Source organism: Schistocerca piceifrons, chromosome 9 (genome assembly GCF_021461385.2).
Source record: "Schistocerca piceifrons isolate TAMUIC-IGC-003096 chromosome 9, iqSchPice1.1, whole genome shotgun sequence".
Taxonomy (NCBI): domain Eukaryota; kingdom Metazoa; phylum Arthropoda; class Insecta; order Orthoptera; family Acrididae; genus Schistocerca; species Schistocerca piceifrons.
Window position 1 is genome coordinate 225,255,062 of NC_060146.1, and position 72,089 is coordinate 225,327,150.

The following is a 72,089-nucleotide window of genomic DNA, read 5'->3' on the forward strand; positions in this document are numbered from 1 at the left end:
TTCATAGAATACTATGTTGTTGTTTTTTTTAATTTATTTTGTGAAGTGCATGATTTTGCATTTCTGAACATTTACAGCAAGCTGCTAATCTTTGGACCACTTTGAAATCTTATCCAGCTCTGACTGAATATTTGTGCAGCTTATTTCAGGCTGTACTTGAGTGTAGATAACTGTGTTGCCTGCAAGAATTCTGAGGCTGCTATTAATATTATCAACAAAGGCATTTGTATACAATATGAACAGCAAGGGACCAAACACATTTCCCAGTGGTGCACCCGAAGTTACTTTTACATCTGTCGATGACTCCTCATCTGAGATAAATTGCTGTGTCCTCCCTCCAAAAATTCTCCAATCCAATCATAAATTTCACTTGTACGATTGTATCTTTGATAATAAACAGAGGTGTGGTACTGAGCTAAATGGCTTTCAGAAATCGAGAATACTTCGTCTACCCGACTGCCCGGATGTACGACTTTCAGTACGTCACGTGAGAAAAGTGCGACACGGATTTCACACACTCAATGTTTTCGAAATCCATGCCAATTGGGAAGGAGGTCATTCTGTTCGAGAACCTCATTATGTTTGAGCTCAGAATATTTTCTAAAATTCTTCAAAAAATTGATGTCAAGGATACTGGAGAGTAGTTTTGTGGTCACTTCTGCTACCTTCTCATAGCCGGGTGTGACCTGCGCTTTATTCTAACTACTGGGCAGGGTCTTTTGTTCGAGGGATCTACAATAGACTACACGGCTCAGCCACATTAATGAGACCACCGCCTATGTTCGATGTCAGTGTGCAGTAACCACTCACAGACAGCAGGTGGCAACACTAGGTACGTAAAACACGTCCAGAGGACACGAAAAACAGTGCAGTCATTGTCGCAATGTGGAAATGGAGCGACTTATCTGACGTACAAAAGGTCACGATACGATTGTTGGATTTGGGCCAGAGGTTGAAGCATTTCTGAAATGGCTCAGTTTGTAAACTGTTCGCATGCTGCCATTATTAAAGTATACCGTACCGTGGCAAATGAGTGCTATCCAGAATCAGTGGCGAGGCAACTGTCGTGCACCACAGGCCGTAGACGGCAGGAGTGAACAGTGATTGCAGAGACATGTATGGTCAAATAGATGTGCAAATGTCGAGCAACTGATCACCCAGCTGAACCGAGTGGCTGCCAGCAGCGTCTCATCTCCTCAGTGACTGTTCCACCGACACTGCCGCGTGTGTGCCTCCGCAGCAGGCGCTCGGTTCGTGCTCCGGTGCTGACTGCTGTTCGTTAGTGACGAACACTGGAATTTGCGTCCCTGTACCATAATAGGACATCTACTCAATGGCAACAGGTGGCCTTTTCAGCAGAATCACGTTTTATGCTCTACTGGCGTGAAATGTACGAAAGCAGACAGCCTGTGACAATCGTGGGAAGCGTCTTGGCCAGTGGAGGAAACATTATGGTCTGCAGAATATTTTTGTGGTATTCCCCAGGTGATCTCGTCATTCTGAAAGGTACGACGGATCGACAGAAGTACGCATCTATCCTCGGGAACCGTGTCCACCTGTATGTGCAGTTCAATTTTCCTCAGCATGATGGCCTCTACCGGAACAACGAGCAACATATCACACAGCTTTAAATGTACATATGTGGTTCGAAGAGGACCAGCATGAGTTTATGGTACTCCCCTGGCCCCCAAACTTCCCAGTTTTATACCCGATCGAGAATCTACAGTACCGTCTCCATCGGACCGTTCGCGTCGTATATCCGACTGAGAAACCTAGCACAGCTGGCCGTGGTGCTGTAATCGGCACGGTTCCAAACCCCTGTCTGTGTCTTCTGGAAGCTCACTGACCCTCTCTCTTCCTGCACATCTTGCAGCAGTCTGCACTGCTGATGGTGATTTTTCACGCCTGTGAAATGTTGTCACATTAATGTGACTGGACAGAGGGGCTACATCACATTTAAATTTAGTACAGAAGCTGACTGGTGTTCTGTGGGCCCTGGAGGTCTGTTCAATATTAACAACTTCAGTTGTTCCTCTATGCTAGTGATACTAATACCCGTTTCACTCATCTTTTCAGTGGTACGAGAATTAAATTGGGCAATACTCTTCAGCTTTCCTTTGTAACGGAACTTTTGAAGGCAGAATTAAGTATTTCTGCTTTTGCTTCGCTACTCTCAGTTACATTTCCTGTCTTGTCCACAAGTACTGGACACTAACATATGACCGGAATTTCCTTTGATTTTGTGAAAGCTCTTATGACCATATTCTGTTATGGTATGTTAATCACTGATGACTTCACGCATGTTTTATACATATTTTTCAGTAGTCTCTGTTTCTTTAGAAATTTTTTTTGAGTGACAGTATACGGTCGAGGGTACCTCCCGTTGTGGTCCGTTCTACTGGGTACGTATCTATCCGGTGTGAGATCAACTATTCTTTTAAACTTGAGCCAGAGTTCCACTACACACTCCTGTCCTTCACTACAAGTTTAAACTTCCTCATTGAGATATAACACTACTGCCTGTATGTGTAATTTGCTGAATGTATAAATCTTTCTATTTGTTTCGGTTGCCCTTTGTACTTTGGTATTCATTGTTTCTATAACTGCCTGATGGTCACTGATACCAGTTTCGATGTGGACATCGTGAAGTTAGGTTTCTGTGTGGCCATTAGATATAATACATTTCCATCATGAATGGGGATCTAAACTAACTGTTTTAGTTATTTTTCAGAGAAGGCAACTCGTAATGTTTCACAGTATGTCTTGTCATACCCACCACTAACAAAACTGTAATTATTCCAAATAACTGTTGGATGGTTAAAGTCTCTTCCAACTATTAGACTTTGACTGGGGTATTTACATACAAGTGAATTGAGATTATCTCTGAAGTTTCCAATTAGATTTGAAGATGAGACTGATGGTCAACAGAAGGAGCTAATTATAATTTTATACCCCCTCTTGTTACTGAGTCTTACCCAAAAAATCTCACATGGCAGCTTTGATTTCTGTATCAGTGGATTTGAGTTTCACAGTTCTGCTGTGACAAATACATTGCTTCCATTTCCCACTAGCCTAGCCTATCCGATCCATATATTAATACACAAAGGAATTACACCACACACACATATATACTTTCTGTGTATGGTTAAATTTTCCCCAAAGATCTTACTACTGTCAACTTCAGGTTTTAACCAGATTTCTGTACCTAATACTATGTGAGCTTTGCTGCAATTTAAGGAGTCCTTCAGACTCTGCCACGTTGATGTGAATGCTTCGGCAGGTAAGCTGCTCTTGGGAGGGGGGTTTGTTTGGAGCTCACATTGATACTTCTGCATCCTTACAGCTGTCATTATCTGGACTGGATGGAGAGTAGCATAACCTAAAAAAAAAAATCCCACACACGGTGAGCTACCTGTGCAGTTGCCTCTGACGTGTAGCAGCCACCTTACACATTTAGTTCCCAACCCTATGGCAGAATTCTTAGTAAGTCACAGGCTAGCTTGTCACAGAACACTCACAGTCTCTGATTCAAGACTTTCACTCAACACAGGAAAAGGGGGGTGAGATGTATTCTGGGGCAGTGCTGCAGGCCGAGAGCTTCGTCAAGACTCTGTGAGCGAAGCTGGTCTTACTGTCCTCTGCTGGTTTCTACAATGATCCGAGTATCTCTGGAATCCAGATGACAAGCATCATTTGTTCTGATGCGCACCACACCGTGCAGTCTTTGAACCCCGTTCCTTCGGCGGCTGCCAGAACAGCTTCTTTGACATGCTGAATGAGGCCCCCAGGCATACATGCTTAGTCACGTGGTGTTGGTCCTCATCACATTGCTGCCCTTTCCCTAAGGGGCACCACTACTCACTGTATGTTTGAACTGCTGGCAGTTTACAGGCTCCTACCCTTTTGCATTCGCCTCCCTTTGACACAGGACACAGCAGGTGAAGTCAGTCTTGCTGGCTCAGTTTCACTTTCAGCAGAAGACAGCACCTCAGACCTCTTAGTTAGGTGGATGGGTGTAACATTCTGGGTTCTCCCTGGTCACTGTCTCCCTGCACGAGATGCCCAGACATACCACTGACATGTCGGTCACAGTTGAGTTGATAAGTAGTGGTGTGTCCTTTATTTCCTGGAGAAGAGACAGTATCCACTGAGCAGCTTAGATGTTGCTGCTGAAATGGCTACTTTTGAGAATGTTTCCTCAAAAATTAATTTATACAATGTGCAGAATTTACAGAACTTACCATTACATTGTTTTGCAAACACACTTCATCCAAGGTTTGATTAGCCAATGCGTTAGAAAAAATATGTACGTTAAGTTCCTAGAAGATCCTTTTGAAGGCATGCTCTTTTGTGGGTTTTACCAAGTCTCCCTTTAGTTTTATTATCGATAGCAATGACCAGAAATATTTTTTAGTTTTTCGTGTCAACATCTGTAAATGGTCCAACACTGATGCTGAAATTTTTGATATGCCAGTGGCAGCATTTTTCCTTTGTACCACACTGGAAGTGTTCAAAATGTTTAGGAAGGTACTACTAACTTCACTCTCAACCATCAAGTTAATATTCACGTCTCTACATGCAATGACGGAAAAAAAATTGCAGCAACAAAAAATAATGAATGTGGACTAATGAAATTTTAGAAATGCTTTTGTATAGGTAACATATTTAAGTCATTAACATTGCGAGATCGCAGGGTAATGTGTGAGATAAGCCATCAAAAATATGAAATGCCGGTACATCAATGATCGGTGTAGCTACCAGAATGTTGAATGCAAGCAAGCAAACGTGTACACATTATGTTGTACAGGTGCCAGATGTCAGTTTGCAGGATGGAGTTCCACACCTGTTGCACCTGGTCTCTCAATACAGGGAGGGTCAGTAGTGGTTGTGGACGACGCTAGAGTTGTCGCCTGACGATGTCCCGTGTGTACTCGATTGGAGACAGATCTGGTGATTGAGCAGGCCGAGGAAACAGGTTGACATGCTGTAGAGCATGTTGGGATACAACAGCTGTGCGTGGGCAACTGTCGATCTGTTGAAAAACACCCCCTGCAATACTATTCATGAATGGCAGCATAACATGTCGAATCACCAGACTGACATACAAATTTGCAGTTAGAATCTGTGGGATAACCACGAGAATGCTCTTGCTGCCATACGAAATTGCACCCCAGTCCATATCTCCAGTGTGTCTAGCATGCAGACAGATTATTGCAGGCCGTCAGCTCGCCTCCTCCTAACCAACATACAGCCATCACTGGCACCAAAGCAGAACTGGCTTTCGTCAGAAAAAGCCACAGTCCTGCTCTCCAAATTTCTGAGTTGTGTGCGAACTCCAGTCTGGTATATTCTGTCTTTCATGTACGCACTGAAGATGTCTCTAAGTATCTAAGATACTCTTAAGATAAGGCGATCTCTTGCTATCATTCATCCCGAAAACGACCTAGTTGTCCTACACATGAGAACAGGTTTTTGACCATGTGTGCCCCCAACCTTCCTGCTATACTCTCACTAACCAATCCCATCAGCCTCTCTTTTCCTGTCCTGATGAGGTGCAGACCGTACCTAGTGTAGCCCCATATCCCAACAATACCCACTGACACCAGTGCAATGTGTGCGCATTCAGCAGTCACGAGCATCATTTACAACTCCACACTGACTCGCCGTACGGCACTGCCGAAACAAAGCTGATCGTGCCACTGGAGTAGGTCGACTGTGTTCACTTTGGTGCTACCATTCAGGAAAGTTATCTTATTCACTTTGTCACCTATGGTGTGAACCCTGTCCCTATCCGAGCTGTTCCCTGCACCACCCACTAACACTACCTGCTCATCCTTTGTGAAATACTTACTCAAATTCCCTGAATCCTCAATCTCCTTATCAGGCCCAGCATTTGGCTTGAAAGTATCGGTGACCCGAAACTCATCCCCTAACTTCTCCTGTAACTGAGGGCCTACATCTCTATCCTGACTGCTACCTAGCAGCAGGTTCTATTCTTCCTAACATTAGTGTTATTTCCAGCCTGTAGAATGTAGTTTATTTGTCTCATAATGCACAGTACAAATCAAAGATTTTTGTACTGGAGACACATCAAGTTACCTTAAAAAATAAAGTTATAATAATTCACATATTCAAGTAGGCATTTCTGAATTTTTAGACATGAACAATTTAACAAAAACATATAGGCCTATAACACTTATGTTCATTTGTAAGCTTGAAACACAATTTATACAATATACTGTATTAACAATTTATTATACAATACATAATCTTTATTGTTTCTTTTCTTTTCAAACTGTCAAACTGTTCAGCATGAATTCTTCAATTGGTTAATAACATTTTTCCACTAGTGTATTAAATAACAATCTTTTCAGTGGGTCAGACTCCACATTTAATAGATTTGTGTTATTTAATTTATTGTAAATTTTTAATTCCGTGTGCAATGATGTTTGAGTGTAAAGTTTTAAATTATGAGAAGGAAGTTTGAAACTGTGCCTCTGATGAGTACTGTAATTGTGGTTGAAATGTAAATTGTCAAGTGACTTTTGATATTTACATGTGAAAATAGAAATTTTGTAGATGTACAGAGAAGGAATGGTTAGTATTTTTAATCTTTTAAATAATGGGCGACACGATGTTCTTTTTTGGACTAAACACATGTTTCTTATCATTCTCTTCTGAAGTGCAAGTAATCTCTGGCTGTATGTAGAGTTTCTCCAGAAAATTATTCTGTAGCGAATTATAATTTCAAAGAAGCTGTGGTAGACTGCCTTCCTGGTGTTCATAAGGGTGGAACCAGTCAAGACATTCATTGCTTAAGGTAGGTTGTTTAGTTTGTTTGCTAATAAGTCTACACGTGCCTTACAATTTCAATTTTTGTCAAGATTTAGGCTATAAATTTTACGTAGCTTGCTTCAGTCATTTCCTGATCACTGTGCACTATTTTTATGGGAGATACTGATGATGTTTTAGCACTGAACTACACTAATTGTGTTTCTGCCAATGGACAGAGTCTGTTGCACAATTCCTGCTCCCACACCAGCTTGAGGCTCCTCACCTCTCAGCTCTGCCTGCTGGAACCTGTAGCTGGTTGCCACAGCAAAACTGTCGGACTGTGTCCTCCTCCTGCCAGTGTCCCTACCAACCGCTAGTTCCCAACAATTCCCTCATCACGGCCTTCCTTAATTTTCACTAGCTCTTCCTAGTTTCATTCAAATGCACCTGAAGGGCACAGACCTTTGTTTCCGACTCTTCTATTAACCTACAGCATATTTTGCAGTCCCCCTCCCCCACATAGTGAAACCATTTGCTACAGGTCCCACAATGCATCCCACTACTTATTTTCCTATGACAACATCTATAATTAGCACTCATGATCAAATAAAACATCTACAGCAAAGGAAGAAAATCATACATATGTGAAATGGAAAGAATATTCTGAAACATATTACATTTACTTCACTATAAAAGAATATGACCTCTGATAATGTGTCAAGTTTGCTACGAGCAAGAGTTCAGTAACAACACACGTACGTTCGTAAACAATATTAGACAGAAGTCACACCTAACATAAATTCAAAAAAGCATGAAATATTTTCTGAATGCAATGCACTTATGTGACAAGAAAAAAAAGACTGTAAAGCAGCTACTCACAGCAACAGGTGTGTATAAAAATACGTGCAGATGTGCACAGATTGTAATGAGAGAGTTCAGTTTGTAAACAAATGTCAGTCCTAGATAAAGATTGTTGGAAATTCAGTGAATAGATAAATCTTCAATATAATGACGACTGAATACACTAGAAAGGTATTCAAAATACGAAACCTCCATCAATTAGAACCTGCTTACTGTATCCCTCTACAATGTTTACCCTCTGCATTTTTTTTTTACTCTCTGCACTTCCTTTCATTATGAAAGAGACAATTCCTCAGGATGTGTCTCTCAAGTGATCCCTTGTTCTGGTCCAACTGTTCCATAAATTCCCTATTTCTCCAATTTGATTCAGTGCTTTCTCATTTGTTATACTACGTACCCATGCAGTCACCAACATTTTTCTATAGCAACACTTTTCATTTTTCTTGCACGAACTGCCTAGATATTCAAAAAAGACTTGCTGACATAAATTTTTATTAGGTATCAAATTCCTTTTTTGCAGAAATGCTTTTCTTACCACTGCCAGTCTGCATTTTGTATCTTCCTTAATTCAGCCACCGTCAGTTATTTTGCTGCCCAAATGACAAAACTCATCTACTACTTTTAGTATCTCTGGTTGTCTAAAATTCAAATCAGACTACTGTACAACAACCTATCACATAATTATTGTGATAGCAAATGTGAAGTGATTTTTTCCTTCTTCCAACAGCTTAGATCATGTTCACACATTCTTTCTACATGGCCACAGGGCCATCAAATTGCTGAAAGAGTATACGTAGTGGTTTTGCATGTCACAAATCACAGGCAGAAGGGACCCACTGGCCAACCTATTGTGCTATGAGTACATGATGCAAAGCAGCACTTATGGCAAAGCAGAGGCGCACAGCTGCATATAAATAGGTGCGGGTTTCTAAAGAGATTCATTCAAGTGTGGCAGCTCTCCTGGATGGTGGGGCGTGACACACCACCAGCTGCACGTAGCAGCAGGTGGGGCGCCAGCATTCCAGTCCACGGTGGGCCACTGGTTCGACCCTCTGAGCCCAATGTGGGGTCTGTCGCCAGCCAGCGGCGAGCCACTCCAGAGCTCGCTACCGTGGGCAGTCGTCCGGGCTTCCGACACATGCCGGAGGCATACCGAGGCAAGGGCCGCAGATTTGGACGCCAGATCGTGGGCGCTTGTCGTCACTGCGATCTCAGCCGAGCAGGCGAGAAGCTCGCAGCTGGCCATCTGCAGCTCAAACCAAGTCGGCAGGGACGCAGACCACTGAGTCGACTGCCGGTATCCTGACGCTGCCGCAACTCTGCTGCCGTACGAGGCCGACACACAGCAGTGCGTGCACGGGCTGCTGAGGCAGCCATTCCACACCGAGCCATTTTGCAGGCACCGAAGTGGTGTCCTCAGCATTGCGGGACCCAATGATGCAGATCGAAAGGAACGGGGCCACTGTAGGTGGAAACAATAAATCACTTGGAAAACTCGGATCAGTCTTAATACGGTGCCTTCTATCTCTTCCCACTACATTTGGTGTTGCTGTTACATTCGGTGGCAGAAGTTGCCACTATATTTGAAAGCTGCTGCTCTGAACTTTTGGAATATGGTGTATTAATTATTAGCATTTATCGTATCCCTGACTGTTCAGCTACTAGACAAATTTGAAACCTTGCTGAGTAGGTTGCTGGTAGAAAAGTTACGTAAAAAAGATCACAATTTACACTGACTTCAACATAGATGTAACAGCTGATGACAGGTTTCCCATTTCTCTGAAGGCCACTCTATCGAGTACACTAGAGTAACAAACTTAAGAATTTAACAGATATTTTATAACTTCAAACAAAATAGATGATCTCACCCCTCCACATATAAATACCAATACAATGCAACACATGGATACATCTACATCTGCATGGTTACTCTGTAATTCACACTTAAGTGCCTGGCAGAGGGTTCATTGAACCATTTTCATACTACTTCCCTACCACTCCACTCTCAAATGGCATGTGGGAAAAAGGAACACCCAAATCTTTCCGTTTGTGTTCTGATTTCTCTTACTTTATTATGATGATCATTTCTCCCCATGCAGGCAGGTGTCAACAAAATATTTTCACATTTGGTAGGGCTATAAATACAAAATCAGATAGGGGTAATGCAGCAGTAGGTTTAACAATGAATAAAAAAATAGGAGCGTAGATAAGCTACTTCAAAAAGCATGGTGAAGACATTATAGTTGCCAAGATAGACACAAAGCACATGCCTACCATGGTAGTACAAGTTCATACGCCAACTAGCTCCACAGGTGATGAAGAGATTGAAGAAATGTATAATGTGGTAAAAGAAATTGTTCTGATAGTTAAGTGAGATGAAAATTTAACAGTCATTGGGGACTGGAATTCAATAGTAGGGAAAGGAAGAGAAGGAAAAGTAGTAGGTAAACATGGACTGGGGGTAAGGAATGAAAGAGAAAGCTGCCTGGTAGAATTTTGCATAGAGCGTAACTCAATCAAAGCTAACACTTGGTTTAAGAATCATGAAAGAAGGTTGTATATGTGGAAGAGGCCTGGAGACACTGGAAGATTTCAGTTAGATTATATAATGGTAAGACAGAAATTTAGGGATGAGGTTTTAAATTTCCAGGGGCAGATGTGGACTATGACGATAATTTATTGGTTATGAACTGTAGATTAAAACTGAAGAAACTGCAAAAAGGTAGGAATTTAAGGAGATGGGACCGGGATAAACTGAAAGAACCAGAGGCTGTGGAGAGTTTCAGAGAGAGCATTAGGGGATGATTGACAAGAACAGGGGAAAGAAATACAGCAGAAGAAGAATGGGTAACTTTGAGAGATGAAATAGTGAAGGCAGCACAGGATCAAGTTGGTAAAAAGATGGGGGCTAGTAGAAATCCGTGGGTAACTGAAGCGATATTGAATTTAATTGATGAAAGGAGAAAATATAAAAATGCAGTAAAAGAAGCAGACGAAAAGGAATACAAACGTCTCAAAAATCAGATCAACAGGAAGTGCAAAATGGCTAAGCAAGGATGGCTAGAGGACAAATGTAAGCATGCAGAGGCATATATCACTAGCGGTAAGATAGATACTACCTACAGGAAAATTAAAGAGACCTTTGGAGAAAAGAGAACCACTTGCATGAATATCAAGAGTGCAGATGGAAAACCAGTTCTAAGCAAAGAAGGGAAAGCAGAAAGGTGGAAGGAGTATATAGAGGGTCTACAAAAGGGTGATACACTTGAGGACAATGTTATGGAAATGAAATAGATGAAGATGAAATGGGAGATGTGATACTGCGTGAAGAAAGACCTAAGTCAAAAAAAAGCCCCAGGAGTAGACAACATTCCATTAGCACTGCTAATAGCCTTGGGAAAGCCAGCCATGACAAAACTCTACCATCTAGTGAGCAAGATGTATGAGACAAGTGAAATACCCTCCAAATTCCAGAAGAATATAATGATTCCAATCCCAAAGAAAGCAGGTATCGACAGGTGTGAAAATTACTGAACTAGTACTTTAATAAGTCATGGCTGCAAAATGCTAACATGAATTCTTTACAGACGAATGGAAAAACTGGTAGAAGGCAATCTTGGGTAAGATCAGTTTAGATTCCGTAAAAATGTTGGAATACACAAGGCAATACTGGCCCTATGACTTACCTTAGAAGACAGATTCATGAAAGGTGAATCTACATTTGTAGCACTTGTAGACTTAGAAAAAGCTTTTGACAATGTTGAATGGAATACCCTCTTTCAAATTCCAAGGGGACAGGTGTAAAATACAGGGAGCGAAAGGCTAATTACAATTTGTACAGAAACGAGAGTCGAGGGCACGAAAGGGAAGCAGTGCTTGAAAAGGGACTGAGACAGGGTTGTAGTCTATCCCCAACATTAGTCAATCTGTATATTTAGCAAGTAGTAAAGGAAACAAAAGAAAAATTTGAAGTAGGAATTAAAATCCATGGAGAAGAAATGAAAACATTGAGGTTTGCCGATGACACTGTAATTCTGTCAGAGACAGCAAAGGACCTGGAAGAGCAGTTGAATAGAATGGACAGTGTCTTGAAGGGAGGATATAAGATGAACATCAACAAAAGCAAAACGAGGATAATGGAATGTAGTCGAATTAAATAAGGTAATGCTGAGGTAATTAGATTAGGAAATGAGACACTCATGTTAGAAGATAAATTCTGATATTGGGCAGCAAAATTAGTGATGATGGCTGAGGTAGAGAGGATATAAAATTAAGATTGGCAATGGCAACAGAAAGCAGTTTTGAAAAAGAGAAATTTTTTAACATTGAGTATAGATTTAAGTGTCAGAAGTGTTTTTGGAAAGTATTTGTATGGAGTGTGGCCATCTATGGAAGTGAAACATGAACGATAAATAGTTTAGAGAAGAAGAGAATAGGAGCTTTCGAAATGTAGTGCTACAGAAGAATGCTGAAGATTAGATGGGTAGATCACATAACTAATGAGGAGGTATGAAACTTCCTGGCAGATTAAAACTGTGTGCCCGACCGAGACTCGAACTCGGGACCTTTGGCTTTCGCGGGCAAGTGCTCTACCATCTGAGCTACCGAAGCACGACTCACGCCCGGTACTCACAGCTTTACTTCTGCCAGTACCTCGTCTCCTATCTTCCAAACTTTACAGAAGCTCTCCTGCGAACCTTGCAGAACTAGCACTCCTGAAAGAAAGGATATTGCGGAGACATGGCTTAGCCACAGCCTGGGGGATGTTTCCAGAATGAGATTTTCACTCTGCAGCGGAGTGTGCGCTGATATGAAACTTCCTGGCAGGTTAAAACTGTGTGCCCGACCGAGACTCGAACTCGGGACCCTTGCCTTTCGCGGGCAAGTGCTCTACCATCTGAGCTACCGAAGCACGACTCACGCCCGGTACTCACAGCTTTACTTCTGCCAGTACCTCGTCTCCTACCTTCCAAACTAATGAGGAGGTACTGAATAAAATTGGGGAGAAGAGGAATTTGCGGCACAACCTGATTAAGAGAAGGGATCAGTTGCTAGGACACTTTCTGAGGCATCAAGCAATCACCAATTTAGTATTGGAGGGAAGCCTGGAGGGTTAAAATCATAGAGGGAGACCAAGAGATGAATACACTAAGCAGATTCAGAAGGATGAAGGTTGGAGTAGTTACTCAGAGATGAAGAAGCTTGCACAGGATAGAGTAGCATGGAGAGCTGCATCAAACCAGTCTCTGGACTGAAGACCACAACAACAACAACACTGCAACACAGATCAGGAGAATTCAAATTTACTCATGTATCCTGCTGTGAAGTGGCTAACATTATAAAATCCCTGAAATATCTTAAATCTGTGGGCTGGGGTGAAATTCCAAAAAAAATAATAAAGACAGGATGTGACAACCCAGTCCATAACATAATAAATCAATCGTTTAATGAGGGCTGCTTTCTATGGCAGGCTGAAAAATGCAGAACTTCGGCCTGTCCACCAAATGGGCAGACAGAGGAGACAGGAAATTTTCACCCAGAATCAATGCCACCAATTTTTCTGAAGTATTTGAGTGAACAGCAATTAACCATTAGAAAAATATAACAGAAAACAATATTATTCTTAATAATCAATATGGATCCAGAAACAGGCAAAGCATTGTGCATGCTATAATGAACTAATCACTAAAATAACCAAACACCTCGATAACAAGGAGTACATGTACAGTATCTTCTGTGACCTTACTAAAGCATTTGATATGGTAAACCATAAGCAGCTGTTCCTCAAATTAGCTTCATGTGGCTTCCATGAAAAACCCTTAAGTTGGTTCTCATCCTACCTCAAAAATAGAAAACAGAGGGAATTTATACAACATAAGGGTGAGAAAGCCTGCTCCTGTTGGAAGGAAATACAAGCAGGCGTGCCCCAGGAGTCTGCCTGTTACTGTTTCGGTATTATATAAGTGACATATCTGGTAACGTAACTTCAGATACAATTCTGTATGCAGATGACTCAACAGCAGTAGTCTGCTGTGAAAACACTAAAGAATTAGCACAGAAGACGAAACAAATTTTCAAGAACTAGACAATTGGATAGATAATAATGCTATGAAACTAAACATAACAAAAACACAATTGTACCATTTAGGTCCAAACAAACTGTTGAATATATAACACAGTTAAGTTATGTAAGCAGAGAATGGATTGCTTCAGAATCTGTTAAATTTCTTGGAGAGACTATAAACAAAAGCTGATCACGTAGATTGCTTACTAAAGCAGTTAAAAATATAAAGTAACTGACTTAGGCATTAAGAAACTTGTGTACCACGCATATTTTATATCAGTTTTTGGGGTGCAGAAAAAGGAAGCCATATCAGTGCTCAAGCTACAGAAAAAAATTATGAGAGCAATGACTGGAACAAACAATAGACAATCATGCAAACCTTTATTTGCTAGACTTGTCTTACTGACAATTCCTTCTATGTTTATGTATGAAACACTTCTCTTCGAGCTAAAAAAAAAAAAATAAATAAATAAATAAAAAAAGCATTTATTTTTAAAGGAAATTTGTTCTCTCATGCTTATGAAACAACTCATCAACAAGATTACATGTTACCTTGCCACAGGGTAACAGTGTTTGCAAATACTCCATATTACATGGCATGGAAGCTTAGCAATAAAATACAGTCAAAGTTCAAGGACTGCAAGCTAGAACCCACAGAAACAACACTGAAAAATATTTGGAAAGCAAATGTTGTTACAGTGCAGATGGTTTTATAAATGAGGCAGACAAGTAACAGGCATTACATTTGATTTGTTTTTCTAGATTTTCTTCTATGTGTATGCATATGTCCTCTTTTAATGAAAGTGTGTGTTATTTTAATATGTGTCCATACTTACAAATTATGTACATATTCATGTAAACTATGTATCTAAGTATCTAGGTGAATAATCAGTTATTGATAATATAATGTAAATGGATATCCCGTCCGGCAAGTCTCCCCTGACCTGGGGTTCTGGGTGACTTTTCTAAACTGTACCCCTTTCCCTAAACCTTTCCAGTCATTTTCCTTCAGCCCTCTTCCTTCCCCTTCAACTCTTCCACCAGAAGAAGGAGCCACTGGCTCCGAAAGCTTGTGAAAGTTAAATCCTTTTGTGTGCGTGTGTTCGCCTGCCGCCGGCTGGAAAGTATTTAGATGTATAGACATGTTCCCTTTTTATGGAAGTATATATCATTTTTTGTATGTGAATCTTTATAAGCAATAGAAACAAATATGAAAAATACTTAAAAAGAAAAAGTTTAAATCATTATGGAAATATAAGAAACAGGAAGAAATGTAACATGTATTTATCTTTTTATGTTGCAATGTGCTTCTAGGTGCATGCATATGGTTTCTTTTAATGTATCTTTTTTTGATTTATACCTATGTAGGCATAAAATTATTCATTGATGAGTCACCAATGTTTCAATGAAATGATTGTATTTAATATGTCATGTGATAGTAAAGATTCTATACTATAGAATGTAACCTGTATCAAGTTGGATCGGTATTACTTTAGGCACTCTACAAGTAGCCAGGATCGTTCACATTAAGCTAACAAACAATTTCTATCTACAATATATCACTCTCGTTTTTAACCACACTTACACTATGGAATTACTATTTGGGGAAACTCCAGTAGCAATAATACAAAAATAATTTTTGTATGGCAAAAAAAGCCCAATAAGACCATCTTGAATAAGGAACAAACTGACTCGTGCGGGACTGCGTTATTTCATCTAAAAATGCTGGCATTTCTATCCATGGACACAGAAAAATAATTTCATTAATCAAAAGCAATATACCACTGGAAAATCTGCAGATGTTCACTCACATGACACAAGAAATGAAGGCCAGCTGAGAAGCACACCACGCAGACTAAAAGCTGCTGAGCAAGGCCCTCAATACCGAGCTGTACAAGTGGTAAAGCATCTTCCTAAGAGCCTACAGGACACAATGAGTGAAAAGACATTCTAGAAACTTTTAAATGATTACTAAACAGAAAAAAGAATTTTGAAGTGTAGAGGAGTGTTGTGTAAATAATGAGGAACATTATTATTACCTGTTTGTATGTATGCACTGTAATCACATGAATGTGTTCTATCCATCACACATTTTTGTATGTCTGTTCTGTAGTCACTTCAGTTAAATAGAATGTAAATAACTTAAAGACCTAATCAAGAGAAATGTATAAGCAACATTATTATCAGTTTAATGTTTTATCCCGTAATATGGAGGATAAATATTTTAAGACATTAGACTAAGTTGACTTGTCCTATATTACCAGTATACACCTTATACATAATGTAATAAAATGGGACCAAACAAAAATAAATAAATCAACAAATGTCCAGTCGCAAACAAACGATCATTTCTACATGTGCAGACAGCTTATCTGGATTCAAGGACTTGACTCCTTGTTTACAGCATTGCTGGTAATGATGTCCACTGTTAATACACCTTGCAGGCAACGGAAATAGTAGCTGAAACCCTTCTCTCCTCCCTTCCTAAGAACTGGCTGTCATGTTGATTTTATTCTGGTTCTTTGTAGCTCGTGTAATCACAAAGATTGATGACGGCTAATTGAGAGCCACTATGTGACAGTATATATATCCACTCATTCCACATGAAGGCTCCCCTTTGTGATGGAATATAAATAACATACTGTAGGGATGAATGAATGGTTTCAGAATATCACTGCTGAATGAGTAATTTTGATACAGGATGAAGGAGAAAACAATAGTGTCACTAACATTCTTAAAATATTAAAATAAGAAGTAAATATATAATACGGGAAAGCCTTGTGCTTTAAAGACTAAAAATTACCCCTCACCATACAACGGACATGTTGTGAGGTACTCAGGAACATAAACAAGATTTAGAATTTGTTGCTAAATTGTCGGACAGTATCCTTCTTCAGGGAAAGAGTTTGTCCCGGGTAGAAAATATGCACGATACAGGCTGCCGATGACACAGCAGCACTCACTGAATACGGATGGGAAATGAGTCGTGAGCTTAACAAAACAGAATAAGTGCTAGCTCATACACAAATAAAAGGGAACGTAAGGTTACGGTGTATGAAGCAGGTGTATGTGCTGTATGGCTAAATATACAACTTTGACGAGAAGCTGTTCTCTAAAGAAAAAGATGAACAGAGAAAGAAGGAAGATGGTACAACAAAGATGTAGTATCAAAGTTTGCACAAGGAGGGCAGAGTGAGTGGTAGAAGGGGGAGAGGGAGGGAGAGGGAGAGGGAGAGAGAGAGAGAGAGAGAGAGAGAGAGAGAGAGAGAGGGATTACCATCTACTTTTGGAGCACAAATCTGTCTGGGTGTGAAACGCAGACAGTGGAGAAGACTGGAATGAAATAATGCTGTCGAAGGGGTAGTAGGTGGAAAGAACTGAAAGGCAGGCCTAGATTACGAGTACACACCTGTAAGGCAGTTTTGGAAGCAGCTCTAGCAGCAATCAGAATGGTGGATGCAATTAGGTACCCCTCTACAAGGCATGATGGTTCAGTCAGTTGATTTGTAGGGCAGCAGATTTGTGGAGCCAGGTGGACATCTGCTGATAAATCATAGAAGCAGTATTGTGTTGACATTTATTCAGTGCGTACAGTATAGCAGTCGTATCATCATCTCGCTGAGGTCAGTTGCCAGGAAAGGATGCCAGCCCCGAGTGTGGGAGAGTGCTAAAGTCGGTACCCGGCATTCAATAACTCGGCCAACTCGCAGTGTCATACCGCAAAGGGGACAGTGGCGGGGCGGTCTCTGGGAAGTCGGTCATGGCAGCAGGCAGGGAGGGGCAGCAAGAAGCTGGGAACGCCCGGGTGTGCGGAGCTGAACTGAAGACCCCGGAGTAGTATCTGGTGACAGTGGCCCACAGATTCGAGCCCGGAGTAGCAGAGTGTGCCTGCACGGGGAAGGTGGCAGTTGGGCAGCTAGTCTGGCCCGGGTGTGAAATGTGGGCCCTCACTTAACGGCCACAGAGCCGGCTGCAGCCACCCCAAAGGTGGCTCCCAGCTGGAAGGTGCAAGTTCAGCTACCGGCGGCACCGAGGCTGGGCACTGCCGTTCCACAGCCAGAGGAGGCTGTGTGTGATAATGGGATGCCAGGTGCCTCACGTCAGGTCGACGGCTGTCGCAAAGTACCCTAAGGAGCTGGCTGCAGGTGCTGGGTGCCTCAAGTCAGGTCGACGGCTGTCGCAAAGTACCCTAAGGAGCTGGCTGCAGGTGCTGAGAGGGACTATGTAGCTGAAACGAGCAGTATTTACATTGGCTCGCTCTGCCACTTTGGTGGGGGGGGGGGGGGGGGGGGGGGGAATGCCCTGCTGGCTTCTTGCATCAGCCTTTTGTGACGGCTGTCCAGTTGCTTGGCTGCAAGTTATTAGTGCCAAGTTTCAAAGCAGTTAATGAGGATAGCTGGCACATGAGAGCTCCATCAGCCCAATCTTATGGTGGATGACTAAATCAATATGTGCCACACATGTGCGTCTGAATATTTTTGTAGCAGCATTATTCATCTTTTTTCTGGGTGAAAGTCAAATTTAAACAAGAGTATTTTCTCCGGATATTACTATCACAAACATAAATATTCCTCCTGTACTTTACACATTCCTCTACCTATGAAAATGGGAGACAATGTTGAGAGTGAGAATGAAAAAGGTATTAATGGAATGAAACTAAAATTTTACAAGAAACATTATTTATTCACTTTCAGTTTACATAACAATAAGATTGCAGTAAAAGTAATCAACATCATATCGATAAATTACAATTAACATGACTTTCACTGAAGAACTTACCAACAGACAAGTATATTAAAAAGATTTCCTCCACGAGGAATTTTACACACACACACACACACACACACACACACACAGACACACACACACACACGCTATATCTCATATACAACAAAAGACATAAAAAATATTGTGAAACTTCTGAAATAACTGAACACTGTCATCCACAAACTATTATTTCCGTAACTTGTTTCAGGGTAAACACATTTGTAAATGGATAGTATCAAACAAGGAAACTGGATACTAACGCTGTGCAGACATCTCTCTGTTCTTCTGATTACCCAAATTCCACCAAGCTTTATGATACAATTGTTATTGCAGTCCCTGTGTTGTTCAGAATTATGGTGCAGGCACACCAGCAACTACAGCCAGTACGAAATACATGAAATGTTTTTGTAGTTTCGAATATGGACAACTATCAGCTATATAATGGAATGACGATAGTGAAAATTTGGCCAGACTGGAACTCGAACCCAGATTTCCTGCTTATTACGTGTGGTCGGCTAATAGCATATATCCCTAGACATGGAAGTTGTAACAAAATGAATGCCACCTGATTTAGTGCAGTCGTTAAGGAGAACAGAGAATGTGTAGATCATTGGGCAAGCTGTACTTGAAGACTCGAAGGTATTCCAAGCAGAAACAAACTCAGTTTCAGAAATTATGACATCTTATTTTCACCACATTCTATATTTTAGCTTGAAGTTGAACAGACACACAGTAAATATGTGCAGAGCATTGTGGCACAAGGAAACATTTTGTATGAAAATAATAATTCAGTTGTAATCATTAATGAAACACTTTTTTGTCCTTCTGCTGAGCTGACAAAACAAAACTAGGGTAATATTATTACTTAAAACCCCAAGGAGATGTTTGAATGACAGCATCATAACACAGGGTGATGGTATGAAGTTTGGGAAAAAGTAAGCTGGTATTTTTTTTCCAAGGAAAATAACAAATCATTTTTCCATTTGAGATTAGAATATGAGTAACTGTCATGAAAAATGTGTGGTTTCAGTAAAGATCTGCTTCTCCCCTTGTCCTCAAAACTGGTGGTTCCCTCTCAGAGTGTCCTGCCCTCCTTTTTTAACCTTGCGCAATCTATTCCTCTCTCCTTTCTGTGGAGGGAACTATTAGTTCTAAAAGAAAGAACAGTGTACATAATTTTACATACATCTGTTGACAGTGCTGTCATTTCTTTGTTCTGGCTAGCAGTTCCCTCTCGTAATTTCATGGTTTTTCTGAGAAAATTTGCCTTTTGATACAACTAGAGACAAGCACAAAAAAGACCAGCCAGATGGTTATTAATTACCAAGGTACAATCATTTCCAAAATGACGAAGATGCGTTTGTCGAAATCATCGGTGTTCTTCACGTTGTGGTTCGGCTGTGAGACCTAGATTGTAAAGCTGGTAACGAGAGCAGAATTGGTGCCTTTGAGATATATTGTTGGTAGAAGATGGCACACATTCTGTGGACAAAAAGAGGAACCCAATGCTTCCATTAAAGAACTTAGCATCACAAGAAGTTTACCTTCCTGTGTCAGTCAAATATACTTCCAGTTCCTCGGGCACATTTTGAGAAGGGGATCAAACATTTTAGAAAAGACCACCCCACAAAACTGACGGCAAAAGGCCAAGTGGAAGAGCAGTGAGTAGGCTGTCAGATCCAGGGAAGGAGGTTGCCGACCTACCTCTTCGCATTATATCAAGAAGAGCTGAAGACCGCTGTGGATGCAGACATCAAATCGAAGATTCAGTTAGTGAAGAAATGAGGTCACTACACTCGGCAATGAATAAACCAACTAATAATGATGAACGAAAATTTGTGCTATACTGGTACTCAGACCTGGACTCCCTGTTTATCGTGAGCAGTCATTTGAGGACACCTCTGTACCGTTGTTCCCTGCTACAGTTTCTGAACACTGCTACCAGAGGTTCTACTGAGGGGTGTGGAAACAGAACAGGAGAGCACCACTGATGGATATGTCAGCTTTAATGAGAGTTTTTAAAGGCACACTCACGTAGCACAGTCGTCAAGTGGCTGCTTGCGGCAAGTGAGAAATCTGAGTCCGAGTCCCAGTATGAAAAAAATTTTTAATAATTACAACACAATGATTAGATTACTGATTTCTGACCAATTTTCACTGATATCATTTCATGCCTAGCATCATCAGCGATTTTATCTCTTAAGTCCATTTGTTTCATTTCAGTGAATCTAATTCTATAGAGAAAAAGGTGACACTTATGCTTTTCAAATTGAAGGTTTGATAACTAGCGGTTAATCAAAACCATAGTCCGGCTAGAAAAATTATAATAAAGATAGGTCATTCTGAGCTCTCGGATTGTAATGAACATTCATGGAATAGGTTAATGATAGCAAACTGTGCTCAAATGTTACAGTTGTGTTCAATTGTGAGCTGAGAGTTTCCAAAGATCGACAACTATAATTAAGACTGTATATGGATGATTAAGTAATAAATGGAGATAAAAGTAAAGTACAAATGATAATAGCAAGAAGGAGACAGAGAAATGTGATAAATTTAGAAAGTAATTGAACAATTTGTAATGGCTTGCTCTGCCAGGATCTATTACAATATTACTGATGCAGCAGTGTACACTGACCGGTGAGTCAATAAACTACCAGATACAATCAGGTCAAACAGGCTGCCTCAGTGCCTGAAAAACATAAACAAACTACAAAAACCCAGAAATAGACTGAAACACTTTTTAAATTTTGCTTGCCCATATAGAACTATACCGAGAAGCCCAGTATGATGACTGTTTATTAACAAATAGTAAGCTGTGACATAAGCACAGAAATGCATGTGAAGAATTTGTTTTGTGCACACATACTACTGTGATAATACTTTTATTATATATTACATTAAAGATTCTTTCTGTTATATTATAAACAAAGTTCAAGTGGTATATGTAGTGTACAGTGTAGTGCGGTGAGATAAGTGACTGTTTTTCTCTGTATTCATGTGTAGCCCATTATGTACTGTTGTACTAGATACTATGTAATATGCCAGTATATATAAATATGGTCTTGTTTTTACATATGTGTTTTATGAAAAATTTAAGCATTGTACACATACTGTGTGACATTCATACATGTAAATTGTCTACAAGTGAGCAAATGAGATGACATTATATGGCAGCATGTGACATTCTGCCTGTGGCTTCCCTGAGAAGGCTATATGTGCTCCAACATGTACACAAGGTAGCTGCCTGATATTCAGGACAGCTGGCTTACAACTTGCTTGCTACCTATGTTACATCAAAAAGCCATTAGAAAATATGCAAGTAAGAATTTTTTAAATACAGTTTATTTTACCTGAGATGCTTGTATTTATGACCAATATGTTATTTACAAAAATGAACATACACTATTGAAGGACGGAATTCTGGACAGAATTATTACTAATAATGAGCAAAAGCTTTTATTACCGTCACCTTGACTTTGGATCATTCAGTTTCATCCTTCATGCCTTCTTCAGATGATCAAAAATGTTAAACAGGAATATGAAACAATGAGGCCTGTATTACGATACGAGCAAGTGCTTATTGCATCCACGACTGGGTGTAGAGGTAGATGACATGTCTTATGGCAGCATGGTTCTGTGTGTTTCTTAATGCTTCATTCGTCACACTGGAGTAGCTTTTCTTTCAGTTCATCCAATATTTCAACAAACCTAGAAAAAAGATAAGTTTTATTTTTTAATCATTTGTTGAAGATGAATACTTTTGCAGCAAACTTTGGCTTTATAAGTTGCCATTATTATAGTCTCGGACTATGCCCCAACTCAACAATAAAAGTGATTGGAGAAGTATTAACTTACATTGCCTGAAAGATTATTTATTTATTTAGCTCCTTTGATGAATGCAGTACAATATACCAGATGATTGAGGCAGCAGACAAATCATAGTATTCACAAGGGAAAATAACGACCTTAACATGAATATACACTATGAATTCATGTACTCATTTACTGAACAGAAACTATTGAGAAAATTTAGAGAACTGGCATTTGAAGCTGACTGCCAAACAATTCCATTGCTGCCAATGTACATTGCCCGTAAGGACCTCAAAAATAAGACATGAGAAATTAGAGCTCATACAGATGCATATGGACAATCGTTCTTGCCTTGCTCTATTTGCGAGTGGAACAGGAAAGGAAATGACAAGTAGTGGTACAGTGTACCCTCCACCATGCACCGTACGGTGGCTTGTGGAGTATCTGTGTAGCTATAGATGTAGATGTAGAACAGAAGCAATGGTACTGCAGATATTCTATACTAGATATTTCAACAGCCTGTTTCTTACTATACATTTTATGATTTTCTCCTTTCAATCTAGTACTGTGATTGTGTATGTCACCATTGTTTTCTGATACTATTTTCACCCTCCACTACATTTTTTAATACACTTTAGTGTGTCTATAATATAGATGCACAACAATGGTAGCACTTTAAGTATTTAAACCACAGTTTATAATTCAGGAGTAAAGGAGACTACTCACTGAATAGCAGAAGCATTTAGATGTATGCAGACACACACAAAAGAGAATGCAAACTTTGCTGGTTTTTGGAAGAAATCCTTTGATGGGCTACAGTACAAAACCACACACACTCACTCCAATACGTCAAAGGATTTCTTATGAAAGCTACCAAAGTTTTCACTCTCTTTTGTGTGTGCCTATTGATGACTCAACGTTTCTACTGTTCGGTGAGTGACCTCATTTACTCTTAAGTTATTTACCTTCTCTAGAACTTTCCTTACTATCTTATTATATTTAAACTATAGTTTACTCGGTTGTGTAGCTGAGCTGCCTTTTCAATTCTAAAGGTTCCCTGAGCTGAATATGAGGCTGTATTTCAGGCGAGCACGAAAATATGCACAGTAACCACTAATTAGTGGTTGTGCCCTTAAGCACCAATTACAGACCATCATTGCCCAGTGGCTCTGTGCTAGAGTGCCAGACTACAGATCCAAAGGTCTCATATTCGATCCCTGGTCAGTCCTAGAATTAATATACATCACTCATCACTTCTTCCATCTCTGCCAATGTTTGTTAATGTGAAAAATGCTGAGATGCATCACGGTTCTGAATTCGAGTTCAACTCCAGGTCTCCCTATAACTGAGTGGGTGAGACAGATCAGAAGTCTCAGGTAGACAACGGCACACCGACTCCGACAAGATCGTACCTAGTGAAGCACGAGGTGTTCAAACCGAACTTTGGGTCGATGACAGCCATTATGTTATTTTAAGAATCTTTAAAATATAACAGCATTTACTTGTTTGTTTTTCTGTAAACATATTGCCCTGTATACCACATAGATGGAGTTCAGGAGCATCCCCACATAAATAAGACATCTGTCACGTTTTAGTTGAAGATGCACAGCAGAATACAGGGAATTGATGAAGTCGATGTTCTGCACTGGCTCAGTGAAACATTATAAAGTGCCACCACACGATCTCCTACATAATGTAAGGACAATAGTCAGGGTCCAATGGGACAAAAACCTCCATCAGTCTTATGAAATTAAAGGGGGGCACTATGCTGCAGTGGAATCTAATCTCCTTCATACAAAAACTGCAGATACTGCAAAAAGTTTATAGTGACAATGACACGACTTTGATTCGATCACGGGAGATTCTGGCACATCTCTACCTTCTCAATGTGATCACACCATCTTTGTATGAGTACGGGAAGACTGTTACATGAGACATTAAGAAACTACAAAACTAAGGTAGTGTCTGATGTCCTCTGGCACTGCTTTACCAATAAACATTAAAAACCATTTAGTAACAGAAGACATAAAAGTGTATAGGCTCCTATATGATTTTATAACAGAGAGACTAATAAGAATAAAGGTAAAGTGACTTCTTATTTTAAAATTTAAATTACAATACAGTACATGTATGTTAATTTTCATAGATCATTGATTTAATTTCATTTTAAATGGATTTAATGGATAACTGTTGTATTGTATGGTTCTGTGGAAGGGGCACAATTTTTGATAGTATACAGGAGACAAGTGGAAAAGAATAGCAAGTTTGCATGAATGCGGTGGTAAAAAGACAATACTCGAGTGATATATTCGCCTTTTATTTGAAATCAGTTAGCATTAAAGCTTTACATAACACACTATTTCTTTCTCAGAAATAAAGCTGTGGTTCATACCATATAAAAGACATTGCAGTAGGTGCTCCCAAGGGATTAATACTGTGCAGCCCACTGGAGCCCAATCTCAGACTCTCAACTCTCACGGGAGTTGAGTGTACCTGGTCAAAACTTCAGTCTGCCAGAACTTGGGCCAATACCTACATCGTATTCTCTACGTAAATGGTTTCCTGCACAACGTTAGTCTCAAACTTATGATGTATGCTGACAACACGGTAATTATCTTCACACATCAGAGAGAAGAGGAGGGTGAAAATGAATGTCTTGAACACTGAAATTATAAGTGTTTACCATAAAACAATCTTACTTATAAATCATTCCAAAACAACATCTACAATGTTTAAAATGAAAAAGAATGAACTGTATAAAGTAAATATTAAAATAAAGATTGTGACAGTGGTCAGAGTTGTTAGCAAATGATGTAGATAAGCATATGACAAGGGGACAGCACACAGATACACTGCTTGAAAAGATAGCCACACAGATCTTTCAGATCTTCAAGAAATTTCAAATCTACCAGATCCAAAAACAGCAAAACTTGAGGATGAGAAAGCTCTCAGGACAACATATTACAGACTCATGTTACAGCATCTGTTTAATTCAATTCAGCTATGGAAAAGTGACAAGCTCTGCTACTAAAACCCTCAACATTACACAAGCAACCTTACTCATTCTACTCCACAGATCTCATCCACAAACAAATCGTTCTGACAACTCACAAGCATCCTGCACCTCGCCAAGGCCACTGCTTTCTCTAACTCACACCTCGGATCACCTTCCTTTGCCTTCACGATCTCGGTGGCATCCTCATCAAACTGTATGACATTCTGAGATTATTATTTGCACCCTGAGTTTCTTACTTCTGCAAACCTTCTTGTCGCAATATGTGTCTCGTTCCCCCACCCACTACCTCTTACTCCAGCCACACCACTGGTAAATCCTGCAACATAATGCACAGAGTTCCAAATAGGAATAACATCTGGTACCTAGCTGGTGAGTGTGCTCTGTAGCAAGACTCGAGTGAAGTGAATGCTCATTTTATTCAGTTCATCTATGGGAAAGCGCGTGAGTTGCTCCACTAATAAACCCCTTGACACCTAGAGAATTGACTCCATTCAGGTCTTCCTCTCCCACCTTGTGCTATTCATATCATCCCACCATCTACCAGTTTCCCGGAATTTTGCAGATGGAAACTTGCTCTCCAACATATCTTCACATCCCAAAATCCTTCTGGACTTAACCTGTGTTAATAAACAGCCTTCCACTCCATTTTTTTATTTATTTCTTTTCTGTTTTCATTCTGCCCCTTCTCCTCTCACATAAGCTTTCTCTTTATTTTATTCCTAGCTACGTTCCAGTTTTTAATTACCATACACTGTTCATATCACTTATCACCTCTCTTCCTCTATCCACCTTTATTTCTCACTTGTCTTTGTATTGTTTCTGGACTGACAACAGGTGGTGCCTTCTTATCCTGGAATCTGAGAGACACACTTCTCCTTTCTAACCTTCCTTAACCTAAGTCCCAATTCTTGAGGAGGGAACTAACTATTCTGAAAACTAAGAATGTGTCTACTGGAAATTCTAAAATCTTGCCTCCTGCAAGGGGGTTTTGGCCAGCTGTTGTAATTTTATAGAAAGTTTTTTAATTCGAGAAAGACCAGTGTGATGGACATCAAAAATACCAACCAGACAGTCCTGTGGACTAGTTTTTATACAAGATAAAACAATGGAAACTACAGGCTGAAATATCAGCAATGTAGGGAAAGATAGATTGCTACTTAGCATAAAGATGGCATGTTAAGTTGCTGACAGGCATCATTAAAAGACACCAACACCCAAGTTTTTGGCCATAGCCTTCATCAGAAAAACAAGCACATGCCTCACACACATATGACTGACAACTCCAGCAGCTTGGAGCAGAATGCAACTGTTACATGGAATGAAAGCAGCTATATGGAGAGGGTGTGGAGGAGAAGAGATAGCAATGTACAGGTGGGGAGAGAGAAGAACTCTGTCTGGTGGAGTGTGCAGGGACTAGACTGCCAACAGGCGAACCATCAGGAGGTCGTGGAGCAGAGAGACGGGGAAAACAGAGCAAAAAAGGAGAGGAGCGGGGAAAGATGGGTGGGTGCATTGACAGAGGGCAGCAAACACAGAGGGTGGGAGACGAGAATGTGGAGGAGGTGATACGACAGAGAGGGTGGAAACTGTTGGGTGGAGTAGTAGTAGTAGTGGTAGTAGAGTGGTTTTTGGGCACACGACAGCAAGGACTTCAGCACCCGTTCAGTAACATAGTGAGACGGGTGTCAAGAAAAAAAAAAATTTCAGAACAGTAACATAAAACGGAACATAAAACATGGAGAACAATCGTTGAAAAATATGTGGTCACCCACACCGAAGTGTGGGATGAAGCAGGGTGTCAGCAGTAAAACATGGACAACACAGGAAGAAAATGGTAGAGGGAGCTAAAACAATGTAGCAGATGGAAGTGGGTGGCTGACCGCAAGGGGAAAAGGGAGGAGTCAGCCACTCTGCAATACACTAAAACCTCCAGCCTAAAAGTTTAGGCCAGAGTCCAGACACATCACAAAACTTTAAAACCTTAGACACACACGTCTCATCATTAGCTAAAACACAAGGCAGATCCCCATCAACTTGGGCTTCTGCCCTTGCATCACGGTATAAAATGCAGTCTATTAAAATGTGCCGGACGGAGATGTGCACACCACAAGCATCACAAAACGGAGGATCCTCCCGCTGTAATAAAAAACTATGTGTGAGAGGACAGTGCCCGATCTGAAGACGTGTGAGGGCCACCTCTTCCCGCCTGAGCAACCGGCAGGAGGAACGCCATGGCCGAGTTGTTGACTTTACCAAACCCAGTTTATTGGCCGTCACTGCCAGCCATTCGTCCTCCCACAACTCCATGCACTTCCTGTGGAGTGCAGAGATGACTGACTGCAAGACAATAGGACACTGGACCACATCCTGCTCTCTGCAGGCCTCCTTGGCAGCCCGATCGGCCTGTTCATTGCCCCATATTCCCACCTGACCACGCACCCAGCAGAAGGACACCTCCTTACCCTGCAGTTGGAGCAAGTACAGCTGATCATATATAAGCTGGACCATCTCCTCAGTCGGGTACAGGTTCTGCAGTGATTGTAAGGCACTAAGAGAATTGGAGCACAGAAGAAATCAATCACCCCAAACACGATTTATCTGCTCCAGTGCCTTCAGGATCGCGTGGAGCTCCGCTGCGAAAACAGTATATTCAGCAGGGAGGTGAATACGGGTAACATGATTAGGGAACACCACAGAACAGCCAAGGAAATTCTCCTGTTTGGAGCCATCAGTGTAAACGACAGTGAAACCGTGATGCACAACTAAAATGTTAAAAAACGGAGATTGGAATCTAAAATCTGGTGTGCTATCTTTCGTAAAATTAGTCAAATCTAAAATAAGTTTGGGTCTCCGGAGGAGCCAAGGTGGAAATCTACTCCAACCGCGATGTAAAATACGAAGACCAGCCATAGACATCGCAGAGAGGCAATCCTGTGCGCGAATCCCGTAGGGCTGCGTCGCACGTTGCCAGTTATGAAATAACTGTGCCAGAGGAGGCTGAGCAACGGTGTGGTATGCTGGTGTGTTTGGTGTGGACAAAGTTTTATACGCCTGGCATACTGTAAGTAGCCGTCGCCGCATATCAAGTGGCAGTTCATCAGCCTCTGCACAGAGGCTTGGTACGGGGCTAGTTCGGAATGCCCCAGTGGCCAACCGAAGCCCTTCATTAGCTGCTCCATTCCCGCATTTCCTGCCATTGTGAACTACACTTTCAACTCTGCACCTTGTGCACTACTCTGTTGGGTGGAGGGTGTAGGGACAGTGTGTTCCCATAAGTTTGAGGCCGAGATAATCATAGGAGCTGAGAATGTGTCTTAAGCATAACTCCCACCTGTGCAGCTCACAAAAGCTGGTGGTAGAAGGGAGGATCCAGATGGCTCAGGTAGTGAAGCAGCCATTGAAATTAAGCACGTTGTGCCACAGGATTGTCTACTTTCCTCTCAGTTACAGTTTGGCAGTGGTCGTTCATCCTGGTGGACAGCTGGTCGGTAGCCGTACCAATATAAAGAGCTGTGCAATGACTGCAGCAGAGATGCTATATGACGTGACTGCTTTCACAGGTGGCCCGGCCCCTGATGGGGTAGGATAAATCTGTGACAGGACTGGAATAGGAACTGCTGGGTGGGTGGATTGGGTAGGTCTTGCATCTGGGTCTTCCACAAGGATATGATCCTTGTGGCAAGGGATTTGGAGTGGCATAGGGATGGACTAGGATGTTGTGGAAATTGGGTGGGTGATGGAACACCCATTTAGAGGCATGGGAAGGATCTCAGGTAGGATGTTCCTCATTTCAGTGCATAATGATAGATAATCAAGGCCCTGCCGAAGGGCTCAACCACATCCTTCACCAGGGCTTTGATTACCTATTCCGGTTTGCCGTCATATGGATTGCAAATACAATGTGTGTGTGCGCTGTCTATTTCCAACGAAGTCCTTGATGGTTAAAATACCACTTTCTGACAGTCTTTTTGTTGTGCCTATCTGGGACTCAGCATCTCTGCTATATGATGAGTAGCAACTATCCTTTTCATAATACTGTTACATTCCATCCTGGATTTTGTATTGTTTTATACATAGGAAGAATCATAAATGGAACTGCAAGTAAAAATGAATGTAAAAAAAAAAGCATTAACAAAAAAGGAAGTCTGGTAACCAGCTGAAAAGAATTGGAGTGCAGTTATAAGATGCAGAAATTGAATAACTAGAAAACAGATTGTCATGTAAAGAAACTATACAGTGGGAATAAAATTCAATTTAAAGGAGGAAAACATTAAGTTTCAACACCTTGCATATTCCTGTTCTTGATCTCACAAATGGTTCAGCTAAGAAATTGGGGGACACTTTAAAGATCAAAGAGAATTAAGAAACTAAACAAGGATTGAAATAGTGATGGTTTCTGATTATGCAAGGGTCCAAACATAACAGTCTAACTCTTAATTTCATGCTTAACAATTCCAGACAAATATAAATTACTTATAAATGACTTACAGGTACCAGAGAGCACACATGCTAGATTGAATTCCTAAGCAGGAATGGCTAGAGGACAAATGTAAGGATTTAGAAGCATTTATCACTAGGGGAAAGATACATACTACCTAGAGGAAAATTAAAGAGACCTCTGGAGAAAAGAGAACCACGTTTATGAATATCAAGAGCTCAGACAGGAAACCAATCCTAAGCAAAGAAGGGAAAGCTGAAAGATGGGAGTATATATAGTGTCTATACAAAGGAGATGTACTTGAGGACAATATTATAGAAATGAAAGAGGATGTGAATGAAGATGAGATGGGAGATATGATACTCCAAGAAGAATTTGACTGAGCACTGAAAGACCTAAGTTGAAACAATGCCCTGGGAGTAGATGGCATTCCATTAGAACTGCTGATAGCCCTGAGAGAGCTAGACATGACAAAACTCTCCCATCTGATGAGCACGACATAAGAGGCAGGCGAAATAACCTCAGACTTCATGAAGAATTAATAATTCCAGTTCCAAAGAAAGCAGGTGCTGACAGGTGTGAATATTAATGAGCTATCAGTTTAGTAAGTCATGGCTGCAAAATATTACCACAAATTCTTTATAGAAGAATGGAAAAACTGGTAGAACCCAATCTTAGGAAAGATCAGTTTGTATTAAAGAGAAATGTAGGAACATGGAAGGCAATACTGACCATACGACTTCTCATAGGCGATAAATTAAGGAAAGGAAACCCTACATTTATAGTGGTTGTAGACTTAGAGAAAGCTTTTGACAATTTTAGCTGGAGTACTCTCTTTGAAATTCTGAGGGTAGCAAGGGTCAAATAAAGGGAGCAAAAGGCTATTTACAACTTTTACAGAAACCAAACGGCAGTTATAATGGTCGCAGGGCATGAAAGGCAAGCAATGGTTGAGAAGGGAGTGAGACAGGGTTGTTGCTTATGCCCAATGTTTGAGGTTTGCCGACAACATTGTATTTCTGTCAGAGACAGCAAAGAACTTGGAAGAGCAGTTGAACAGAATGGACATTGTCTTGAAAGGAGGATACAAGATGAACATCAACAAAAGGAAAACAAGGATAATGGAATGTAGTCTAATTAAGTCGGGTGATGCTGAGGGAATTAGATTAGGAAATGAGACACTTAAAGTAGTAAAGGAGTTTTGCTATTTGGGGAGCAAAATAACTGATGATGGTCGGAGTAGAGAGGATATAAAATGTAGACTGGCAATGACAAGGAAAGCGTTTCTGAAGAAGAGAAATTTGTTACATTGAGTATAGATTCAAGTGTCAGGAAGTTTTTTCTGAAAGTATTTGTATGGAGTGTAGCCATGAATGGAAGTGAAACATGGACGATAAATAGTTTAGACAAGAAGAGAATAGAAGCTTTTGAAATGTGGTGCTACAGAAGAATGCTGAAGCTTAGATGGGTAGATCACATAACTAATTAGCAGGTACTGAATAGAATTGGGGAGAAGAGAAATTTATGGGACAATCTGACCAGGAGAAGGGATCGGTTGGTAGGACACATTCTGAGACATCAAGGGATCACCAATTTAGCACTGGAGACAAGTGTAGGCGTAAAACCCATAGAGGGAGACCAAGAGATGATTACAATATGCAAATTCAGAAGGATGTAGGTTGCAACAGTTATTTGGAGATGAAGAGGCTTGCACAGGATAGAGTAGCATGAAGATTTGCACTAAACCAGTTTTAGGACTGTCTCTCCTACTGAAGTGACATCCAGCCAGGGGCTGCTAGCATCCTTTACATAGTCACTCTCACAGTATACTGTTCTGTGACATAATAGGGGGCAATGGGGACTTGCTCTAAGCCTCACTTGTCGACAATGAGAACCACAAAACATGACACTCAATTCTACATGCATTTGTCAAACACAGACACACAACACAGATTATTTAGGACACAACAATCACATGTTTTGAAGGGATGTTGGCAATGTGAGTGAGAGAAAAAGTGCTTTTCAATTAAGTTTTACATTGTCCCTCAGGGCTTCCTAGCCAAAAATGTCTGCTAACTGTTTCCTTTACTGGGAGAAACCTTCACAAGGTGAGAGGGTACGTTGGTGAGATGTGTGCCAAGGTGTACATGACTAATCAGTATACCACTTTAAGATACAGTACAAGTAAAAAAGACAACAGGAGTTGACAACAGTTGGAAGTGAGGTGGGACCATTACCAAGTCATACAGTGACACTTTACTGATTTCTTTCTCTTGTATTTTTTCCAACTGCAGTAACATTCCATCTCTATTGACCTCAGTGTAGATGGAGTATCAAATTCTTTTTATAACAGTTGGATCTGAAAGGACATTGCAAGGGGAAAAATGCAAAAATGGGAGATTTTCAGGAGGAAGAATGTTATAAATGACAGGAAAACAAATCTGAGAATGTTGTTGTAGTGCTCTTCAGTCTGAAAACTTGTTTGATGCAGCTCTCCATGCTACTCTATCCTGTGCAAGCTCTTCATCTCCAAATAATTACTCCAACCAGCATCCTTCTGAATCTCCTTACAGTATTGGTCTCCCTCTATGATTTTTACCTCCACCGCACTCTGCCCCCACCCACTCTCTCTCTTCCCTTCAATAATAAATTGGTGATCCATTGATACCTCAGATCCCTTCTTCCAGCCACATGGTGCCACAAATTTCTTGTCTCCCCATTTCTATTCAGTACCTCCTCATTATTTATGCAATCTACCCATTTAACCTTCACGGTTCTTCTGTAGCACCACATTTTGAAAGCTTCTATTCTCTTTTTGTCTAAACTTTTTATTGTCCATGTTTTGCTTCTATCCATGCTTACACTCCAGAAAAATACCTTCAGGAAAGACTTCCTAACACTTAAGTCCCTATTCAGTGTTAACACTCTCTACTTTGGCCATCATCACTTACTTTGTTGCCCAAATAGCAAAACTCATCTACTACTTTTCAGTGTCTCATTTTCTAATCTAATTCCCTTAGCATCACCCAATTTACTTCAACTACACTCCATTGTCCTTGTTTTGCTTTTGTTGATGTTCATCTTATATCCTCCTTTCAAGGCACTGTCCATTCCATTCAACTGCTCTTTCAAATCCTTGGCTGTTTCTAAAAGAATTGCGATGTCATTGGCAAACCTCAAAATCTTCATTTATTCTTCCTGAACTTTAATTTCTATTCCAATTTTTTCTTTGGTTTCCTTTACTCCTTGTTTGATGTACAGACTGAATAACATGGGCGAGAGGCTGCAGTCTTGTTTTACTCGTTACTCAATCACTGCTTCCTTTTTATGCCATCTGACACTTACAACTGCCATCTGGTTTCTTTACAAGTTGTAAATAGACTTTTGCTCCCTATATTTTACCCCCGCTACCTTCAGAATTTCAAAGACACTATTCTAGTCAACATTGTCAAAAGCTTTCTCTGAGTCTAAAAATGCTATACATGTAAGTTTGCCTTTGCCTCATCTGTCTTCTACAATAAGTCATAGAGTCAGTATTGGTTCACGTGTACACACATTTCCCTGGAATCTAAACTGATCTTTCCCGAGGTCAGCTTCTACCAGTTTTTCCATTCTTCTCTAAAGAATTCATGTTCGTATTTTGCAAACGTGACTTATTAAACTAATAGTGTGGTAATTTTCACACCTGTCAGCAAGTGCTATCTTTGGCATTGGATTTGTTATGTTCTTCTTGAAGTCTAAGAACATCTTACAAAATATGACATATTTTATAAACACTATTTGGTTTGCTGCAGATAAGAACAAAAAGTTCTATGGGATATTCTGTGATGTGATAAAAATCATTCAGTTCAGTGAATCACCAACTACTTCATCACAAATTACCAGTAGCATAATTTGTCAGAATTTCTACTGTTGATTCAGTGGACTACAATCACATGAATGTTATGGTCTGTACATTGAACTTTTGAGATTCAATCATCAATGAATTGCCAGAAATAGAACTGTATGATGACCTGATCAGTCATAGAAGAAGTTTCCAGTTGGATACTGCCCTGAATCCTCTCATTGGAAAACACCTTGGGCTGCATAACTGATATCTTTGTGGAGTTTTACTGAATTTAGACGTCTGACCTGATAGCATTTATGTGAGCTCTTGGAGTGTAGTGCAGAGACTTACAACAGAAGTACACATGCTCAAGTAATGCCTGCATGGTGATTTGAGAGTAAATGAGCTGAGAGTACTTTCAACAATTTGCTCACGCCAATGGCCAGAAGACTTCACTGAAATATGTGGCAGAAAGTTACTGATGTGTGGCAGTTCCCTCACTACACGGAACACTCGATAAATCACAGAAGATCTACACACAACTTTTAGGACCTGGCTGACAACTTACTGCAAACAAAATCTGGTGCCAGACTGACCTGAGGTGGAGGCTCTGCGGTGCTGACAGGCTGCCGGACCAGGGGGTCAGAGTCGCACTCTCATCACAGGCAGACTCCGAACGCTCTCCGCCTCTCCCCTGCGAGATCTCCCAGTCCTTTGGTGAACCACTCACATACTGCACATCTGTACCGGACGATGTCGCCGGCCGGACAGCTCGGCGTGACCTCGGCTTCGTCTTCGGGACGGACGAAGAACTGGCGGAATTGTACGATGTTCTCAAGGCTGTAATGGAGCTAGAAATAGTTTCAGTGTAGTCTGAAGAAGTCGGGCACTTCTCGAGAAGTTCGACATCACCTCGCAAATGGTGGGGCAACTCTTTGGTTCCGAGAGAAGGTGTCGAACAGAAGCTTTCGGTAGAGCCGTTCGTCACGGGCCGTCCTCCGCTTCCCGAGGGGCAGTGCGCCTCGTGCCGTCTGCCGGACTGTCGCTCCGTATGCTCTCTCTGCCTCTGGAAATGGACGGTAGGCCCGTAAAGCTTCTCACTGGAGGTGCATCTTCTGTGTGTCTCGGACCTGACACAATTTTTCACACTTTTGTTCTGTGCGTAATCGTCCTCACATTTCTGCTCAGCGTCCACATCAATAGGTACAGAACTGCAGCCTCTACTGTCTCTCCTCATTTTACTGCAGCCAATATAAGTATTTGTGGACGGTACAGAGGGTATACGGGACGGATGTAGAGTTTCCCGAGTGTGTGGAGTGGCGGTGCCGACGTCTACACCATTTGTCTCATTCTCGGGGCAGCCACTATTATCGACACTCAAATTGTCCTCCGTTTCCTTGCGCGCCCGCGATTTTTTCTGCGACTCGACGAACGTCCGGAGGTAGGTGTGGTGGTGACAGGAGTGCGAGCAGCAGGCGATGTCGACGGCGCTCTCCTCGTCGGACGAGCTGTCGCCGCTTCTGTCCGGCCGGCTCTCGTTTCCGCGACCCTTCGCCTGCAGGCACGGGCCGAGGTCGCTGTCACACATCTGGTGAGACTGCGAGCACTCGCGCACCCGACCTGCACGCCTTGCCGCCTGCACGTTTAGTGCTCCTCGTCTGTGCGGGAAACTGCTCTCACTCTCGGTCGGGTTTTCCCTCGGTGTGGACTTGTCTGACCAACAGGTCACAGTGTGCAGCTGTATACCGGGCTGAGGAAACTGTCCCCCGCACACCCCGGTGGACCGGTCGTCGCCGGTGTCTGCACTCGCACTGCTCTTCTGCCCCGCCTCGACCGAGGCGCGAGAGGACTCTCGTCGACCGGCGTCGTGAGGACTGCGGGCGTGAACGCGACGAGTCGCCTGTGTCCGAGTACGGAGCCCTTCCGAGGTGACTGGCGTCGTCAGCTCTCTGTCACGTCGGCTGTTTCCCGCAGGTGGCAGCTCTCGACTGGGTACTTCTCTCACTTCGATTCTCACTCGGCCGATTTCTGTCTGATTTTCAATTATGGACCTGTAATTAAGGAAAACATCTTACAGCTGACTGGGATAATGTTCTTATACATACTATAGCTATAATCAAACAACAGTAGGAAAACAACTGAATCAATTTCACTGACATGAAATGAAGAGAGATAATGAGGGTGAACGTAATGAAGATCAATATCTACATTCATACTACGCAAGCCACCTGGCGGTGTGTCGCGGAGGGTACCCTGAGTGTCAATCGGTTCTCCCTTCTATTCCAGTCTCGTATTGTTCGTGGAAAGAAGGATTGTGGTATGCCTCTGTGTGGGCTCTAATCTCTCTGATTTTATCCTCATGGTCACTTCGCGAGATGTACGTAGGAGGGAGCAATATACTGCTTGACTCCTCGGTGAAGGTATGTTCTCGAAACTTCAACAGAAGCCCGTACCGAGCTACTGAGCGTCTCTCCTGCAGAGTCTTCCACTGGAGCTTATTATGTTCAAAAATGTTCAAATGTGTGTGATATTTTATGGGACTTAACAGCTAACATACACACTACTTCACCTAAATTATCTCCGTAACGCTTTCGCGATTACTAAATGATCCTGTAACGAAGCGCGCTGCTCTCCGTTGGATCTTCTCTCTCTCTTCTATCAACCCTATCTGGTACGGATCCCACACTGTTGAGCAGTATTCAAGCAGTGGGTGAACAAGCGTACTGTAACCTACTTCCTTTGTTTTCGGATTGCATTTCCTTAGGATTCTTCCAATGAATCTCAGTCTGGCATCTGTTTTACCGACGATCAACTTTATATGATCATTCCATTTTAAATCACTCCTAATGCGTACTCCCAGATAATTTATGGAATTAACTGCTTCCAGTTGCTGACCTGCTATATTGTAGCTAAATGATAAGGGAACTATCTTTCTATGTATTCGCAGCACATTACACTTGTCTACATTGAGATTCAATTGCCATTCCCTGCACCATGCGTCTATTCGCTGCAGATCCTCGTGCATTTCAGTACAATTCTCCGTTGTTACAACCTCTCGATACACCACAGCATCATCTGCAAAAAGCCTCAGTGAACATCCGATGTCATCCACAGGGTCACTTATGTACACTGTGAATAGCAACGGTCCTATGACACTCCCCTGCGGCACACCTGAAATCACTCCTACTTCGGAAGACTTCTCTCCATTGAGAGTGACATGCTGCGTTCTGTTATCTAGGAACTCTTCAATGCAATCACACAATTGGTCTGATAGTCCATATGCTCTTACTTTCTTCATTAAAGGACTGTGGGTAACTGTATCGAACGCCTTGCGGAAGTCAAGAAACACGGCATCTACCTGGTATCCCGTGTCTATGGCCCTCTGAGTCTCGTGGACGAATAGCCCGAGGTGGGTTTCACACGAACGTCTTTTTCGAAACCCATGCTGATTCCTACAGAGTAGATTTCTAGTCTCCAGAAAAGTCATTATACTCGAACATAATACGTGTTCCAAAATTCTACAACTGATCGAGATATAGGTCTATAGTTCTGCACAACTGTTCGACGTCCCTTCTTGAAAACGGGGATGACCTGTGCCCTTTTCCAATCCTTTGGAACGATACGCTCTTCTAGAGACCTACGGTACACCGCTGAAAGAATAGGGGCAAGTTCCTTCGCGTACTCTGTGTAAAATCGAACTGGTATCCCATCAGGTCCAGCGGCCTTTCCTCTTTTGAGCGATTTTAATTGTTTCTCTACCCCTCTGTCGTCTATTTCGATATCTCACATTTTGTCATCTGTGCGACAATCTAGAGAAGGAACTACAGTGCAGTCTTCCTCTGTAAAACAGCTTTGGAAAAAGATATTTAGTATTTCGGCCTTTAGTCTGTCATCCTCTGTTTCAGTACCATTTTTGTCACAGTGTGTCTGGACATTTTGCTTTGACATAAGACCAAAATTTCTTAGGATTTTCTGCCAAGTCAGTACATAGAACTTTACTTTCGAATTCACTGAACACCTCTCGCATCGCCCTCCTCACATTACATTTCGCTTCGCGTAATTTTTGTTTGTCTGCAAGGCGTTGGCTATGTTCATGTTTGCTGTGAAGTTCCCTTCGCTTCCGCAGTAGTTTTCTAACTCGATTGTTGTACCACGGTGGCTCTTTTCCATCGCTTACGATCTTGCTTGGCACATACTCATCTAACGCATATTGTACGACGGTTTTGACCTTTGTCCATAGATCCTCAACACTATCTGTACTTGAGACAAAACTTTTGTGCTGAGCCGTCAGGTACTCTGTAATCTGCCTTTTGTCACTTTTGCTAAATAGAAAAATCTTCCTACCTTTTTTAATATTTCTATTTACGGCTGAAATCATCGATGCAGTAACCGTTTTATGATCGCTGATTCCCTGTTCTGCGTTAACTGTTTCAAATAGTTCGCGTCTGTTTGTGACCAGAAGGTCTAATATGTTATCGCCACGAGTCGGTTCTCTGTTTAACTGCTCAAGGTAGTTTTCAGATAAAGCACTTAAAAAAATTTCACTGGATTCTTTGTCCCTGCCACCCGTTATGAACGTTTGAGTCTCCCAGTCTATATCTGGCAAATTAAAATCTCCTCCCAGAACTATAAAATGGTGGGGTAATCTACTCGAAATATTATCCAAATTATCCTTCAGGTGCTCAGCCACAACAGCTGCTGAGCCAGGGGGCCTATAGAGACATCCAATTACCATGTCTGAGCCTGCTTTAACCGTCACCTTCACCCAAATTATTTCAAATTTCGGATCTCCGTCAATTTCCTTCGATACTATTGCACTTCTTATCTATAAACACGCCTCCCCCTTCACTGTCCAGCCTATCTCTGCGGAATACATTCCAGTCTGAGTTTAGGATTTCATTACTGTTTACGTCTGGTTTCAGCCAACTTTCTGTCCCTAGTACTATATGGGCATTGTGACCGTTTATTAATGAGAGCAGTTCTGGGACCTTTCTATAGACGCTCCTGCAGTTTACTATTAGCACATTAATATTGTTATTCCCTGTTGCATTTTGCCTACTCCTACCTTGCTGCGTCTCAGGAGGCGTCTTGTCGGGCCTAGGGAGGGAATTCTCTAACCTAAAAAACCCACATGTGCACTCCACACGTACTCCGCTACCCTTGTAGCCGCTTCCGGCGTGTAGTGCACGCCTGACCTATTCAGGGGGACCCTACATTTCTCCACCCGGTAGCGGAGGTCGAGAAATTTGCACCCCAGATCTCCGCAGAATCGTCTGAGCCTCTGGTTTAAGCCTTCCACTCGGCTCCAAACCAGAGGACCGCGATCGGTTCTGGGAACGATACTACAAATAGTTAGCTCAGATTCCACCCCGCGAGCGAGGCTTTCCGCCTTCACCAATTCCGCCAACCGCCTGTACGAACTGAGGATGACCTCTGAACCCAGACGGCAGGAGTCATTGGTGCCGACATGAGCAACAATTTGCAGTCGGGTGCACCCAGTGCTCTCTATCGCCGCCGGCAGGGCCTCCTCCACATCTCGGATGAGACCCCCCGGCAAGCAGACAGCGTGAACACTGGCCTTCTTCCCCGACCTTCCCGCTATTTCTCTAAGGGGCTCCATCACCCGCCTAACGTCGGAGCTCCCAATAACTAATAAACCCCTCCCCCCATGTGCGTGCTCGGACCTTGCTGAAGGAGCAGCCACATGTCCACTCACAGGCAGAGCGGGCAATGCCACACGGCCAGCCTCCACATTTACCCTCCGCCTCGTGCGCCGCGAACGCCGCTGAACCCGCCACTCCCCTTGGGGAGAGGGTGGCCCAACCGCGCCCGGTACCCGCGAAGATGTCTCGACAGCAGGGACAGTGGGTGAAGCATGTAACACCTGGGGTGTACCATGCGACACACCAGACTCCCCACTGCCGCTACACTCCGAGGCAGCAGCCTGAAGACGGCTGACCGCGGCCATCAACACGTTCAGCTGTTCGCGAACAGTGGCCAGCTCCTCCTGCGTCCGTACACAGCAGTCACACATCCTATCCATCCTAAGAAATTAGTTTACTGTAGAGAGTTAATCAACTTTTAACTAGACTGCTAATTCACTAAAGGCGGCTGACTAAACTGACTAAACTGTGGTTGCTAGCCACTTCTTGTAGACAACAATGAAAATAGCACTACCTGTCTCTGGACTGTATTGAAAACAAACACTAGCACTACTGGCACTATGGTTGAATAAAGGGACTCTCTCTGACTGTATTCAAAACAAACACGAAATCTATGGAACACTATTACTAGCACTCGACAATTAAAGCTTCCTAAAAGCAAAAGCACACGGAAGAAGAAGTGACAAGTAAGAAAAATACAGTTAATACTCAAATTGACGTAGCTCGCTGCACAGCAGACGTGAAGCGGACGGCGGTTAGGACGAGACTGGAATGAGGTGAAATGATATTACTGAAGAAATGCACTCAAATGCTGATCTCCAACGGAATAAATATGTGGAGACAATTAAAAATTTGTGGGAGACTTGGATGTGAACCGTGACATTCTGGTTTTTTTAAGCACTCACCTGAACTAATACTCTATCAGCTCACAAAAATCAGCAAATGTGGGCTTCAGTTCCAGTCCAACACAAATTTTCTTTAGTAACGACACATGTTGTTACATGAAATGAAGGGCATGATGGAGAGGAAGTATTTGAGAAGTGTGTACGACAGATGGGCCTATCGTACTTGTTCTTATACCATTCCTCACATTAATATAAATTTTTTCCTTTATTTGGTTTTGTTTTATTGCAAAAAAACACGTACATATTACTTATAGAAAATATTTAATTTCTTATTTGTGCTTTATTTCAAGGAAATTTATTATTCATTGGATAGCTTTCGGACTACATAGGATAATAGTGTATTTGTTTCTTATGGAAACATTATCTTTAAAAGAATACACTTGATTTACAAGTCATACAAATCACACAGAGATGAAATTTTCAGTTGGTGGTTAGCTGCCTATTTCTAAAGTAACATAGCTCATTTAAAAGATGTCATTCTCCTCTTTCTGTCAAATGTCTTACTTTTTCCAAAAGTTTTTATTTCAAAAGTTGTTTGTTTTCCTAGAATGTTTCAATCTTAAGTAATAAATATTTCCAAAATTTAATACCATAGTTTTGTAGTCCAGATTTTTCTGATTCCAAAAATGCCCACTTTTACAGGAATAATTTGTTAGTTGGTTGATTATTTAAATAAGATAATTTCACCTTCTCAAAACCATTTGTTGGGCTTTGGGGATCCCCAGGTAAATAGAAATTATCATCACAAAGTAGTAGTTATGATTTTTGCTATATTCTAATTATATAGGTCATAGTTAAATAGACTTGCTGCTGTACCCGCTTCATCTTTGTGTCCTCTAATTTGGGCATAGTTTATGTGACTTTTCAGTCTGATCAGATATCAAAATGTTAACAATGTGTAGCGAGTTGACACACTGTATATTTATCTTTGTGAGACTGTGTGAAACATTCTGCACTTCGCCAGCAATACATATATTTTGTAACTGTGTGACAGGGTGTTAATGAATGTGGTTTGCCTATGTGGTACAAGTGTTTAGACTGCTACTTGTGACAAAGCGGATCAACAGGCAAGGAACACTGATTGTACAGAGTGATTATAAGTAAAGTTAAACTTTCAAACCACTGTAGAAATAACACCACCAGTCAGAATGGAGGCCAAAAACCTCATAAAAGCATCAATCAAAATCAAATCGGATTATTAATTTCCGTGTGACTGGCGCAAAACATGTTCAGTATGCTGTCCACCGTTTTCTGCAGCAAGTTGAAATCGAGAAACAGCATGTTCCACAACTGATGGCAATGTTTCCATGGTCAAGTTCAGAATGTGGTCGCAATGCGTGCCTTCAATACAGCTAAGTTTGCAATCAGAACACTGAACACATCATCTTTCAGATAGCCCCACAGGCAGAAATCACAAGGATGGTCAGGCTCTAGGGAAATGGCGCCTGATAATTCTAGCATTTCCGAAATGGCGCTTCAACAGCTGCCTAACTGGATTTGCGGTGTACGGAGGTGTGCCATCTTGCATAAAAATGATCCCATCGACACACCCACACTGTTGGACAGCTGGGGTGACGTGGTCGCGCAAAAGACACACACAGCGCTTACCAGTGAGGGTACAGCTAACAGAACCGGAAGCACCTGTTTCTCCGGAAAAATTTGGCCCTATGATGAATGATGCGATAAACCCGCGCTGCACATTTGACCTTTTCAGGATGAAGTGTTACTGGTTGGTTTGCATGTGGATTTTCCATTGCCCATATTCGACAATTCTGTGAACCGACGTATCCTGTCAGATGCAAGTTGGCTTCGTCTGTCCGCAAAATCTTCCACGGCCAATCATAGTCCACATCCATGTGAGCAAGAAATTCTAAGGCAAAGGTCTCTCTTGCTGCTAGGTCAACAGGAAGCAATTTGTGCACATGGATAATTTTGAATGGATAGCAAAGAAGGGCATTTCTTGGGATTTTACGCACCATGCTCACGGGTATGTGTAACATTCAGGCAATTCTTCGTGCACCCCACCACTCGTCTCCTCCTGCATTGCTGTGGCCACTGCTTCCACTGATGTCGAATCAATTCATTTCTTCCCTCTACAAGGTTGCACACCAAAAGAACCCGCCTTTTCGAATTTCCGAGTCATTTTCTCCAGACCCACGGCAGGCACTGGACCAACATCTTGTTTCAAACCGTTCAGTGCCCGTAACGTGCGTACAGTCATCATTCTTGTAATACAGCTCTACAAGCAGAGGGCGATCCTGCATTAAGGCAGTCGCGGCAAATGTCACACATGCGAAAGACGGAAAAGCCATGTACCCGGCGTGTTTATATCAACTTCAATGAGTCGTGCGCATGACAGGTGTTTTCATTTACGTATTCTGACACATACAGTGCTATCTATCGATCAATTTTTACACTATTCTCTTTCTTCTGCCACACGTTTGCCCCCTTCTCTGATAATATTCCATTGCAATTTGACGTCAATCTGACCAGTGGCATTATTTCTACAGCATTTTGAAAGTTTAACTTTAATTATGATCACCCTGTAAATAAATATGAAGAGATCAAAAATCAGTTACTGCATTGTGGTTTACATTATTTGACATATGATTGTAAGATATTTTCACAACAGGATTATGATCCCGATGATGATGATCGTCATCATCGTCATCATTATTACTGAGTGACAGAGAAGCTATGAAATGCAGAAGAGTAGGTGAGCCAATCTATATGTTGCAGACTATCTCTCGGATTTTTCAACCTGTGCATTAAAAAAGCAGTAAAGGGAACAAGAAGGAGCTCGGAAAAGGAACTGAATTCAGTAAGAATAAATAAAAACAGTGAGATTTGCTGATGACTTTGTAATTCTTTCAGAGACAGGAAAGGAGTTGGAAGATGAGTTGAACAGTAGATGAACATCAACAAAAATAAAACATGGGTAATGGAATAATCTAATTAATTAAGGTGTTGCTGAGAAAATTAGTTTCAGAAATGAGAAACTAAAGGCATACATGGCTTTTGCTATCTGGGCAGCAAAATGATGATGTCTGGAGTAGACAAGATATAAGATGCAGGCAAGCAATGGCTAGAAAAACAGTTCTCAAAAAATAGATTTATATTAGTACAGTTGTGGACCATTCCTGTGTCATTGAGTGCAATAACTACATTCCAGACAAGAAGCTCTGCATTGACAAATAAACAGTTTTGTGATGCTGTTGTTTTTCAGATGGTATATCAAAACTGAAAAACACAAATATGTTGCGTAACTTTATGAACTCTGTAAATCCAAAGATGTGACACCTATAACAATTTGAGCTTCTGCGTTTTCTATTAGTGCTTTGAGCTATGATTCTTTCCCAAACTGGCTGCAACAATTCACATCTACAATACCCATTGTCACTAGGTCTATTCTTGCCCTGTGTTTGCCCTGCACCCACGTGCCCTTTCCTGAGACCCTCTAAACAAAAAATAATAAACAAAAATAGCAGTCGAGTTCATTGTAAATACCTGTTCAAACCATCGGGTAAAGTGAGAGTGAGAGTATACTCCCCTGTTGTAAACTCCTTCTGTGTTTTATCCATTCATCGTCTCATCTCCTTCTTTAAAAAATGTTACTTTCACAGTAAATTGTTTTCACTTCTCAGCTGTGCATATTTTCCCACTTTTTTTCTTAGAGGTTCCCGCACTTTACTTGGGAACACACCTGGTCCTTCTGTTTGGCCTTGCACAGGCTTCTCTTGTAGTTTCTCTCTTACTCTTTCAGTCCTCCATCTGTCAAATTGTGACTCTTCAATTCCTCTCCTTGTGAATTTCACTCACAGGCTTGTACCCTGCATTTATGTTTAGTGAACATTGTGCTGTGATGGTGACAACAGTTTGGAGTTACAAGTAAAAATGTCCACTTTGGCACTTAAAACAACATCGAGTTCCATTTATGCTGTTTACTGCACAATGTTAGCCAACATCGGCAATATCGTTGTGATGCATTGAATGACTATTTAAAAAATTAATGTGTTCATTTACGTAATCCACTGCACTTTGTGTGAACAGCTCAAATAGCGTAATGCACAGAATTCTATGTTGAGAGACAGAATTGGACCTAAATCAATTCCGTACACTAGGTTGACGACTGTTGTTTTGGCACACCAGACACTCTGGGAGGCATTTAATTGAACTGCATTGTGTAAATATATTTGAAGGTTTAGAGCAATCAGTTTCATTGCTGAGACAAATAATAGGAAAGCAATTCATTGGCCTGATCAATCCTATACAGGGTGGTCAATTGATCGCTACCGGGCCAAATATCTCGCGAAATAAGAGTCAAACGAAAACACTACAAAGAACGAAACTTGTCTAGCTAGAAGGGGGAAACCAGTTGGCACTATGGTTGGCCCGCTAGATGGCGCTGCCATAGGTGAAACGGATATCAACTGCGTTTTTTAAAATAGGAACCCCCATTTTTTATTACATATTCGTGTAGTACTTAAAGAAATATGGATGTTTTAGTTGGACCACTGTTTTCGCTTTGTGACAGATGGCGCTGTAATAGTCACAAACATATGATTCAGAATTTTAGACGAACAGTCGGTAACAGGTAGGTTTCTTAAATTAAAATACAGAACGTAGGTACGTTTGAACATGTTATTTAGGTTGTTCCAATGTTATACATGTACCTTTGTGAACTTACCATTTCTGAGGACGCATGCTGTTACAGCATCACTACCTGTAAATACCACATTAACGCAATAAATGCGCAAAATGATGTCCGTCAACCTCAATGGTTCAAATGGCTCTGAGCACTATGGGACTTAACATCTGTGGTCATCAGTCCCCTAGAACTTAGAACTATTTAAACCTAACTAACCTAAAGACATCACAAACATCCATGCCCGAGGCAGGATTCGAACTTGCGACCGTAACAGTCGCGCGGTTCCGGACTGAGCGCCTAGAACCGCTAGACCACCGCGGCCGGCAAACCTCAATGCATTTGGCAATACTCAACAGCGTGTAGTTCGCCTTCCGTAATGTTCGCACATGTATTGACAATGCGCTGACGCATGTTGTCAGGCGTTGTCGGTGGATCACGATAGCAAATATCCTTCAACTTTACCCACAGAAAGAAATCCGGGGACGTCAGATCCGGTGAACGTGCGGGCCATGGTATGGTGCTTCGACGACCAATCCACCTGTCATGAAATATGCTATTCAATACCGCTTCAACCCCACGCGACCTATGTGCCGGACATCCATCATGTTGGAAGTACATCGCCATTCTGTCATGCAGTGAAACATCTTGCAGTAACATCGGTAGAACATTACGTAGTAAATCAGCGTACATTGCACCATTTAGATTGCCATCGATAAAATGGAGGCCAATTATCCTTCCTCCCATAATGCCGCACCATACATTAACCCGCCAAAGTCGCTGATGTTCCACTTGTCGCAGCCATCGTGCAATTTCCGTTGCCCAATATTGCATATTATGCTGGTTTACGTTATCGCTGTTGGTGAATGACGCTTTGTCACTAAATAGAACACGTGCAAAAAATCTGTCATCGTCCCGTAATTTCTCTTGTGCCCTGTGGCAGAACTGTACACGACGTTCAAAGTCGTCGCCATGCAATTCCTGGTGCATAGACATATTGTACGGGTGCAATCGTTGTTGATGTAGCATTCTCAACACCGACGTTTTTGAGATTCCCGATTCTCGCGCAATTTGTCTGCTACTGATGTGCGGATTAGCCGCGACAGCAGCTAAAACACCTAATTGGGCATCATCATTTGTTGCAGGTCATTGTTGACGTTTCACATGTGGCTGAACACTTCCTGTTTCCTTAAATAACGTAACTATCCGGCGAACGGTAAGGACACTTGGATGATGTCGTCCAGGATACCGAGCAGCATACATAGCACACGCCCGTTGGGCATTTTGATCACAATAGCCATACATCAACACGATATCGACCTTTTCCGCAATTGGTAAACGGTCCATTTTAACACAGATAATGTGTCACGAAGCAAATACCGTTCGCACTGGCGGAATGTTACGTGATACCACGTACTTATGCGTTTGTGACTATTACAGCGACATCTATCATCAAAGCAAAAAAAGTGGCTCGACTAAAACATTCATATTTGTTTACGTACTACACGAATATATAATAAAAAATGGGGGTTCCTATTTAAAAAAAAAAACGCAGTTGATATCCGTTTGACCTATGGCAGCGCCATCTAGCGGGCCAACCATAGCGCCATCTGGTTTTCACCATTCAAGCTAGACGAGTTTCATTCTTTGTAGTTTTTTCGTTTGATGCTTATTTCGTGAGATATTTGGCCCGGTCACTATCAATGAACCACCCTGCATGCTGTAGTTGTGTATGGAGTCAAAAAAACGTTGACATGTCAATTACTCATTTCAATCATTTCAGCAAGGTGCTTATAGGAAGTAGCGAGTAATGTCCTTTAGTCCCTGGTTTTACAAACAACAATCCTTCTTCCTTTAATTTTATAGTAACTAACAGCTTTGGGCTACTCTTGCTGTTGTTTAGTAATGTTTCGATGTATAGATTTTGTACATAGACTGCAGTTTTGTCAGGGGCAATGCATTATGAAAGCTGTCCAAAGATAATGCACATTCTCTGCACATGTAGGCTTCCACTACGTGCAAAAACACTCCAGATGCACAGCCCATCTTTTGCTTGAAAGTGTTTGATGAACCCTCCGCCATTTTCTTGACTGTGAACTGCAGAGTAATGATGTAGATGAAGATGTGGAATTCGTATAGTAACATATTCTAGTTCGGATAAGTACTTTACTAAAGTTTAATTGGATCCACCCCACTGGACCAGTTACTACTGTTTTTTCTGTTCTATTCACATATGGGATGCAAGAAAAATGACTGTTTAAGTGCCTCTGTGCATGCTGGAACTGATCCAATCTTGTCCTCATGATCCCTATGGGAGCAATACATGCAGACTTGTAGTATGCTCCTAGAGTCATCATTTGAAGCTGATTCTTGTAACTTTGTGAATAGGCTTTCATTCGATAGTTTACATCAACCTTCATGATTCTGCCAGTTCAATTCTGCCAGTTCAATTCTTTCAGCATCTCTGTGTCTCTCCCATGGGTCGAACAAAAGTGTGATCATTTGTGCTGCTCTTCTCTGTATATGTTCAATATCCAGTGTTAGTTCTATTTGGTAAGAGTCCCATATGCCTCAGCAATATTTTAGGATGGGTTTCAGGAGTGTTCTGCAAGCAGTCTCTACTGTGGACTGATTGCATTTCCCCAGTATTCTACAGATAAACAAAAGTCTGTCATCTATGAGGTTCGTTCAAATGAAACCCGGTCAGTGCTTCTACCTCTGCCTTACACGGAAGGCGGCATCACGCAGCTGTTGGTATGGTGGCGCCATCCATTGGTAGAGTGACTGGTGAGTGCACACTATTTAATGTTGCACAGTGCCAGTGTGGTTTCACGCCGAAGAGAAGGTGGTCACGCAAGTTATTGTCCACTATCGAACATGCAGGCGAGTAAGCAGAAACGAGGAGTGATTCGATTTTTGACAGCGGAGGGAGTTGGAGGCTGTGAAATGTATCGACAGATGAAGGCTGTGTACGGTGAGTACAGCCTGAGTCGTCCAAGTGTTGCGGAATGGCGCAAACGATTCCTTGAGGGACGCGAGTCACTGGAAGACGACGCTCGTCCTGGACACACTCATCGTGTCATCACACCGGAAATGGTTGCGGAAGTGAATGTTTTAGTCTCGGACAATCGCAGAATCACCGTGGACCATATCCATCAGTTACTAGATATTAGGGTGGTCGCCGCCCACACGATAATGCATCGACACTAGAACTTTCGAAAAATCCGTGCGCAGTGGGTTCCCCACCAACTGACCGCCGAGCAGCGCAATACCCGAACGGCGCTGTCTTTGACTCATCTGCAACGTTATCGTGGGGAGGAATACGGCCTTCTGTCACGTGTTGTCACAGGTGACGAAATATGGTGTCACCATTTTAAATCGGAAAGCAAGCGTCAGAGCAAACAGTGGAAACATGCGACTTCACCACATCTATTGGTTCTGGTAAGATCATGATGTTCTTATTTTTCGACTACAAGGGCCCACTGCTTGTCGAGTTCGTGGAAAGGGAACCACCATCAATGGCTAGCGTTATCGAGCCACGTTACAGAACCTTAGATGAGCCATCGAGTCAAAATGCCAATGCATATTGTCCAATGGCGTCATCCTCTTGCACGATGATGCCCGCCCACACACGGCCAATGCAGTGAAGACAGCGTTGCACCAGGTTTGGTGGGAAACACTGGAACATCCACCGTACAGTCCCGACCTTTCACCGTGTGACTTTCATGTTTTTGGACCTCTAAAACAAGCTATTCGCGGAAATCGATTCGCAGCGGACGACGAAGTGTGTGACTGGGTCCAGGCCTGGAGCCGACAGCAGCCTACTGGCTTCTTCAAGGATGGAATCGACCGGCTTGTGTCTCAATGGGAAAATGTGCCAACCGTTTTGGCGACTACTTTTGAGAATGTGTACTGTGTGTAAATACATCTTTGAGTTAATAAAATCGTTAGCGTTACTTTACACTAATGACCGGTTTCATTTGAATGCCCCTTATACGTTACCTATGACTGAGTCCATGTGATCATTTCATTACATATCCACAGGGCACTATATTTTTTTCATTTTGTGAAGTGCATAATTTTGCATATCTGAAAATTTAAAGCAAGTTGCCAGTCTTTGCACCACTTTGAAATCTTGTCAAGATCTGACTGAATATGCAACTTCTTTCACAAAATACTTCATTGTAGACAACTGCATCATCTAAAGTCTGAGGTTACTATTATTACAGTCCGCGAGGACATTAACATACAACATGCACAGCGAAGGTCCCACCAGCCCCCTTATACTGCAGGAAGCAGCTGGTGGACACGGCAGCCGCAGTCAGCCGTACCTGAGCGCAGCAGCGGCGAGCTCGCGCACCTGCCGGTACCAGCCGCCCACACCTTCTGGGGGAGGCAGGGTGACGGGCCCGGGTGCGTCCGACACCAGGGCTGCCAACTGCTGCAGCAAGCTCCCGAGGTCCAGAAGCATCTCCTAGGCGAGAGGAACAGCAGTGCCAGGGAATAACGAAGGCAGAACACCAGCTAAGTGGTATTTACCACAATATTCTAGGGGTGGGAGTGAGACATAAGTAATTTAAAACAATTATATGAGGACTAAGGCACAAGTAAAGAAGAAATAATTAAAACAGTGAGTAGCTTAAAGGATTCCCATACAGCAGGATATGATGCTCTTAGTCTGGACACTCTTAAGAAATGTATACATAAAAGTGCATCACCTTTATCAACAGTTATCAATTCTCATATGGAAGATGGTCTATTTCCAGATGAGTTGAAAATTGCCCGAGTTGTGCCTATTTTTAAAAAAGGAAATAGGAATTTAGTAGAAAACTTTCGACCCATTTCTGTTCTTCCAATAATATCCAAAATCTTTGAGAAAGTAATATACATAAGAATCTGGAACTTCCTGGTATGCAAAAAAGTGATTTCTAAGGGGCAGTATGGGTTTGTCAAGGGGTCGTCCACCATTACAGCAGCATCCAACTTAATCGAAGGGGTCACTCAAGCAATAGATAATAAAGAACATTTATGTAGCATCTTTCTGGACTTACAAAAAGCATTTGACTGTGTTGATACGACCATATTGCTGGACAAACTGTGGAACTGTGACATTCGAGGCATAGCCCATGATCTGATGAGGTCCTACTTGACAAACAGGAAGCAGTTTGTGTCTATTAGCACTACAGAGGGAGCATACAAATCAAACACCACAGGGGTCAATATTAGGACCACTTCTTTTTATTATTTATGTAAATGATATTCAGTTCATAACAAACCATGCAACAGCTGTCTTATATGCAGATGATACCACATTAATATGCTGCAATCCAAGCTACTCACAGCTTGAGGTGGAATCCAATACTGCACCAAGCTTAATTCTGCAGTACTTTAATTAAAACAAACTAAAATTAAACGTAAATACATCTGTCTATATTGAATTTGATCTTGGGAGGCAAAAAATCATGAAAACCAAATCTTAATGGGTGACGAATAAATTAAAAAACAATACTCGACCAAATTTCTTGGCCTGACACTTGTTGCAGAGTTAAACTGGTCTGATCATGTGAATGATATTTGCAAAAAGCTATGTACTACCATATATGTCCTAAGAAAACTGACACCTTTTTGTAACATCACCACTCTGAGGCAAATATATTTTGCACTATTTGAATCCCATCTAAGTTATGGGATAGAGGTATGGGGATCCAGTAGTAAAGGTAATATGAAAAGTGTACTTATCTTACAAAAGAAGGCACTTAGAATTCTGGGAAAGAAATGTGCCAGGGAGTCCTGCAGAAATTTGTTTAAAGAATTTAAAATACTAACTGTTCATAACCTGTATGTGCTGAAGATAATCATTATGACAGTAAACAAAACACTTAATAAAGAAATACACGATCACAACACTAGAGGTAGAGAGAGACCCCACATCATCTCCCATAGAACAACACTTTATGAGAAAAGCTCTCATTATGCAGGCATTAAACTACTGAATTGCTTCCATCCTAATATCTCCAAACTGCCCATTACAAAACTAAAAATGAAATTAAAATTATGGCTCCTAAACAATCCTGTATATTCAATAGATGAGTTTCTAGATTTAGTACACTCGTATGATGGAAGACCATCTATCTAAAAATATATGTAATCTCAGATCTTAGACTGTGTCACAAACTGTAAATATTTGAATGTCAGATATGAATACTGTGTTACAAACTGTAGATTCCTTAATCTAAGTATAGCAATAACAATTTTTTTTATGTATAGTCCATATATGTAACTCTGTTCTCTCAACTAAATTTAGATAAAGTTGTGTAGATAAAAGTGCCAGCCAATAATATGTAACCCTAGTAAGTAAGGCTCTGACTTATCCAGAAGACTGGAACAAAAAAAAACCTTTTTTTGTAATCAGTTGATGTTGGATCAAAATAAATAAATCAGTAATTTAAAACAATCATATGAGGAATAAAGTCCAGCGGCCTAGTACAACGATCATTTCTTTTTGTAACAGATTACGTGTATCATCCCCATTATACATGGAACACTAAGAAAATCTGAGCAGGAGTTGAAATGTAGCAAGATAAGGTTGGTTCCACTTTCTACTTTCTTTTCTTTTCTTTTCTCAGTTATAAGGGTAATGACTAAATCACATTTACTTAAAACATCAAGAGTTTTACTGGGGTGATATTTCTTTAAGATTTATTGCTTACTAATTCATCTGAGTTATACTATACTATGATCAATTTAGTTTATTAAAAAACTTTTTCTTTTGAGAGAAATTTGTAATCTGTTATGTTCAAATTCTATATGGTTGTAAAAATGTAGTGGGTAAATGATTGTGCAATTCAAGAGAAACATAGCTCATTTGAAAGCCCTACTTTTCCTTTTTCAAGTAAGTGTTTTACTTTTCCTGAAAAGTCATTAACTAAAAAGTTACTAATAATTAATGTTCACACCTATCACGGAATACTTTTGTTATTTTGACCATTAAGCTTGTCTAATTCATAGAACTCTCGTAATTTTATTGTCCATAGTTTTCTTACCTATGAAATACCTTTGGTTGTCAAAATAATGTGTTTATTGAGAAATTAGGCAAATTAGGAAAATCTTGAATATGTGAAATTTGTACTCTGATAAATACTTGTAGAAGCATACATATGGTCACAAAATAGTTCCTATTATTTTCTTAATTTTCTGGAGAGGGATTGGGGAGTGGTTGACCAGACCCCCAGTGAACAGTAAACAAGAAGTTCTATGTTAATATAGTTTAAGCTAATTTATTTTTAAGTAACACTTTTCTGCATCTATAAATGCCTGAAGATGAACATCCCAGAAATACCTTATACTATGATAAATTAAACACAAAACAAATAAAAGTGACTGGTAGCAGAAAATACAAACAAATAATTACTCCACTCAGTTACGGTTCCCATACGTAGCCCGTATGGCCACAGGAAATTAAGGTGCTGGAAATCGGGAAGAGGAAGAAGAAGAAGACAAGAGACTGGCTTTCCTTCCACACGGTGCCCGCGACCGCTCACACTCAAAATTGCGAGGCTACGCGAAAAGTCCAGCATAAAAACTGTCTTCCGACCACGGCCGAAGATGAAAGAGTGTCTTGGCTCTGTGCCGTGAAAGGTCCACTGAAAATGGACGCACCAGAAATATACAGCACTGCCTGTGAATGTGGCCAACAGTTCACTGGGCAAATGCAGCGCTGTATTTCAAAGCACTGCGCGGGGCACATCGAGCACGTGCGACCGGGACAGAGAAATCAGTGCTGGCAGAGAGCACAGCCTCAAGGAAAGCCACACCGCCGCTTTCAGAGCACCGAGGTGCTTTGCCGAGCAACCGACTACTGCGACTGAGTCGTAAGGCAATCCATTGACATAGCAGGTTCACGACTATCTTGTCATCCCCCCCCACAACTGCAGCTTCAACCCTCAACCCGCTTCCCCACCCGCCATAGCAAATTGGAGAGGAGCACTACGCTAGCGAAAATATTACAGTTTAGGGACATCTCCACACTTTGCCAGAGGATGACGAGTATGACATCTGTTGAAACGTCACGGTATCGCAACACGGCCACCTAGCTGGAAACCCGAGAGCTTTTCACTAACAGTGTACACCGGGAGAGCTGCACTCACATATGATTAGTGAAACTTTAACAAATAAGATACGTGAACTGAGGTTAATGAAAGAAATCTTTGAACCATCTGACATTAGACACGACTGTTTCACTGTGTTTTAGAGGGAATTCTGGATTTTGGAGATAGAAAACCACAAAAATCAACAAATAACTATAGGAAGAGAATAAAATCGAAATAAGCTAAACTGTCTAGCTTTTGAAGTTGTTTTTGGAATATTTTTAGAAAACCTTAGAGAACTAACTACACAATTACATCTCCTGGAAAGAGTTACGCATACAATTGGTCTCAAGATATTACCTCGAGAAAAAGCAGATTCATAAAACTACGCAGAAACACCAATAGATAAAATTGAGTGAATAAGTAAATCTAAATATCTTGGAGAAACAATATAGCGGAATGGACTAGAAAAATTTGCTATAGATGCAAGTTAGTAAAATGGAAGGAGCATAAGGTTTAACTGAAAGTCTCGCAGCAATGACTTTGGCTGAGATTTTGTACTCAACACTGACAAACGCGATGCTACGGTAACTCGCACAATTTTCTATTCCTTCTTTTTATGAATCGGGCAAACAATGGCCGAGTTCCACTGGTATCACATCACTTCCTTCCTTTTTTCGCATTTGAACGAAGAGAATGGTTCAAATGGCTCTGAGCACTATGGGACTTAACATCTGAGGTCATCAGTCCCCTAGAACTTAGAACTACTTAAACCTAACTAACATAAGGACATCACACGCATCCATGCCCGAGGCAGGATTCGAACTTTACTTTATTTATTTTGGAACAATTTACGTTGGGATCGATTTTAGATAGTATATTTATCACACTGATACAAAACACACGCTCTGACATGTTTGGGGTCACGCCACACAGCCTACAGAACTGTAAACAACTCCTAAATAACGCTCTGCAGACACGCAAACAACTCCTAAATTACCGAAATAATTTCAGTACTCGGCAAACAGACATGCAAACTCCTCCTAAATAATGCAGTACACTGATGTGCAGACACGAAATCAACTCGTAAACTGTCCAAATAACGCATAGCACAGCCTACAGACCTGCTCGCAAAATAATGCAGCGGACACGCAAATAACGTGCGCAACACTGCCCACTGCCCCCCTCTCTACTGGACCACACAGGAGACTACCGCACATGCCCACAAAGTGACGCGGCTGTCAGCTGCCGAGCCATGCGCGGGTGCCCGTACGTGTCCCACAAGCGTGATACACACTTGAACGCTAACTCGGGTCTACTCCAGGTACTGGAAGCCTTCCGCGACGCACGGATATACGCAGACATACAGAAAATAGAGAAAACGCTCTCAAAATGTGGAGGTGACTGGATACTGTCGAGTACAGTGCTATACTGTGCCTCCGGATCAGTGCTTTTGGACTAGGTGTTGGCAGATGTACTACATTTACAAGCAACTCTAGAATAGATAACGAGAGGTTATGTATGTCATGATCGCATGGATGCAACTGGCACACAAAAATCGATAGAATTGCGAAAAATGACGGGGGGTGGGGTGGGGGTGGGGGATAAATTGACCGAATATACACCAAAATGCGGGGAAACTGATGAAGTACTTGCGTATCTTCTGGTTGGCGCAGAGCAATTTGTACATGGCAACAAGAATGTGGCACCAAGATGAATTCGAGAAAATGTCAACATGGAAGCAAAGGGATTCAGGGAAGCAGTCGATTTTTTTTCCATCGGGGCAGCATTATACTGTGTGTTTATTGAGGTACCAATGATACACGCGAGTTGACTACTGTATTTGACGCTTTTCAGGAAGACAGAGAACCATCTGCCTCTAAACTTACATGCATCTGTGTTAAAGGATGACAGAGAGGGTACTGGGTGATCGATTGAGATGGAGCTGTAATGAGGTACGGTTTAATGGTGGACTGATGATGCATTCTATGGAGGGGGAAGTTTTGTGAGGTGCAGGGTTTAATACGGTTTGTCCACGCTGCGTTTCGCGGGGTTTTACCAAAGACACGCGTACGGCTGGTGCCTGAAGGCCGGCAAACTCGGCGCACAGCGCTGTCCTGCGGGTTGCCGCCCAAACAGGCACCTGTAAGGGGAGGGCCAAAGTCACCGCACACAGCCGGTAGTACATTCGCATCCGCGTAGCCGCGTCACGCCGGCCACTTCCTGGTATTCCTACGCGAAGCGACCTTTGTAGGAGCGCCTCCTGCAGCTCTGGAACAGTCTGATCCCGAGTCCTACTGCAGTAAACGGCGGGTCTGCGACGTACGGCTGCCGGACCGGGACAACGCCGTTGCCCCACCGACTGTGACCGGGTCCGATTCCGACCTTGCTGAGTAACCTATGGTGACAGACTATGTGCTTCCTCTCGCACTCTTGTGGAACTGTGCTCAATCAGCGACAGTTATTCTTATTAGATCAGAACGATCTCCTGTGTCCTTTCACAATAAATCAGTATTCTGTTCTTCAGGTATCCTTGTTGCCTCTCACAGAAATAAATTTACATTGTTCGATGCTATCTGGCCACCTCCTTATTTTATGCGTGCACCATTCCACACCGGGATACTTTACTTACGATACTTACATGGGCACCCTCGGAAGAGAGGCTATTTTATCGTAACGGAACATTGTTCGGTAAATTTAGAACATGTTTATAACTCGAGGAAGACCTGTACGACTGTTCAATTACCGCCACCGTTTCTGTAAAAGAGGGACCATGACTATGAGGTAGCAGAGATTAGACAGCGCACAGAGACATAAAGAGAGTCACTAGTAACCTCAATTCGTTAAAGAAACGAACTTCCATAAACGTTCGAAATTGTGTTTAAAGTTTGTTGGATGTTGCTTAGTGCTCTCACTATCTAAAGCTGAACGTGTACATAGTGTGGGTAACTTGTGCTCCGCTTTTTTTAAAAGAAAAATGTAGTATTTCGCGCATCTCAATGATTATGACGTCATATCTCCTGAATTATTTGTCGTACAATGAGATAATTTTACAGGTTTATTCAGTGTTGCGAATAGATTTAGCAGGGAGAGAGTAATAAATAAAAACATCAAGCCTGTTGCTGAATATATTTTACTGCTTGAACAGTGAAAATGCAATAAGCGATAAACTTTTTTCATTACTTTGTTGGGGTGCGAGCGAGAAAAAGCTTCGGAAAGATTTGAAATTATGTGTAAAATGTGTCGGAAGTCACTGAACGCTCCCATTTCAAACACTGGATGGATGTAGTGTGGCCACAGTCTCCAGACATATACGTACGAGTACACACTTTCTAACTCGAGTGAGGGTACAAAGACCGAATTAATAATTCAGGGGTTCGTAAAACGTCTGCCTCCTTAATAACTCTTATAAGAAATCGTGGCTGGTCGGTAGGCAGTCGAATTTAAGTTGTGTTACTGGTGCTCGCCGGAGTACTGAACCGATTCTGCGTCCTTTGTGTCTGGACTGCTTGAGGCGCTCCTGCGGCGGACCGAACCGTCCCGAGCAGCCGCAGAGTCAGAGCGCCGTGGAGCAGCTGCACGATGGCCGCAGAGTGTCGGATGCAGTAAAGGAGGACTCTGACAGCAGCCTCGGAACACTTCAGTCATGCTTATTGTTAGTAATAACTAGTTTTAACTTGAGTTGAGAGTTCGAGTCAGTCTGCATTCTCCCGAATAAAAACATATAATCTTCCACGAAAGCTGAACAGTTCTTCTTTGTAAAAAGTAACTTTCAGGAAGAACTTCTGGAACAAGTGGGGAGTTCTGCCAGCTGAAGGTAAAGGCGTGTATCGAGACCGCGAAACCCTCGCACTATGGTACTTTTATTATCGTGTTAAATTCTTAACGTGAGGCTAGACGTTTTAAGGAGTAGAATGCGACAGAATTTAAAATTTTAAAAATTCGGTCAGTCGCTACCGTAACAAACTTCTGACTTGTGTCAGCTCAGACGAACGTAACGTTATACACTGAATATTAATCTGAAACCGTGAAGAAGTAGTTTCGCAGCTACACGAGACACATTCACTGCCTTGCCTGTCAGACCTCGCCTGTTCCTTATTGAGAGGTCTTAGTGCGCGAAAGCAGTTCAACGCTACCGCTCGTGTCACGAAGTCTCCGCAGTTACGTTCGTCTGCATGTAACTATTGTGCAATCCATACTTAGGTGCGTGGCTGAGGGTTCATCGACCCACCTTCAAACAATTTCTCTACCTTTCCAGTCACGAACAGTGCGTGGGAAAAATGAACACTTAAGTATTTCCTTGCGAGCTCTGGTTTCTCTTAATTTATTGTCATGAGCATTGCACACTATGTAGGTTGGCGTAAAAAAAACCAATTTAGCAGTTGGAGGAGAAAAATGGTGACTGAAATTTCGTGAAAAGACCTGACCTCCACGAAAAGAGCCTTTGTTTTATTGACTGCCAGTCCTACTCGCTGATCATATCCGTGTCACACTCTCCCCTGTTTCGAGATAAAACAAAACGTGCTGCCCTTCTTTCAACTTTTCCGATGTCTCCCGTCTATCTTGTACGGTAAGGATCCCATACCGCACAGAAACACTCTAGCGGAAGACAGACAAGTGTAGTGTAGTTAGTATATTTAGTAGATTTGTCGGATCTTCTAAGTGATCTGCCAATAAAATGTAATCTTTGGTTTGACTTCCCCACAACATTATCTATGTGATCGTCCCAATTTGCATTGTTCGTAACTGCAATTCCTAGGTATTTAGTTGAGTTGATAGTCTTCACATTTGTGTGATTTATTGTGTAATCGAAATTTAACGTATTCCTTTTCGTACTGATGTGGACGACTTCACAATTCCCCTTATTTAGTCACCTGCGTCTTTTCGGAGCATTCATATATCTTGTCTAAATCATTCAGCAATTAGTTTTGATCTTCTGATGACTTTACTACACGGTAAATGACATCAACTGCAAACAATGTAAGGCGGCTGCTCTTATTATCTCCTAAACATTTGTGTAGAGCAGGAACAGCGAAAGGCCTGTAACACTTCCTTGGTGAACGCTAGATAAGACTTGCGTTTTAGTCGACGGCTTTCCGTCAGTTATTGCGAACTGTGACATTTTTGACAGGAAATCGCGGATCCAGTAGCACAACTGAGACGATACTCGACAGGTATGCAATTTGATTAGAAGTCTCTTGTGAAGAACCGTGTCAAAAACCTTCTGGAAATCTAGAAATACGCGATCGATTTGCCCTTCTCAATAGCACTCAGCACTTCGCGTGAGTAGAGAGTTAGTTGTGTTTCACAAGAACTATATTTTTAGGAATCCTTGCCGACTATGAGTCAATACACCGTTTCCTTCCAGGTAATACAAATGGTTCAAATGGCTCTGAGCACTATGGGACTCAACTGCTGAGGTCATTAGTCCCCTAGAACTTAGAACTAGTTAAACCTAACTAACCTAAGGACATCACAAACATCCATGCCCGAGGCAGGATTCGAACCTGCGACCGTAGCGGTCTTGCGGTTCCAGACTGCAGCGCCTTTAACCGCACGGCCACTTCGGCCGGCTTCCAGGTAATTGATAATGTTCGAACACAGCATATGCTTCAAACTACGACAACAAATCGACGTCAGTGATGTTTCCTTTCTTCAGTATCGGTGTCCCCTGTGGAACTTTCCAGTCTTTGGGTACGGATTTTTCATCGAACGAGCGGTTGTATATAACTGTTGACTATGGAGCTATTTCATCAGCTTAGTCTGAAAGAAACCTGACTGGTATACAGCCTGGACCGGAGGCCGTGCCTTTATTAAGTGATTTAAGTTGCTTCGCTACACATCTACATCTAAGTTACTCATGTTGGCAGATGTTCTTTACTCGAACTCTGTAATATTTACTTCGTCTTCTTAGGCGAAGTAATTTCGGAAAAGCGTGTTTAGTAACTCCGCTTTAATGGCGCCGTTATCAGTAACATTAAGATTTTTATCGCGCAGTGAAGGTATCGATTGTGTGTTGCCGCTGGCGTAACTTACACAAGACCAGAACCTCTTGGGACTTTCCGCCAGATTTCTAGCATTGAAGTCCGCACTAACTGGACGCTGCATCCGCACACCGCCGGCTGTTCGCAGCAGTGCTTGTGGCAGCACTGCGGCACCGTCCAGCTGCCACGGACATTCCGAGAGAGAAGAGCCTCATCCCTGTCGCAGGTCGCGCCCCCACCCACCACTTGTCTCGGGCAGCTCTCCTCGGGCTCCGTCAACGCCTGCTCCCAAAAGCGCGCGCGCGCACGCACGCACGCACACACACACCCACGCACGCACACACACAGACACACACACACACACACACACACACACACACACACACACACACACACACACACACACAAACGCACTTTCTCTTCCTTCCATTTCAGAAGTGACCATACTGTAATGCGTCGGAAGGCGACCCTTCCTTTACCCAAGTTGTCCGACACACTTCTTTTCATTTAATTCCGTACCTCCTTGTTACTTTTCCGGTCTTACTACATCTTCAGCACTCGTCTGTAGCACCATATTACAAATCTTTCTATTTTCTTCTTGTCGGAATTGTTATCGTCCATCTTTTACTTGTGACAAGGCTACACTCCAGATAAACACTTACAGGAAAGTCTTAATAAAACTTCAATCCATATTACTGTTATTTTTCTGTCGACGTTATCCGTCTTAGAATCCATTGAGTCCGACTGACCTTCCACGTGCTGACAGAATTCCAATGTCATCGACGAACGTCAAAGTTTTTATTTCTTCTCCCTAATGTTTAATTCGCTTTCCAAATTTTTTGTCAGTTACCTCTGCTGTTTGCTGTATGTACAGACTGTACAACACGGGCGACGGACTCACAAAAAAAAAGTTCAAACGTGTGTGAAATCTTATGGGACTTAACTGCTAAGATTATCAGTCCCTAACCTTACACACTACTTAACCTAAATTATCCTAAGGACAAACACACACACCCATGCCCGAGGGAGGACTCGAACCTCCGCCGGGACCGCCGCACAGTCCATGACTGCAGCGCCCTAGGCCGCTCGGCTAATCCCGTGCGGCGACAGACTCACAGAGCCCGCCTCACTCCCTCTTTACTTCGCGCTGGCTCTGCCTGTTCTTCCTTTGCTTCGCCTCCTACATCGTTTCATTTCATTTTTACTCACTCAGTAATACGGCCGCTCCTTGCATTATTTTAGAGAAGTTTACATTTCACACCTACGCTTTAAAACAAACTTTAATTATCTATTACTATATTCAGAACTGTCGTAATTTCCATAGTCTTCGGACTTGGCCACTAGTTAAGCGGGTACGGCTCTGAGCACTATGGGACTTAACAGCTATGGTCATCAGTCCCCTAGAACTTAGAACTACTTAAACCTAACTAACCTAAGGACAGCACACAACACCCAGCCATCACGAGGCAGAGAAAATCCCTGACCCCGCCGGGAATCGAACCCGGGAACCCGGGCGTGGGAAGCGAGAACGCTACCGCACGACCACGAGATGCGGGCATAAGCGGGTACGGTACTTAAATCTGAAGATGGTTGTTGCTATGAGGTTCACAGACCATTTCCTCGTAAATTACTTCAAACGTTTCTCCTCAACTTGCGGCCTGCTCTGTGGACGAGTTGTCCGACTGAGGCGGCGGCTGCCCCGCCGGTACAGTGCTCTGCTACGCCCCTGGCCTTACACTTTCGCCGGCTGCCGCTTGCGATCAACGCCGATACACACACACACACGGGCGAGCGCGCTCTGCTTTCCCCACCGACTAACGGCGGGCATCGGCGGCCACGTCTACGTGGGCGAGTTTCCCCCGCAGCCTGCAGCAGGCTACTGCTGCCTGCCACCAGTTGCCGCTCGCTAGCCGCCCCCCCCCCCCCCCCTCACGTATTCCCACTGCCGAGCTGCCCTCGCCTCTGCTGATGCGTGGCGAATTTCGTCTCTTTTCTGCTCGTCTCTATTTCTGCTATTGCACCGAGCATCGGTTTTCAACTGTTAGCTGCGAACGCTTGTTTATGGAAAAACGATGAAAAAAGAACTCTTCTTACCAAATCCATATCTTTCCTTCCTTCTCGGAGTAATTGCCAGTTTCCGTTCCTTATTCCTTATCCTTTACTTCCAGTAGTCTTTCACCCATCCATCGTGTTTTTCGATCTTTTCTTCTGACCACTTGAGAGCATTTTTTTTTTACTCTGCCAACTTGAATTCGCTCCGTACTCAGTTCCTTCATATTACATTGTAGGTTGCGCATCCAATTTGTCGCTGACTTTTCATTTCACAAATATTTGAAGATCTCATTGGTGAACCTACTGTCTTGCTTTCGATATAAATGTTCACGTCTAGAGAAAATGTTTCGCAATACAAAGTTAAATATTAAATTTCCTGAAAAAAAAGTCTTCATTTTTTCTCTAGAACTAAAATTTTCCGCTTTGCAGGGCACGCAAGAAAGCACTTTGTTAATGGTGCTTTAATGGATAAAATTAATTTTCCTTTAAAATAAATTGGCTAGAGAAGAAATACTAAATGTGTGCACCATATCTAAGTCAAGTAGGGCCGTATTATGGGTAAACTGCGCTCTGCGTGTGTAGCAGGACGAAGGTAGGGGGTGTTGTGGGCAGCCCCACACAGGACGAACGTCGATACCATTGGTATAACTGTTGTAAATTGTAGCTGTGTTGGAATGGTACCAGAACTACAGGCCCGCATCTCGTGGTCGTGCGGTAGCGTTCTCGCTTCCCACGCCCGGGTTCCCGGGTTCGATTCCCGGCGGGGTCAGGGATTTTCTCTGCCTCGTGATGGCTGGGTGTTGTGTGCTGTCCTTCGGTTAGTTAGGTTTAAGTAGTTCTAAGTTCTAGGGGACTTATGACCACAGCAGTTGAGTCCCATAGTGCTCAGAGCCATTTGAACCAACCAGAACTACAAGCGCTAATAGAAACCACTGCTGCTCAAATCGTTACAGCCACTGACAGCTGGCGAAAGCCGGATATAAGACTGCCGAAATTTTTGCGCAGAGCAAAACAATGTTCCGAAAGGACAGGCTAAACACGGTTGGCGGTGGCATGTTTGTTGCTGTTAGAAGTCGTTTAACCTGTCGCGAAATTGAAGCAGATACTTCCTGTGAGTTAGTATGGGCAGAGGTCATTGTTGGCAACCGGAATAAAATAATAATTGGATCCTTTTACCGACCTCCCAATTCAGATGATACAGTTGCTCAAAGGTTCAAAGAAAACTTGAGTTTGATTTCAAACACGTACCCGACTCATACGATTATTCTTGGTCGCTACTTTAATTTACCCTCGATATGTTGGCGAAAATACATCTTTAATTCCGGAGGTACGCATAAAATACCATCCGAAATTGTGCTAAACGTTCTCTGAAAATTATTTCGATCAGTTAGTTCACGAGCCCACGCGAATAGTAAACGGTTGTGAAAACGCACTTGACCTCTTAGCAACAAATAATCCTGAGTTAATAACGAGCATCAAAACCGATACAGGGATTACTGAACATAGGGTTGTCGTAGCGACATTGAATACTGTAACTCCCAAATCCTCCAAAAATAAGCGAAAAAAAAGCAGATAAAAATTTACTTGACGCCTTCCTGAGAGACAATCTCCACTCATTCCAAATTAATAAGTGTAGATCAGATGTGGCTTGAATTCAAAGAAATAGTAGCCGCAGCAATTGAGAGATTTATACCAAATAAATTGACAAACGACGGAGCTGATCCTCCTCGGTGCACAAAACGAGTTAGAACACTGTTGCAGAAACAACAAAACAAACATACCAAATTCAAACAGACGCAAAATCCCCAAGATTGGTCATCTTTTACAGAAGTTCGAAATTTAGAGCGACTTCAATGCGAGATGATTATAACAGTTTCCACAACGAAACTTTGTCTCGAAACCTGGCAGAAAATCCAAAGAGATTCTGGTCGTATGTGAAATATGTTAGCGGCAAGAAACAATCAATGTCTTCTTTGCGCGATAGCAATGAATATACTGTGGAAGACAGTGCTGCCAAAGCAGAGCTACTAAACACAGCCTTCCGAAATGTCTTCACAAAAGAAGACGAAGTAAATATTCCAGAATTCGAATCAAGAACAGCTGCCAACATGAGTAACGTAGAAGTAAATATCCTCGGAGCAGTGAAGCAATTTAAATCATTTAATAAAAGCAAGTCTTCTGGTCCAGACTGAATACCAATTAGGTTCCCTTCAGCATACGCTAATGCATTAGCTCCATACTTGACAATCACATACAACCGTTCTCTCGACGAAAGATCCGTACTGGAAAGTTGCACAGGTCACACCAATCGTCAAGAAAGTTAGTAGGAGTTATCCACTTAATTACAGGCCCATATCATTAACGTCGATATGCAGCAGGGTTCTGGAACGTATATTGTGTTCGAACATTATGAATTACCTCGAAGAAAATGGTCTATTGACACACAGTCAACATGGGTTTAGAAAACATCGTTCTTGTGAAACACAACTAGTTCTTTATTCGCATGAAGTGTTGAGTGCTATTGACAAGGGATTTCAGATCTATTACGTATTTCTAGATTTCCGGAAGGCTTTTGCTACTCTAACACACAAGCGGCTTATAGTGAAATTGCGTGCTTATGGAATATCGTCTCAGTTATGCGGCTGGATTCGTGATTTCGTGTCAGAGAGGTCACAGTTCGCAGTAATTGACGGAAAGTCATCGAGTAAAACGGAAGTGATTTCTGGCGTTCCACATGGTAGTGTTATAGGCCCTCTGCTGTTCCTTATATACATAAATGATTTGGGAGACAATATGAGCAGCCGTCTTAGGTTGTTTGCAGATGACGCTGTCGTTTATCGGCTAATAAAGTCATCAGAAGAGCAAAACAAATTGGAAAACGATTTAGAAAAGATATCTGAAAGGTACGAAAATCGACAATTGACCCTAAATAACGAAAAGTGTGAGGTCATCCACATGAGTGCTAAAAGGAATTCGTTAAATCTCGGTTACACGATAAATCAGTCTAATCTAAAGGCCATAAATTCAACTAAATACCTAGGTATTACAATTACGAACAACTTAAATAGGAGGGAACACACAGAAAATGTTGTGGGGAAGGCTAACCAAAGACTGCATTTTATTCCCAGGACACTTAGGAAATGTAACAGACCTACAAAGGAGACTGCCTACACTACGCTTGTCCGTCCTCTTTTAGAATACTGCTGTGCGGTGTGGGATCCTTACCAGATAGGACACACGGAGTACATCGAAAAAATTCAAAGAAGGGCAGCATGTTTTGTATTATCGTGAAATATGGAGAGAGTGTCACATAAATGATACACGATATGGGATGGAGACAATTAAAAGAAAGGCGTTTTTAGTTGCGACGGTATCTTCTCACGGAATTCCAATCACCAACTTTCTCCTCGGAATGCGAAAAAATTTTGTTGACACCGACCAACTTAGGAAGAAACGATCACGACGATAAAGTAAGGTAAATCAGAACTCGTACGGAAAGATATAGGTGTTCGTTCTTTTTCGCGCGCTATACGAGATTGGAATAATAGAGAATCGTGAAGGTGGTTCGATGAACCCTCTGCCAGGCACTTAAATGTGATTTGCAGAGTATCCATGTAGATGTAGACGTGTCAGGGAGGGTAGGTGGCCGCATTCTGCTCGCGCGCCTGCGTCCTTCATAGGACCGCGCACCGAATAGCGAGCAGGCGGTTCCCCGCTCCGTTACGTCACACACCGAGTCGTACCGACCCCTCCGCAGCTCGCCCGCGACTCACTGGCGACGCAGTGCGTGGGCGTGCGTGCCCGAAGGCGCAGGGGGCAGGGGTGTTTACTTTTCACACAGTGTTTTAACACCACACTGAGTACAGCTATGAATTACTAATAAGGCAACAAACGCATATGGACAAAATGTACATAAATCTCTGCACAGTATTCAGCACACTGCTACAGGGTCACCCAGTACGACAGTTGCAGACTACCCCGGGAAAAGAGACTACCCCCCGACAGGCACTGCTAACTGCCAACATTTCCTGACCAGTTCCATTATGTGAGAAGGCAGAAGAACTTGACTGGACCCGTGTTTATATAGTGGAGTTATTTTGAGTTTATCGATTTATTTGCAGTTGTTAACCGAGCTGTTAGGTAAAAAAGTTCAACAGTCGTAGCTGTTAACTATCCACCACAATGAAGAGCCTGTTCAAAATGGTAGCATGCTGCCAATACGTATTCCACAATGTCAATTTCATTGTTTCGTTTACCAACAGCTGGAATACTTTTGAGAGCATGACGAGTGTCGGATACATCACCTCAGCCTCCGCTCTCCTGACACATGAAGAGGCTTCGGCTGCCTCCCTCTGGAACAGAAGCAGGGCCGCTAGGTGGTATGGGACTTGGGACAACGTTCTGAAGTGCAACGCACTCGCCTGCCCGTCGTTCAGTCTGCAGACCTACGGCCCACAGCAGTCAGTCCCTCGAGGCGGTTCTCCTGCACCTCGATGTGGTGCACACATTTAATATTTGTTCTCAAGTCGCATCATTTAATAATAAACATTAATTTCATCCATTAAATGAGACCCTTTTAGGAAATTTAATGTACTTTAATTAGGTACCAGGACACATTTTCGCCAGAAATCGAAGTGTCTGAGTTATTCAAGAAAAGCGTAAGAAACTGAGCTGCGATTTGGCTGAAAATGCTGTGGCACGACGGTGCCATTTGGACGCACTTGTAATAACTTTACTTATGCCTTGACTACAGTTAATGTGTATTATTTTAAGCGCGCCAACTTTAACCAATTCCCTAGCAATTTTCATAACTTTAACTTTTATTAAATATTTATGGACTTTTACTGATGATAGTAATTTATGTGCTGTAAGTTATTAAAAAATAAAATAAAACATTTGTTTGTTAAGAGACAGTTGGCCCCAGCGTTCTTTCAATATATTAGTGTAGACCGCTCAAAAAAAGATTTGTTACACTTTTTTTTGTAAAGTAATACCTTTTTGTAAAACATTGTAAAGTGATTTCCATGTTTGCTGATGAAATCGTTTTATACGATGTAACGATGAGAATTGTGGTTGTAAACAAAACCAAACTGCAGGCTGTACCACGTACTCAGCACCGCCCTGCGGTTTCGTCACTTGGGTTCCAAAATTTGTCCTCGGTAGGATTTTGCACTTGTTCCGTGATTGAGAATGTTGCCACGATACAATGTACCTAATGAACAATTTTATGTTGGCGTCGTGCCCACTCGTCGCCTGTACGGTGCCTAAGGAATGCTGCGCTCTCGGAATGCTATACAACAATTCAAGCAAATAACATCAGTAGTTTTATTTCAATAAAGCAAATTGAAAATACGTAACTTTAATTTAGAACAAGTGTCGCAAGTGATGGGCGACATGCAGACAGTAATGTTCTTCGCTAATGTCCAAGCAAGCGATGGGTATGGATCACTAACAACTGTTCCGCGAGCTCCGGTCTGCAGCTGCCCGCCGGCCGCGGTGGCCGTGCGGTTCTAGCGCTGCAGTCCGGAACCGCGCGACCGCTACGGTCGCAGGTTCGAATCCTGCCTCGGGCATGGATGTGTGTGATGTCCTTAGGTTAGTTAGGTTTAAGTAGTTCTAAGTTCTACGGGACTGATGACCTAAGATGTTGAGTCCCATAGTGCTCAGAGCCATTTGAACCATTTTTTTTTTTTTTTTTTTTGCAGCTTCCCGAGCACTGGGCCGACACTCAGCTGGCAGGAGCGCCGCCTGCGTTCTCCCCCTGTAGAGGCCGCCCCTGCAGTGGTGCCGTCCTACGCCGACGTCGCTTCACCGCCTTCTCTTCTTTTGCGTTCTACATCTTCGTTCCGGCGCTTGTGGTTACGCCAGAACATTTGATATGGATGACATAACACTGGTAAGCTAGGAAGGCATATTCTAGTCGTTGTACTATGTCTCTTATCGATGGTGAAATGTATCGTAGTTTTATATCTTCCGATAGCAGTTTTGTATTGTATTTTGCAGCCTTTGAAAACGAAGGAAAGTCGAAACTCGTAACGTTGTCGGAAAAATAAAAAAGTGTGTTTAAGACATAGGAAGGATTATTATAAGAAAGTGACGTTTAAAAGCCCTCCCCCGACAGCCACGGTCACGCCCCACTACTCAGGATTTTTCAGTACGTTGGTCATGGCGCTTCCTCCTAGCACTGTACAAAATTTTAGCACTACTCGAATATTTTCCCTATTCGACACTTCCTGGTTTTCCTTGACTGGTGTATGTGCCCTTCTTTCTTAGATTTGTTCTGTCTCTTAACACTCGTATGAGGTTCGGCCAGACTTCGGTTCTGGTTAGGATTTGCTTTGTGTGCTGATCCCACGAGAGGCGTTTATCTTGGGTGACTCTTAGCCACTCGGCAGTGTCTCTTGCTGTCTGCCCGTTAGTTTTCGCTTTGTGTCTTTTGGTTTCTGCTTCCCCTATAGCTTTTGTTTTGCGCCTTTTGCTTTCTGCTTCGTGTTGGTTTGTTGTGATTGAAGATTGTCGATTTTCCACCGGCTCAGGCAGCTTTCCAATAGGTTTAAACAATCGTCGATCGGTGTGCTTTGTCGTCGGCGCCTGTGTCCCCAGTGGTCGGCCGTGCGGCCCTGCGCCTCGTCTCCGTTGTTTGGACGTGGGACGTCTGGCCTACAGCGGCTCTACAGTGCACGGGAGGGGGAGGGGAGGGTAATCGCTCCAGACAGTTCTGCTGCCTCTGGAGAGAAAATTTTACGCTCTGTCTGCGTAACGAATGGTCTGGAAGGGCGGTTATCTAACGCGTTCGACAAGCGTGTGGTTGAACGGCGATTGTGAGCGCTTTGCGTTACGGGCCTCAGAGTCCCACATTCTGGCCGACTTGTGTCTCTGAAACAGACCGGGTGCGCACTGCAGAATGCTGAGACGTCTCGTCACAGCACCGACCGTGGAGCGATACTTTCGGAATCGCGCTTGCCAATCCGCCGTGAGGGAAGATTTTTCGGCGAATGTGGGGAGTCTGTCGTTAATGCTCGACTCCAAACCGTTTCCGTCATACAGACAGTCGGTCGTCCGGCGGTTTGCCTGGCTTAAGGCGAACGTCACACACACACACACACACACACACACACAGCGGCACCGGCATCGGGGCGCCCCGGTCACGACGCGCGAAGGCCGAAGACGGCCGACCTCCTCGAACACGTGCGCCAATAGGTGCGTGGTCTCGGTGCAACCCGTGAACGTGCATACCTCAGACGACCTCGTATCAGTTTGCATTCTCGGCTCGATTCTGGCGACGTTCTCGCACTCAAAATATGCTTTTTGAGAAATTTTTAAGTTTACAAGTAGTAGTTTTGCAGGGTCCTGGGGGTGAGAAACATAACAACAGAGTCATGTCTCGGATATCGCTACTTTACTAGTGGAAACTGCGAGGTTCACAACAACTTAAAAATTTAATAATAATAAACGGTAGGTTTGTGATTTAAATTACATCCAATACGATGAGCGAAACTAAGTTTACTGTACGTCACCTTAATATTACATTATTAATGTTCTATGGCACTTTAGCCATTTTCAGCCTCACGTATATACTTTACGGAAGATGTCACCCGCAACACAGGCAAGATCTGCAATCGGAAATTTTAGGCCCCGATTATAAGCTCGAAATATGATGTTTCACAATGAGAAATGTGGTGTACGTCTAGGCTCTGAGGCTCTGAGCACCATGGGACTTAACATCTATGGTCATCAGTCCCCTAGAACTTAAAACTACTTAAACCTAACTAACCTAAGGACAGCACACAACACGCAGTCATCACGAGGCAGAGAAAATCCCTGACCCCGCCGGGAATCGAGCCCGGGAACCCGGGCGTGGGAACCGAGAACGGTACCGCACGACCACGAGATGCGGACGTGTACGTCTAGTTTGATGCTTAAAGTTATCGTAGTGGATCTTTTTTGAGTTGTGGCAGATGGGCATTTAGTTGCCTACGAATTATTATTATTATTATTGTTGTATTGGTAGTGTATGCAAGTATCAAGGTATTTCTGTTGTATCACGTGTTTTACATCTGTGGTGTATGTGTTTACACGTTTCACTGCTTTAGGTGTTCAGAGAACGTTGTTCTAAAATGTATCTTTGTGTTTTGCACATACGGTGACTAACAGTGGCTGACGTTTAACTGACACACGCCTGTTTTGCTGAACTTGTGCAGAATGGTTGTAGTCTCGCTTTTGAATGCCGTTACCAATCACATCGAGTATCTCTGTTTATGTCATATATTCGTACAACTTGTCTGGTTATCTCAGCAACTGGGTAAAGAGTACAGTACCCACCACATTTTTTTGGGGGCAGCACTGTTTCTAACTTAGTGAACAGAAGAGATTCTAACCACCTTGATGCCGCCAAAAACTGACGAAGGAGCCTGGGACGCACCGTGACCGAGCTGTCGTGCTGGTGACCGTCGTGGCTGCCACTGTGAGCGCAGCCTTAACAAGGCCGTCCTCACGCGCGTTTCTCGTTTCGAAGCACGCCACACGTGTTTAAACGGCGTCCCTACATGTACGAGTAACAGGACGTAACGAGGTGCTCCTCGTCTGCGTGCTGTACACCGCCCACGCCTTAGTGCAAAGCTGTCACTTGCTCACTCTTAGTGGAGCCAGTGTGATGTTTATGCGGGTTCCAGGTTACGGAAAACAAGGCCGCTGACGCTGCAGTCGTCGGACCTCGCGCCGCTACTTCTTCCGCTCCCTCTGTGTTGTCCCTTCATGAGAGCAGGCTCCGGCTTGTTAAGCCTCGCCCAGCAGCTCGGACGACCTCCTCTCGCTCCTCTCTCCGTGGGGAGATCATTTTAGCGTATCGGGCACTGTCTTTTTAGCCATCGCCACTTTAGCGGTGCTCCCCTCACCACTTTGTGCTCATTGCGGCCAACCTTCGACGGTCCGCCATTTTCATACACCACAGCTTGGGTTTGCTGTCTGACTTACCAACCGTTTTAGCGAACGACGAGGGAGCTGTCGACGACGTTTTACTTTTTATCCGTCGTAATCATACGGCGAAGGGCATTTAATTTTTAGTTCAGGACCTCCTTTTCTCTATGGCGTATTTTAGAGACCTTTCTCCTCGTCCTTGTTTTTAGCTGCCTTCTTTTCCGTCGATTGGGATTAACGTGTAGTCGTTTTTAACTTCTCTCTTTGTATTCGTGTTCTACAGTTCTGACATGGGCTCGTATGACCCCAGTTGTTTTTGCGCCCTGAAAACCAAGACAAAACAAAGCTCCTCGTCGTCATTTGCGAGATCAGCGCTCTCCAGCGGCAGTCCGCGACTCTATCTGGCGCATAAAACAACACGGTTTCTTTGGGAAAATTGACGCGCGTAAAACTATCGGCGTTAACTCTGTTAGCGACTGTCGAAGAAGAGCGGAGAAAATTCTGGACTCGTCGTCGGCACTGGGGAAACACCCGAATTGTTGGCCTTTGCAACAAAAAATTGCAGCAAAAAGATTATAATGAATAACAACCACTCGTGCAGATAACACTTCTATTAAGCCAATAAGAAAGGTGAAGAATCTTTTAGAAAACGAAAGGTGAAAACAATTGTTTGGAAGGAGGAGGGTGTGAACGTGCAGCCTTTCCCTTCACAGTTCATGAGGCTGTAAACTGCACGACGGCTTCAGCGATGTTATCTGATGTTTATCTATAACAAAATGCTACACAACGACGCGCTTCTGATAGATCATCATTGCAACTTAGCAGTGAAACGGTATACTTTCATAGCACACAAGTTATAGCACTAAAAACACAATGACAGGAAGCTTTCAACTGCCGATACGTACTTAATCATTTTATTAGAAGAAATCGTGGCTAAGAGTTTTGGGGAGATCCTGTATCTACAGGTGCTCTGAAAGAGCTTACGTTGATAGCACGTAGGAAACCCAGCAAATATCTTGTTCATCGCCGTACAATATGGTGGCTCCTAAGGTCTGTTTCCGTAAAGCTACTCGTCCACATCCCGTGAGAGGAGGCCTAATAATTTCTCATGTTTCTAGTCTGTTCTTTATATTTTGTATGTTACTGTCGAGTTTTACAGACGCCTTAACCATGTGGTTTCGCCTCCTGTGGGCGCCATTTCGTTTAGTTCGCAGCACTTCATGCCTGGCGCACAACCTTTCCCCTTTAGTACGGTTTCTTCCGCTCCTTCGCTCGTGTATAAAGACCTAATATCAGACACAGCATCCGACTGTCACGAAAATCGCCGGTTAACTCGACACGTATGTTGTCGAATCGGGGTCTCGCTAGCACGCTCATTAGCTAATTAGCTCTGATTGCCACGGTATTGTACAGTGGGGGGCGGGGGGGGGGGGGGTTATTGACGACTGGCGTGACTGTTGATAATGTCTTCGAACTCTAGAGAACCCGTCACGATTTAGTGCTTTCATCTGTGGAGCAATTCCCCAAGCGGAGACGATGCTCCTGATAGAGTTTTACACTGATTACGCTGTGGCATTAGCGCCTTTCATAGCTGGTACACAAGGCGAGGCACGTAACTCGGTTACGACGAAAATTTCGTAAACAGGTATACAGTACTTATGGAAACCAAGTTCCTGGCGAATGACAGTACGGAAGAGGGTTAGTAATTTCCTGTATTCGTAACATTTGCACATATTTTATCCACAGAAAATACGGAGGCAACTAGGGGTTTACTTTCTTTTTGAATGAGTCGACACATTTTTGTTAACAGCTTTCGGAACCTCTCGGACAGAGGTGTTCAGTGGTGTGACGTCTGTTACTCGCCGCACCACACGACTGGGCGTCTTCCTCGATACGAGTGTCGAGCCGCCTCTCCCTGGCCTGCCGGAGGCGTGGGCGTCGCGCAGGACTCGCCCCGGTGCTGGAGACGCGGCGCCCGGCGTCGCTGTTGCGTGTGGATTCTGTGTCTGTTTCTGTGTGCGACGCACGACATTCGCTAACGAAGGAAAGGTTCTGTCATTTACGGTGGACGTGGTAGAAATGCCAATGAAGCCGTCACCCCAAATTACACACTGAAAGGTGTCCTAATCGGCGACACTTGTCCTGACGGAAGACGACTGCGAGAGTCTCTAAAAACAGCTGACTCGCACGACACGACACGTCACGAATGGAGAAGGAAGAAACTGCTTGCTGCGCCATGACAAACCAGCTGCCGCCTGAGCTGAACGCGTGTCGGGCGGGG

General features: G+C 42.6%; 1 protein-coding gene across 1 annotated transcript; it reads right to left on the reverse strand.

Annotated features, from left to right (window-relative positions):
* Positions 1-21,872: 21,872 nt before the first annotated feature.
* On the reverse strand, positions 21,873-49,240 carry LOC124717326. The gene is made up of 3 exons (XM_047244157.1): positions 49,101-49,240; positions 34,153-35,607; positions 21,873-22,174 (listed from the first exon to the last, which is right to left on the reverse strand). The coding sequence occupies exons 1-3, from the start codon at positions 49,238-49,240 to the stop codon at positions 22,120-22,122; spliced, it is 1,650 nt and encodes a 549-aa protein (XP_047100113.1). The 3' UTR covers positions 21,873-22,119.
* Between the last annotated feature and the right edge of the window lie 22,849 nt (positions 49,241-72,089).

What these genes read in the sequence shown, in the direction of transcription:
- LOC124717326 (XM_047244157.1), bottom strand. Translation starts at nt 49,240, where the DNA reads ATGCTTCTGGACCTCGGGAGCTTGCTGCAGCAGTTGGCAGCCCTGGTG. An exon ending in CTCGCCGCTGCTGCGCTCAG is followed by an intron (nt 35,608 to 49,100) that starts GTACGGCTGACT and finishes CCTTAATTACAG; the next exon opens with GTCCATAATTGAAAATCAGA. An exon ending in CCGCAGAGCCTCCACCTCAG is followed by an intron (nt 22,175 to 34,152) that starts GTCAGTCTGGCA and finishes TCTTTTTTCTAG; the next exon opens with GTTTGTTGAAATATTGGATG.